This window comes from Terrapene carolina, unplaced genomic scaffold (assembly GCF_002925995.2).
Source record: "Terrapene carolina triunguis isolate 2854851 unplaced genomic scaffold, T_m_triunguis-2.0 Scaffold838, whole genome shotgun sequence".
Taxonomy (NCBI): Eukaryota; Metazoa; Chordata; order Testudines; family Emydidae; genus Terrapene; species Terrapene triunguis.
The window spans coordinates 1926717-1998110 of NW_020665189.1; positions in this window are offsets into that span (position 1 = coordinate 1926717).

Here is a 71394-nt window from a genome sequence, read left to right on the forward strand (position 1 = left end):
CCTTCCATTTAGTTTAAACCGAATTAGCTCATGGTCACTCGAGCCAAGGTTGTCCCCTACAACCATTTCTTCAACGAGGTCCTCACTACTCACCAGCACTAAATCTAAAATGGCATCCCCCCTCGTTGGTTCAGTTACTACTTGATGAAGGAATTCATCTGCTAGCACGTCTAAGAACATCTGAGCCCTATTATTGTTACTAGCATTTGTTCCCCAATCTATATCTGGGAAGTTAAAGTCCCCCATGATGACACAGTTCTTATCAGTTTTTACTTCCCTAAAAACATTAAATAGTTCTCTGTCCGCCTCCAGGCTAGATCCCGGCGGTCTATAGCACACCCCAAGCACTATCTCGGGGGAGGCTCTAGTAGTTCTTTTATGCAGTGTAATTATTGCCCAGACAGACTCCGTCTTATCCATTCCATCACTTATTATTTCTTTACATTTTAGCTCATTATTGACATATAACGCCACTCCCCCACCTTTACCTTTTTTCCGGTCATTCCTAAACAGCACATACCCTTCCATACCTGTACTCCAGTCATGACTACCGTTCCACCACGTTTCGGTTATTCCTACGATATCAGGTTTCATTTCTTGGACCAGGAGCTCCAACTCCTCCATTTTGTTACCTAGGCTTCTTGCATTGGTGTATAAACATCTTACCGTATGCTGACTATCCTTTCTCCCATTAGTTATGCAATTTGGAACGGACCCCATGCTGTCCCTCTGCCCCCTCTTTCTTATGTCCAATTCCCTACCCCTAACTATGTCTGTTCTTATCTCCTCACACTCCTTTTCAGTGTTGGAATCTGGCGTGGAGATTAACTGAACGTCTCCCAACCGTCTCCCCCAAGTTCCTAGTTTAAAGCCCTTTTGATGAGATGAGCCAGCCTCCCTCCCAGAAGTCTATTTCCTTCCCTACTTAGGTGAAGCCCATCCCGCGAGAACAGCTGTCTGTCTCCGAAAGCCTCCCAGTGGCCATACATCCCAAAGCCCTCCTTATAGCACCACTCCCTTAGCCAGCTATTTATCCTCACAATTCTGTCAGCCCTTTGCTGTCCTTCTCTAGGAACAGGCAGAATCCCACTGAAGATAATCTGAGCCTCAACTTCCTTAAGCGTCTTCCCCAGCCTGGCGTAATCTCCCTTAATTCTCTCTAGCGAGAACCTAGCTGTGTCGTTCGTTCCTACGTGCAGGATGATCAAAGGGTTCTTACCCGCTCCTTTTAGGATCCTTTTCAACCGCAGGTCCACATCCCTTATCTTAGCACCCGGCAGACAGCACACCCTTCTGTTTTCAGGGTCCGCTCTGGTCACAGGCCTGTCCAACCTCCTCAGCAAGGAGTCTCCAATCACATAAACCTGCCTTTGCCTGGTGACAGTACTCTGTACAAATCTATCCCCTGTTCCCTGTAGTCGTACCTCCTGTGTCTCTCTATTTTCCCTTATAGTCCCCCTAGTGCCATCCTCTGTCATACTGGGCCCCGGTATTGGTGCTGTCTCCTTCAACTCCTGCCCTCTCTCTATTGGACTAGCTGCTCTTCTCTTCTTCCTCTGCCTCCCACCATCAGTTACCACCTGCTGCCTCTCTTCCACGTTATCCAAACACTCAAACCTGTTCCTGAGTTCTATTCCCCCCTCACTAGCCCTCCTTTTCCTTGGCCTGCTCCTCACAGTCACATGCTTCCACTGATCTTGCTCTGCCCCTGACCTTCCCCCCTCACAGACCATAGCCTGTGCTTCCACCTGCACCCCTGAGCATTCCTCTTCTGCCACACCCTGCTTCTGCTCCATTAGCTGCTCGAATCCCCTTCTAAACTCTACCAGAGTATCTACCTGCATCTGGAGCCCTCTAATTTTTTCCTCTAGCAGGTCTATTAGGCGACATTTCATACACACATACCTTTGTTCAGGCTCCCCGGCGAGGACCATGTACATACCACAGCTGCTGCATACAATCATCTGCATTGTGTCCCCAGCTGCTTGGCTCATGGCTGCTGTGGTCTCTGCCTGCCGCTCCTAGGACGACACACCACACCGCCTGCCTCCCCTTCCACCTCCCCCTGTAAACTCCCACTTAAACTCCCCTGTTAGCAGCCCTGTTTGCCGGCTCCTGGTGCCGCTCCTCGCATTGCATTTTCTCACTCCGTTAGGGTTGCCATATTTAAACAGTGAAAAAAGAGGACACTCCACGGGGGCTCGGCCCCGCCCCGCCCCAACTCCGCCCCTTCCCTGCCCCCGGCCCAACTCCGCCCCTTCCCCCGCCCCATTCCAACCCCTTCCCCAAAGTCCCCGCCCCAACTCCGCCCCCTGCCCTGAGCACCCCCGGGCTCCGGCTGCTGCTGTGCTGGGGAAGTTGCTTCGGCCCCTGCCGCGGTGAAGGGCGGCGGGAGCCGGGAAAGTTGGAGCCCGGGGAGGAGGCGGCTGCACGCTCGGCTGCCACCGCTGCCGCCGCCTCCGTGCCCCGGCAGATCCGGGGAGTTGTTAGTTTTAGCTTTGCTGCAGCCACTTGCACTCGGGGTCCCCCGAGTGCGAGTGGCTGCAGCAAAACTAACAACTCTCCCAATCTGCGGGGGCATAGAGGCGGCGGGCGGCATCCGAGTGCGTAGCCGCCTCCTCCCCGGGCTCCGGCTGCTGCTGCGCTGGGGAAGTTGCTTCGGCCCCCGCCGCGGTGAAGGGCAGCGGGAGCCGGGAAAGTTGGAGCCTCCGTGCCCCAGCAGATCAGGGGAGTTGTTAGTTTTGGCTTTGCTGCAGCCACTCGCACTCGGGGTCCCCTTACCATGCCTCCCTATTTTCCCGGACATGTTCGGCTTTTTGGAAATTCCTCCCGGACGGGGATTTGAGGACCAAAAAGCCGGACATGTCCGGGAAAATCCAGACGTATGGTAACCCTACACTCCGTACCCTGGCTTCAGGCCTTGTGGAACTGTGCCAGCTAGGGTGACCAGACAGCAAACATGAAAAATCGGGACGGGGGTGGGGCGGGTAATAGGAGCCTATATAAGAAAAAGCCCCCAAAATTGGGATTGTCCCTATAAAATCGGGACATCTGGTCACCCTAGTGCCAGCCCAAATTTACAAAAACATGCAAAATGTTCCCCTGCCCACCAGAGCCTTTGTCTGGAGTCTACATCCTTCTGTGCAGCTTTGCACCTTGACTGCAGACTCGCTTTGGTTTTCCAGGCCTTCTCAGGGAGGATCTTGCTGCTGTTCTGCCTTCACTCCCATTGCTGTTGCTAACTGCACTATCCTTTGCCAGGCAAAGTCACCCTCCCACAGCAATCGTCTTTAAATCCAGTCACTACTGATTCCATAAACTAATCTGTCTGATACATTTAGTGTTGTAGATAACCATTGAGATGCCGTTGTACTATATACCTTTAAGGGTGACTGTTTAAGTGAGCTGTCAGTCAGGAGTTTAATTTCCTGTTGACTAGAAAACTCCCTAGATGATCTCTAATCAATGTGCAGAGCTGACATCCTCTCTGCACTGTACCAACAAGTATTAAATAAAGGCTTCTTTGTTACCAAAGGGTGAATTCCCTCCTGCTTCCCAAAATATGCTAAGGGCCAACTGCACCAGGCAGATGCTATGGGACATTTCCATACGAGCAAGGCTCTGTCAGCCTCTCTGGCTTGGCTTTTTTCACCTTGCCGACTCAGCCAGCTGTGAAACCTGAAGCGCTCCACAATAATGCATGGCTTTGGTGTGTAGTGATCTGTTAAGATCCTTTTTCCAGTCTTTTAAACGTTTCTGCTTGGTCTCTGAGGGTGTGTCTAGACTGTGAAAAAACACCAAGGCTGGCCCATGTCAGCTGGGTCGGCTTGTGGGCCTTGGACTGTGGGGCTATAAAATTGCAGTGGAGATGTCCAGGCTCAGGCTGGAGTCCCACAGCCCAGGCGCCAGCCTGAGCCCAGATGTCTCCAGTGCAACTTTATAGGCCCGTGAGCCCGAGTCAGCTGACGCAGGCCAGCCCAGATGTTTCATTGCAGTGTAGACACACCCTGAGGCTGCAGTAAACTCCTTTGGCGGCAGCAGGTTTCATTTGGCACAGAGACCAACGGGGATTGATTTCTGGTTGTCCTGGTCCCTCGGCTCCTTTGCACTGCGATGGTGACTCAGCCTCTTGCTCTATTGCTGCCAGCCTCAGTTTGCCCCCAAATTTCCACGTTTTGTTTTGCTTATTATTGATTCTGCTAAGGAGGCTCCAAGGGTAACGAAAACTCGTGCTCTGCAAATGGCTTAATTCAGCCAGGGGTGGGGGCTGGCTGGCTGCATCCCCCACCACAATCAGTACTAAAAACTGTCCTGCCCCACATGTGCAAAGCATTCTGGGATAGAGAGCTGGGCTCTCCCCTACATTCCAGGTGTCAGAATTGTGTAAGTGCTTTGCTCCAGCTCCCTGTGCAGGCCAATAATGTCAGGATGCCTGGGCACACCCGCTACACTGCCATACGGCTTTATACGATACTGTCCCCTCCTGCTGCACACGCAGTGCCATGCAGACAGCCTGGGGTGATGCCTCAGCACTTGTCGGTGAAGCAGGGCTGTGCAGCTTCCCAAAGGAAGGCTGGGAAAGGGCTCCCGAGCAGTGGCCTCTCGACAGTCCTGCCCAGTTCTGCAAAATGAACCAAGCGCTGCTCCATGGCAACTGCCATTACAGGATCCTGGGCCTAGTAGTGCATGGCTTGCAAAGGGCATCTCACAGGATGCTTCAATCTGATTGCTCAGTATCGAGGGCTTCTTGTCCCAGCAAACATGCCCAGCCAGCTCCCCATGCACAAAACCTAGCGGCACCGCAGGCTCTCTGAATCCTCCGGGGGCAGGACTCAAAGGCCCTGACCCAATGTAAGGGCTGTGTGCTGTGGGCCCATCGCCCCCACAGTCTCTCCTGGCACCTCTGACTTTGTTTATCCTTTGTATGCTCCTGGGTTTCAGCTGGCTGCATTCTCCCAGTGATGGACAGGGGGTGTCTGGCCATGTTTACAGTGTCTGCCAGCTGGTGGGAGCCTCCAGTGTGCTAATGCAGCAGAGTGTAACCCGCTCATCCAATAGTGCTGAGTGCTCCTGGATGTGTGTCTGGAGCTACAGCCCACCAGGCAGTGAGAAGGGGTTGTGATAGGTGTGGGGTGGAGTGGCTGTGGTTTGTATGAGGGCAGGGATTGAATGGGAAAGTGTCGGGGGGCTGGGTCTGCAGGGGTTGTGCTGCAGTACACGTGTTGTGTGTGGTTGTGGAGGTGGATGGCTGTAGGGGCTTGGGTGCATATTTGTTGGGGCTGGCTGTATGCATGTGAGTTGACTGATGATGAAATCTAAGGATGGCACAAAGCTTGGGGGAGTAGTGAATAATGATGGGACAGGCAGCCATACAGAGCCATCTGGATCAGTTGGGAAGCTGAGCCCATTCAAACAAGAGGCAGTTTACCACAGCCAAAGGCACAGTTCTCTGTCTAGGAAGGAGTGCAGGCCAGACCTAAAGACTTGGGGGGGAGGGGGAGTGTACCCTGGAAAGCAGGGACTATGAAAAGGATAAAGGGACCCTAGTGCACAAGCAACTCAACATGAGCTCCCATGCATCACTGTGGCCCAAAGGGCTAATGCAGTCCTTAGATGCACATGCAGGGGAATCTCGTGTAGGAGCAGAGAGGTTATTTAATCTCTGGATTTGGCACTGGTGTGACCACTGCTGGAATCCCGTGTCCAGTTCTGAGACCCACAATTCAAGAAGGATGTTGATAGATTGGGGAAGGGTCAGAGAAGAGCCACGACAATGAATAAAGGATTAGAAAACCTGTCTTGGAGTGATAGACTCAAAGAGCTCAATCTGTTTATTTTAACAAAGAGAGCATTAAGGGGTAACTTGACAATCTGTAAGAACCTACATGAGGAACAAATATTTGATCATGGGCTCCTCAGTCTAGCAGAGAAAGTATAACATGATCCAATGGCTGGAAGTTGAAGCTAGACAAATTCAGACTGGAAATAAGGGGTAAATTTTTAACAATGAGGGTAATTAACCATTGGAATAATTTTTCCGGGGTGTGGTGGATTCTCCATCACTGACAAATTTTAAGTGCAGATTGGCTGTTTTTCGAAGAGGTCTGCCCTAGGAATGATTTGGGGGCAGGTCTCTGGCCTGGGTTATACAGGGGGACAGACTGGATGATCACAACAGTTCCTTCTGGCCTTGGAATCTGTGACTGTATGAGTGTGATGCAGTTCCATCTGTTTAGCTTCTCAAAGAGAAGACTGGTGACTTGATGACAGTGTATACATACCTTCATAGGGAGAAAATACCAGATACAAAGGGCTCCTTACTCTAGCAGAGAAAGGCAAAACAAGAACCTATGGCTGGAAGCTGAAGCCAGGCAGATTCAGATTAGACATAAGGCACAACAGTTTAGCCGTGAGGGTGAGTAACCATTGGAATAAACTGCCTGGGAACTGGGGGATTCTCCATCTCTTGATGTCTTCAGAACAGATCGGAGGCCTCTCTGAAAGATGCTTCAGTCAAACAGAAGCCCTGGGGCTATCCAGGGTGAATGGGGGAGATGTAAAGGCCTGGGTTATACAGGAGGTCAGATGAGATGATCTAATGGTCCCTTTGGCCTTCATCTCTCAGGCTCTAGGAAGGAAGGAAGGGGGTTGTTGGTACATGCAGCTGGGGATGTGGTTAGAGCATCAGTGTGCACTGAAGTGGGGGTCCAGGTAAGTGGGGAGGAAGTTGGGGTGTGTGTGTGTCTATGAGAGGTTGGAGCATGTGGCTGGGAGGGGTTGGAACAGAAAGGGTGAGAGTTGTTGGCGGGGCATTGGGAAGGTGTGGTGAGATGGGGTTTGTGTGTGTGTGTGGTTGTGGGAGTCCTGGTATATATCTATTAGGGGTTGGGATGCCATGGGAGGTTACATGTGTGTGTTGTGGGAGCAGTGGTGTGTCAGGGAGGGTGATGGTGTGTGAATCTTTTTGGGGGGGGATGTATGTGATGGGGAGGATTTTGGGACTGCATGAATTGCGGAGGGGAGGGATGGATTGTGAGGGTGCGTGTTGTGGATGGGTGTGCTGTGGGGAAGCTTGTCGTGTGTGTGTGGTGGGGTGGGTTGTGGAGTGTGTGTGAAAGGTGAGGTGGGGAGATTGGGGGGGGTGAAGTTGTGTGGGGATGGGTTGTGAGGGTGCATGTTATAGTAGGGTGTGCCATGGTTGTCAGGTGTGTGTGGCGGGATGGGTTTTAGGGTGTGGAGTGAGGTGGGGAGGTTTATGGGTGTATGTGTGGTGGAGGTGTGGTGGTGTGGGTTGTGAGGGTGCATGTTACGGTAGAGTGTGCTGTGGGGAAGGTTGTGGGGGGGGTGTGGTGGGGTGAGTTGTGGGGTGTGCGTGAAGGGTGAAGTGGGGAGGTTTGTGGGGGTGCATGTGTGGTGGAGGTGTAGGGGGGTGGGTTGTGAGAGTGCATGTTACGGTAGTGTGTGCCGTGGAAAAGGTTGTCAGGTGTGTGTGGTTGGGTGGGTTGTGGGGTGTGTGTGTGGTGGAGGTGTTGGGGGGGGGTGTTGTGAGGGTACATGTTATGGTAGGGTGTGCCGTGAGGAAGGTTGTCAGGTGTGTGTGATGTGGTAGGTTGTGGATTGTGGAGTGAGTGGGGGAGGCTTGTGCGGGTGTGTGTGTGATGGAGGTGCGGGGGATGGGTTGTGAGGATGCGTGTTACAGTAGGGTGTGCCGTGAGAAAGGTTGTGGGGTGTGGGTGAGGTGGGGAGGTTTGTGGATGTGTGTGTGTGGTGGAGGGGTGGGAGGGGTTGTGAGGGTGCATGTTACGGTAGGGTGTGCCATGAGGAAGGTTGTTGAGTGTGTACGGTGGGTAGGATTATGGGGGGTGTTCAGCCCCCGCTCCCCCCAGGTGAGCGCTACATGGCATTGGCTCCAGGGGTCACCCCCCAAGTACCAGGGGCTGGGTGGGAGCACAGACTCACCGAGCCATATTGTTTAAGGCCAGAAGGGACCCCCTTCCAGTCTGACCTCCTGCATAACACAGGGCACCCCCACACCCCCATCACCTCCCACAAAACCCAACAACTGAATCAAGCCAAATTACAGCCCCTGGCGGGGGCTGAGCAGGCTCAGGGCTGAGGATGGCCAGCGCAGGGGTCACTGCCACTCCCACAGCTGCACACACAGGCTCCAGGACAGTGCCCAGCCGGCTGGAGCATGTGAGGAGTGGGGGTGCCCCATGTTTCGTCTTCCCTGGACCCAGAGAGGACATGATGGGGGATCAATAATCCCTCTGCATGTTCTCCAGGCTCCTGGCAGCATCACTTTTCAGTACAAGTGTGCGACACGGTCCCTGACTTGGCTGCACCGTGACTTTGAGGGTTCTGGCGCACTCAGCACAATGTGATAGGGCAGGTGAGCAGAAATCTCACGCTGCCAGTCAGCAGCTCTGCTCCCACCATCCTCCAAACACCTGGAGCTGGGCCTCAGGGTGGTATCACATTGCCCTCTGCAGAGTGCCAAGCCCAGCTGCACCCGGAACTGCCCCCTGCCCCGCAGGGGAACCTCCTGCAGAGCCCCAAATCTGGGAAAGTTTATATGCAGTTCTTAACACAGTAGGTTTTTATTCTGCCAGACCTAAAGGGGACCATAAAGTCTTGGCCTTTCCAGCAGTGGGCCCTGTGGGGGGAGCCCTGGGCTACTCCAGTCCTGGCCACTGTCAACAGGGGGCGCTGTAGGGCAGGGGCACTGGCTGCGGGTGGGGCTGCTGACTACTCTGGTCTCGGGCAGGGGTGGGGCAGTCTGGGGAGGGGATGATGGGTCAGGGTGTGGAGGGGTTCTTTGTTCCCACCCCCCGCGGTGGGCAGGAACTTTCTGGCTGCGCTGGAAGGAGGAGCCCCCCAGTAGTACAGGTCGGGGTTGCTCTGGCTGGGTTTCATTGTGCAAAGTGTGTCCCAGGCCTGGCAGGTGCTGCCTGTGCCCTGGCAGGTCTCTTGGCTTCAGGGTGGGGGGTTAACAATGGCACAATAATTTTCTCATCAGGAAGCTGTTCCTGCCTCCAACTTACTGGCAAAGGGAGATGCGGGGGGAGGGGGAGCAGGGGTGTCAGATGTCAAACACTAATGAGCGCTAGTCAGGAAGATGATCATTGCTGGGGACGGCCTTCCTGGAATGCATTAGCCGCCCTGCGTCCAGAGTGGGGATCCCAGCCCGGCCTAGTAATGAGGATGGGGTGCTGGCTGACCAGCTTTTCCTCCCTCATCCCCTGCAGCAGGCTGGCTGCACTGGGGTGCACTGCAGAGGGCCGGGCTGGCAGCATTCACACCTGTACAAGCCCACCAACTTCCCTGGGATCCGTCCTGCCTTAGCCCAGTGTCGGTGGGTGGGGAATGGGGCCTGGGGTCTCTGCAGAGGGCAGGCATACTAGGGGTGACCTGCGCTAACAGTGGCTAGGCGGGCAGTGCTATCCAAGGAGCAGTTTCCTTGGCAATCAGAGCAGGGGCAGGGATAGCTGCAGGAGAGAGATCTCTATTGAGAGGCCGCTTGCGTTTGCCCAGGGGCAGCCCGGCCACCAGTTTGTGTTCCTGGTGTCCCACCAAAGTAGGGCACGCCACCTTCTCCAGGCCCACTCATCCCGCTCCAGGGCCCTCACCAGGTGCAACATTTGAACATCTATTTTCAGATAACCTACGTTCCTGTCCTTCTGGCTCCAAAGAAGCCTTCCGGAGGTGAGCAGAGGCTGGGTCATCTGCTGAGGTACAGGGCCGTTTGTTGAAGTTAAACAAACAGCCCCCGGGGAAAGCCAGGCGAAGCAGAACTTTCAAACAAGAGCCCGTAATGATGCCAGCCCCTCCCCTTCCCTGTGCAGAGCCCGCCAAACTGTTTCCTAGCTGTTTTGCAAGGCTACATCTCTGATATTAAGGGAGCTGCATTGTCACCTCCGGATGCCTCGAGCTCTGTGTCCAATGATGCTTGGGACATTGGCACCACATAAAATCACAGGACTCGATCCACAAAGTTGCCAGCTCCTCTTATGAGAACTGAGCACCTACAGCGCCAGGCAGGATTGGGTCTTCAAACTCGGTGGCTCCCTGGTGACTGCGGGAGGGAGGGCCTTTCCTGGGAGTTCATGCTGCACAAACTCTCTCTTGCCAAAATCTCTCTCCAGCACCCTGGGGGGCCCCATGGGGAGCCTGCTGGGGTTGCGATGGCACCAGTGCAGCTATAGCGGGGTCTGCTTAGTGCTGGGCTAAGCAAGGCGCCCAGTGTGCTGGGAGTTACTGCTCCTGCTCGCTGGTGTTTGCTATCTAGGATGCAGGGAAGCTAACACTTCCTGAGCCTTGGGGAATCCCTGGTCCCAGCTGGTCATAATTCAGGCAACCCTATCAATGCCACTGTACCATGTGTAGGAGTCCCCTCACACCCAGCTCTGCCCTGCCAATGATGAGTCCCCCAGAACCTTTGCTGTGGATTTGAGAGGGGGATGGGAACTCAGCTGCACCCCTAAATAGTGAGCAATGGCTGACTCCCAGGACAACCCTCCGGATAGCTCTAGTGCGACTCCAGCTGTTTGAGTGGGGGATGATGGGAACGGAGATGGGTCACACGGGCACAGCTTGAGTACCACCCTGCCTGTTTGCCCCCTCTCAGAGCCTGGCTGAAGAAGGTGCTGGGCCCATTTATCAGGAGGAAGCTTTGTGCATCCCCAGCCCTGAGACTAGCTTTCCCTGTGGAGGGGATTTTCCCAGTTGCAGAACGGGATATGTGAACTAGCAGGAAGTCCAGCCCTGGGTTTTGTAGGATGGGGTCTGCCAGGCCAAGGGGGCCTTTGGAGCTGCTGAGTGTGCAGAGATGCTGCAGTGGCCATTAATCTCCAGATATGGAGTGAAGAGCCGAGTGGCTGAGGCTTGGCAGCAGGGAGGCTGCAGGAAGAGCCATGGGAGATGCTGCCTAGGTGGTGCATGGGAACGGGACTCGTTGAGGGCTCTTTGCACTTGGGCTGGCCTGTTTCCCTGGCCTGGGCATGTCCCAGGGCATCTCTGGGGGATGTGCTCATTGCTCTTTGGGGAGTGTGACCTGGCTCCCAGGCTTTTAAATAAATAAATGGAGATATCCTATCTCCTAGAACTGGAAGGGACCTTGAAAGGTCATTGAGTCCAGCTCCCTGCCTTCACTAGCAGGACCAAGTACTGATTTTGCCCCAGATCCCTAAGTGGCCCCCTCAAGGATTGAACTCTCAACCCTGGGTTTAGCAGGCCAATGCTCAAACCACTGAGCTATCCCCCCCCACTGTGATTTTGCAGGGCATTACTTCGGGGGAGGGCTTGAGTTTGTTGAGCCTGTGTTAATTCTATTCCCAAAGGCTCTGGGGATGCTCCAAAGTGGGGCCTGGTCTCCTGAGTGGATGTGGATTATAGAGCCCTTGCCAAACTCTCTCACCCAGCCTTCTCGAACATTCCCAGCCCAGCGCTATGCTGGGCATGGGGTAATGACTGGCCCATCTCGCTTGCATGGACAGAGGGTGGAAGAAGGGGTTTCCTTGGGGGCATGAGTGGCCAGTCACTCACAATGACCTGTTTGTGCATTAGGAGCCCCTGGGCTCTTTGGTGTGAGTGAGGGCTCTACTTGGCTGGGGGTGCTGTGCCAACAACAATCCAGGCAGGAGTGAGGGAGCTGAGGGCATCTTCCTACCAGAGCAGCATTGACACGAGGAGAGGTGGGGCTAGTGACCCAGTCTATAGGGTCTATCCGCAGACCAAAGAGTGGGTACAAGGGTCAGTGTACTGGAGGCCCGTGTTTTGGGCTGGAAGGATGGGGGCTACAGCTCAGGCTCCCCCAGGGTGGGCATGATTCCCTCAGTGACAGGGAGGGTTGGCTGCATCCAGGGGATTGTTGTACCACATGGCATGTGCCTGCCCCTGCCTGGCGGACCAGGCCTCTCACACTCAGGTATGTGGTGCAAATACTTGTGAGGGCAAGTGTGAACTTTATGTTCTGGGGCCTGTCTCTGCCCTGCTCTTGGGTGCTGGGAGTCAGGCAGGCGAATCGAGGGGAGGTGAAGCCCCAGGAAGAGATACTTGCAGATCACTCTTTGCCATTCACGCCTAGTTCCCTACACAGCACACACATCTGCAGGGGAGTTTGTGCTCTCAGAAACAGGCCCAGAGCAGGAAGTATTTTGCCTTATCCAGGAGCCAAGTGATTGCCTGTGTCAAGCTTTATGGACCCTGTGTTGTTTTCCCTCCACTGAACTGTTTTTCGTTAGCCAGCACAGCTGCTGCGGCCAGATGTTGCGGGGTAGAGAAGGAGGCTGGCTGCTTAGTCTACAGCTGCTCCGTGCTTCTCTTTCCTTTGGATTGGAAATGCTCTGACCGTTCAATTGTTTGGAGCCGATCCCCCCATGCCCCACTAGACCCAATGCTGGATAGATCTTTCCACAGTGTAAGGGTTGGGTGGGGTCTATGAGGACACCCCTTCCATTGGATCCAGAACTGGTGAATAGGGAGGGAAAACTAACTGAGGGAGGCTGTGAGGTTACTGACATGAACTGTAACTGTGTAGATCATTGTTGCAATCAAGTTCCTATAGTGGCACCAAATCTTGCACAAAGGAGTTCAAGTGAGGTGTCTATAAAGAGGTTATGATTTGCTGGTTATGATTATGCTATGTGTATGCATGTATCCTTTTTGTATTTAAAGTTATAAGTATTGGCTCTATACTGTCTGTATTTTAAACTTGGGCTATGCTTCTGGGTAACCCCCCTGACAGTTTGGAATCAGCACAGCCTAGCCTGCTTGATGGCCCATTAAGGACCATGAGCTATACAACTGATCCATTGAGAGAAGGCAGATACACCTTATGACTCAGTGAGGCATGCAGGGACATGCCTATGGAGGGAACTCTAAGGCTTTCAAGCCATGTGCTGGGCAGCTTGTGTTTGGAACAAAGGAAGTACAGGCCGCATGGCAAGAAACTATAAAAGGCAGCTGCATCTTCTCCATTTTGTCTTCAATCCTGCTTCTTACCTCTGGAGGAACTTTGCTACAAATGTAAGCACTGAACAATGGACTGAATGACCCATCCAAGCTGTGGATGTACTCCAGAGACTTGATTTGAGGCTGCAGTTTATTCCATCACTGCTACAAGCCTGAACCAAGAACTTTGCCATTACTGTATGTAATTGATTCCATTTAACCAATTCTAGCTCTCATCTATATTTCTTTCTTTTTATGAACAGACCTTTAGATTTTAGATTCTAAAGGATTGGCAACAGCGTGATTTGTGGGTACTTGGTCCTTTGGGATCGGGAGAACCTTTTTTCTTTTACTGGGGTATTGGTTTTCATAACCATTCATCCCTATAAGGAGTGGTGCTGGTGGTAATACTGGGAAACTGGAGTGTCTAAGGGAATTGCTTGTATGACTTCCAGTTAGCCAGTGGGGAAAAACTGAAGTCCTCTCTTTTTGGCTGGTTTGGTGTGCAAAGGACACCCAAGCCTTGGGCTGTGACTGCCCTGCTCTAAGGAATTTGTCCCAAATTGATACTCTCAGTAGTGTCCCGCCAAAGGCTGCTTCGTTACAGAGGCATTATGGGGAATAGGGCCAAGGGTCCTGCCATTGGAGATATATTCATGCTCCTCTTACCCCAAGGGGGCAAGGTACTGGGAACAAGGGGCATTTGCAGAGCTCCCTGTGGAGAGCCCAGGACTGGGATAATGTGGAAGGGGAGGCTCTGGGTCAGGACTGTGGAGCCTCAGCACAGCAGGGTGTAGGGGGCAGCCCAGGGCAATGATAGCACGGAGTGCTGGGTCAAGACTGAGGGCCACTGGCAGAGCAGGGTATGGGTGGGAAGCCAGGGATGCGATAACGGGAGGCTGGGGGTGAGACTCAGGAGTCCCGGCAGAGCAGGATGTAGGGGAGAGCCCAGGGCTGGATAGTGGGAGACTGGAGGTTGGGACTGAGGGGGCTCGGCAGAGCACGCTGTAGGGGGAGCCCAGGGCTGGATAGAGGGAAGCTGGGGGGTGGGACTGAGGGAGCTCAACAGAGAAGGGCATAGGGGAGAGCCCATGGTTGGATACCAGGAGTCTGGGGGTGGGACTGAGGGGGCTCGACAGAGCAGGGTGTAGAGGGGAGCCCAGAGCTGAGATAGCAGGAGGATGGGGTTGGGACTGAGGGGGCTCAGCAGAGCAGTGACGGAGAGCCGAGGTCTGGGATAGTGGGAGGTTGGGGGTGGGACTGAGCAGGTTCGGCAGAGCAGGTGTAGGGGACAGCCGAGGGCTGGGCAGCGGGAGGCTGGGGAGTGGGACTGAGGGGGTTCAGTAGAGCAGGGTATAGGGGGAGTCCAGGGCTGATAGCTGGGGGCTTTGGGGTGGAACTGAGGGGGCTCAGCAGAGCAGGGTGTAGGGGAGAGGCCAGGGCTGGACAGCGGGAGGCTGGAGGCTGGGACTGAGGGGGCTCAGCAGAGCAGTGACAGGGAGCCCAGCACTGGGATAGTGGGAGAGGGCTGCACATTGGGACTGAGGGCCTTGGCAGAGCTCTGTGGAGGACAGTTGCAGAGCCGCTAGCTGCCTTAGTGCTCTATGTCTCCAGCTTTTTTGGCTCTTCTCTTTCATCCCCTGTGTTCTGCACCTAGCCCCATGAAGCCCAAAGGGCAGCTGCGAGTGGGAAGCGGCATGGGACGGGGTGGGGGGGGTGAGCAGCTTGCTGCATCCTGGGGGGGTGGGAGGGGAGGTGAGGGAGTCTGCGGTACAGCAGGGTAGGGGAAAGACAAGTGCCACCCCAGCGTTTCCTCCCTGCCTTATTGGGACCATTAATCCTGCGCTCTCAGCAAGGCTGCCAGAGTGTGTAAGTGTCAGGGTGTGAGCGATCCGCACACTCGGCACCATCCATCAGGCCCCTGGCAAACACCGGCTGACACCCCCCTCCCTGATTTATCTGAGGCCAGTAGAGTTGTGAAAACCAGCTGGTAAATCCTTCCCCATCATCCTGCCGATTATTAATGCAGCCAAGTGTGGAGGCAGCGAGTGCTTCAGAGAGGCAGGACTGGGCAGCATGAGCCAGACGCAGCATATGGCACCATGCTCTGCTCCCGTCAGTGGCCGCCGGCTGCAGCTCTTTCCTGGGCCATGAGGCTTGCTGGAGTGGATGGCACGTGGCTACTCAGGGATCTGGCTGTGACCCCAGACCGGGGCTCTGTGAAGGGAGCAGGAGTCGTCCCTCATGCCAGGAGTGGGATTTTAGGGCCCCACGCTGCTGCCCCATTCCTCCCTCTGCTGGGATAGACCCAATCCCCCCATCACACTCCATTTCCCAATCCCCCTGCCCGGCCCTGCCCACCCCCTCTGCAGTGGGCCCATGGGCCACGGGCTCTCACGGGTCCTCGCAGGCTGGGAACACTCTTGGGGCTTTCCACCCACCTCCTCCTGTAGTCTTTGGGGGCTTGCTCCCCCACTGTGGCTCTTCAGGGCACAGCTATCTGGCCCATCGCACAGGAATTGCCAGGCTGGATCAGACCTGACATCCCTCTAGTCCAGTGTCCAGCCTCCAACAGGGGCAGCACCAGCTTCATCAGAGTCGTAGGCTTACATGTGGTAACCTGCCCCCACGGTACGGGCTGGTTTAAGCCCTGAAGCACAAGGTTTTATCTCCTTTTCAAAACTAGTGTCATTAATTAAGGTCACTCAAGATAATCTTGTGATGCAGATAAATATCCAGTCCTTCTGTGAAACTTGCTAAATTCTTGGCCTCAATGACATAATGTTGCAGTGAGTTCCACAGACTAATCACACATTGTGTGAAAAGGTATTTCCTTTTCTCGGCAGACAATTTGCCTTATTTCAGTTACACTGGCGGCCCCCTAGCTGTGGTGTTGGGACCCAGAGAGCACAGAATGCACGTCATGTCTCCCCACCCCCAACCTGCAGGGAACAACACCCCTCCCACTGCATGGACCCCAGAATGCTCCAGAGCCAGGATCCCAGGGATCCACAAGGGCAGGGTGCCTGTGGTGTCGCAGCCCCAGCAGGAGGGGACTGCCAGGGGTGTGCATGGCCCTGACTGCAAAACCCCTGGAGATGGTGGGGAGTGGCCAGTTGCCTGGCCCACAGAGGTGGCAGCAGCGTGGGGGATGATGCTAGGACAGTGCTAGGGAAGGGAGGAGGAGGCAAGGGCTAGAGGGGGAAATTAAGCCCAAAAAGTGGAACAGATTGTGTCCCGGACTGGCTGTGGGGGTCGGGGGCAGATGGGCCAAGCCCCGCCCGTGACCCAACTTGCTCCCCTCACAGTGTCTGACTTGGTGTGCTTAGTCTGCATGAAATCAACCCTGCCCTGGCCCCAGCCAAGTTGTAGAATGTGTCAGCCTCCCAGGTTCTAACCACACACCTCTGATCCTAGTGTAGACAGCATCCGGCACGGCACCTCCGGCTCTCACTGGCTATGTCTCACTTGGAACAGGAGATGTCAATTCCAGCTTGAGGAGATATACCCGTGCTAGCCCTGACTGGGCCGCGGGACATACCTATTGTCTTAGACAGATCTGTAGTGGGGGTGGGTAGTCCCACCCATCGCTCACACCACCACGGCAATCCTCTGCTTGTAGTGCGCTGGCTTGACCACGGCTAGTGCAGGTATGTCCCCTTGAGCTGGAAATGACACCCCCAGCCTGGAGTGCAGACTCACCCACTGACTGCCAGGTGCAGGTACGCACAGGGTTGCACACACATCCGCTCATATCCCTGCCAGGTGCAGATAGACACCCAGAAACACACGCTACCCTTACTGACTGACAAGTAGAGACCAGGGACCAGAAATACACTCATGCTCCCCTGTGCTGGCATGTCCCCTTGCACACTCATAACCCAGGCTCTGTCTCACATAGGGTGACCAGACAGCAGGTGTGAAAAATCAGGATGGGGGTGGGGAGTAATAGGTGCCTACCTAAGAAAATATCTGGACTGTCCCTATAAAATCGGGACATCTGATCACCCTTGTCTCACACACTCCCTGACATCAAGCCTAGGCCACGCAACAGGTTCTTTCTCACTGAGGTACTGCTGTGCCCTATGCATTGATGTCACTGCTCAGGAAACAGAACTGGTGGGAGTGGGCTGGAGTGCAGCCCTGAGCGACACTTCTGGAGCCCTGTGCTGAGCAGGTGCAGCCGACAATTAGCTGCCACTTCCCAGGCTCTTCATTTAGTTCATCAAGGTTATTTTGAAAATTAAGTGGCCAATTAATGAAACAATCACCTTGCGGGGCTCTCTGTGTGCTCCCTCTAGGGGCAGGAGCCTGCTTTGCTGCTGGAGGGATCCCTGGAAAATGCTCTCTCCCCTTTGTACCTTCCTGAGTCAGTGGGATGGATGGGGTCAAGCTCAGCACCCGGGAGAGGAGCCTGTCCAAGGCAGGAGCTTCTCTTTTCCCTCTTCACTGCAGGTTCCTGTTCCTCAACCCCCTTCTGAGCCATATTTTAAGAGACACAGACTCACCAAGGCCCAGGATTATACAGGGAAGATAAATAGGCATAAGTCACTGTAGCAGAAAGTAGGTAAAGTTGAGTCATGTTAAACTCTGTGTCATAGAACAAGTTGTTCTTCTGCCTGAGAAGCTGCTGTTAAAAATACAATCTATAAAAGCCCTGAGTCTGGTCCCACTCAGCCTGCCTCTGCCTGCTGCCCGCCTTCTGGAGGCGTCATTGCCCATCCCCACAGCTCCCTGAGACTCGGATCTCTCTTAAACATCCCCCTATATTGTGGGCCCCCCTCCCTTAGCTGCAGCTGCCACTTCTACCCTTTCTTGGGTTTTTTATTTTTGTCACTTAAAATATCCTGACACAATGAGAGAAAAATCAGTTGGAAAAGCTCACGTTGTTTTGCTAATTCCTGTTCCCCCTCACATTCCCGGAGTCCAAATCTTTTGCTATTCTGCAGCAAGCCACCTGCTTTGAACCAGCAAATGTTCTCAAGGGCAAATCCATGCTATTGTACCATTTCCTTTCGACAATGTGTGTTTGCTGTGCAGCACTCTTTAGAATGTGTTCAGAACTCAAAAGCAGCTGATCACATCCGCAAGACAATTCTCCTTACCTCCCACTGGGAGGCTGCCCAGGACATGCCTCCCGTTGAACTGGGGCAAAAATGCACAGAATTGTGTCACACAAACTTTGGTTAAATTCAAGTTTGCTCAATAGCCAGGACATGCAAACATTGCAGGGGAATGTTATGTTTCCTGGCCTACACACACAGATATGTTAGATACAAACATAAAATAGTCTTGCTGGAAGGTTACAATGTAACCCTGCTTTATTTCTTAGAATTCAGAATGATAACCCACCAGAACCAAAAGCAAAGAGAGACAAAGCAGGCTGCTCCCTAAAGCAGAGGCACAGACTACCCCACCTTATCCTCAGCAGACTGACTGTTGTTAGGCCAAAATTGCATATTTCCTTATAGCCTCCCCTCCCCACCAGCCTGCAAGCAGGACCAGGAAACCCCTTGAAAGCTTACAATTTTAACTGGTGTGACAAAGTTCCTACTCTATCTTACTCATCCAGTGACCAGTATATTTGCCCTCTACCAGACTCCTGTACCCCTCTGGTCTGGGTCTGTCACATATCCCCCCCCCCCGCTGAACGCCAAGGGGTTGGGCAGCTTGGGACACCAGACAGTGCACACGTGACAAGCCATCGGCATTGCCATGACGGCCCCCTGCTCTGTGTTGCACACGGAACTGGAAAGGTTGGAGGGATAAGAACCATCTGGTCACCCTTGTGTTCTTCTCCTTGTTCCGCTGCATCCATTGAAGAGGGGCATGGTCGGTCACGAGGACAAATCTGCGCCCGAGCAGGTAGTAGCGCAATGTTTCCATGGCCCATTTTACAGCGAGGCATTCTCTCTCCACCACTGCATATTTTTGTTCCCTTGGAAGGAGTTTCCGACTGAGGTATAGAATTGGGTGTTCCTCCTCCCTGACCATCTGTGATAGAACGGCCCCCAACCCTACTTCCGATGCATCCGTCTGCAGGATAAACTCCTTGGTGAAATCAGGGGCTATCAGTACAGGGTTACTGCAGAGGGCAGTCCGTAGGTCTGTGAATGCTTCCTCTGCTGCGTCAGACCATCTCACCAGATCAGGTCCACGGGCTTTCACTAGGTCTGTTAGGGGGTTTGCTCTTGTGGCAAAGTGGGGGATAAATCGTCGGTAATACCCCACCACACCTAGGAACTTGTTTCTTGCAACTTGGTCGGGGCCAATTTTGGATGGCCTCTAACTTGTTCACTTGGGGTTTTACCAGACCTTTCCCCACAATGTAGCCAAGATATTTGGCCTCTGTAAACCCTACAGCGCACTTGGCAGGGTTTGCTGTAAGGCCAGCTCGCCTGAAGGTATTGAGGACTGCCTCCACCTTCTCCAGATGGGTTTCCCAGTCTGGGGTATGAATGACCACATCGTCCAAGTAGGCGGAAGCATAACTGTTATGCGGGCGTAATAGCTTGTCCATGAGGTGCTGGAAGGTAGCTGGGGCCCCATGTAGTCCGAAAGGGAGGACAGTATATTGAAAAAGACCCTCTGGTGTAGAGAACGCAGTCTTTTCCTTTGTGTCTTCTGCAAGGGGAATCTGCCAGTACCCCTTTGTCAAGTCTAGGGTAGTCAAGTACCGGGCATTCCCCAGACGGTCCACTAGCTCATCTATGCGAGGAATGGGGTACGCGTCGAACTGGGATACTTCGTTTAGTCGCCGGAAGTCGTTGCAAAATCTTGTGGTACCATCAGGTTTGGGCACCAGCACGATTGGGCTGGACCACTGACTGTGGGATTCTTCGATGATCCCCAACTCCAGCATTTTTTTTACTTCTGCTTTTATTTCCTCCCTTTTTGCCGCTGGCACCCGATAGGGCCTCATTGTTACTCTGGCCCCAGGGTTTGTGACGATGTGGTGATATGTCTCGGTTGTTCAACCCGGTTTTGTCGAGAACACATCTTGGTTCAGGAAGATCATCTCAGACACCTCATTCTTCTGGTCTGGTGTTAAATCGGGAGACACTCTCACGTGTTTGGAAGGCTTGTTTTCCTGGGTTAGGTCTTTTTGGACCGTTGTGCATGCCTCTTGTGCATGCCAGGGTTTCAGAAGGTTAACGTGATAAATCTGTTCTTGTTTTCTGCGTCCTGGTTGTCGCACCTTGTAGGTTACTTCCCCCACAGGTTCAACCACCTCATAGGGCCCCTGCCATTGGGCCAGAAGCTTGCTTTCTGCCGTGGGTACCAACACCATAACCCGATCCCCTGGTTGGAACTGTCGCACTTTTGCCTGGCGATTGTAATAGGTTCACTGGGCCTCCTGTGCCTTCTCCAAATGTTCCCATACAATAGGGGTAACCCAGGCTATCCGGTCTCGCATCTGCATTACATGCTGTATTATATTTTTCCCCTCATTGGGTTCCTCTTCCCAGATCTCTTTGGCGATATCTAGTATGCCACGGGGGTGACGCCTGTATAATAACTCAAAGGGGGAAAACCCCAGTTGAGGCCTGAGGTACCTCCCAGATAGCGAACATAAGGTAGGGTAGTAGGGTGTCCCAATCCTTCCCGTCCCGACTTACCACCTTCCTTATCATAGCCTTGAGGGTTCCGTTAAACCTTTCTACCAACCCATCAGTCTGCGGATGGTAGACCGAAGTTCTCAGGGTATGTATATGGAGCAGCATACAGAGGTCCTTCATTAGCTTCGACATAAATGGGGTTCCTTGGTCGGTTAATATCTCCTTTGGTGGCCCCATTCGGGCAAAGATCCCCACCAGCTCTTTGGCTATAGTTTTAGAGGCCGTGTTCCGCAGGGGGACGGCTTCTGGGTAGCGAGTAGCATAGTCCAAAATAACAAGTATATATTGGTGGCCCCGAGCCGTCTTCTCCAGGGGTCCCACTAGGTCCATGGCTATTCGCTCAAAGGGGACCTCTATGATGGGAATGGGTACTAAAGGTGCCCTCAAGTGGGGACGGGGACTGTGCAGCTGACACTCCAGGCAGGAGGCACAGTACCTCCGCACTTCTTCATGTACTCCGGGCCAGAAGAACCGACGTAGGACTCGTTCCAGGGTCTTCTCTACCCCCAAACGCCCCCCAAAAAGATGACTATGAGCAAGACTTAATACAGCGTTCTGGTGTTTTTGAGGTACTAGGATCTGCTGTACCTTCTGCCCCTGTACTGGTGCAACCCGGTATAAGAGATCCTTCTTCATTATGAAGTAGGGTCCTGGTCCCTGGGTTTTCCCTTCCACGGGGACCCCATCTATTTCAGTCACCTCCTTCCTAATGTTGTCATACCTTGGGTCTTCTGCCTGGTCCCATCCAAAATTTCCTCTCCCGGGGCTAATCTGCCCAAGATCTAGGGGCCCAGTCTCTGTTGCCTCTACTGGTTCAGAAGCATTAGGGTGGGGGTCAGACTCAGGTGCTTCTCCCTCCTGCGTGGCCTCCTTTTCAGCTGCGCGGGTCTGCTTACCTACAAGAGCGACCCTCTGGCTTTGGGTCAGTATTCGGGTTCCCAAGGCCTTAGCTGCCCTTCTTTCCCTTTTTGCCTTTCTACCCTGTCTGGGAGTGGAGAACAAATCTGGGGATATTTCAGAGAAGATTGGGGGTTGACAGTCTGCTGTGGATGCCTCACCAATTTTAGGGTCCCCATCTTTCTCCAATCCCCCTACTGGGAGTAAGTTTCCAAACCCTGGGAAGTCCCTCCCTATGAGCACCGGGTATGGGAGTTTAGAGACTACACCTGCTGCTATCTCAGTAGTGTTCCCTTGGATCTCGATTTTTACTGGGATGGTGGGGTAGTAACTAACTGTCCCATGGACACATGTTATCCCCGTACGTTTAGCCTGCAGCAGCTGACTACACTTCACGAGCTTCCCTGAGATAAGCGTGATAGCACTCCCCGAATCAACCAGTGCCGTGGTCCCTACCCCATTTAGTTTCACTGGTCTGGTATATATATATATGTGGGTTAGTGAGACCCCCACAAGGTGGATTAGGGAGCATGGATCTGCCCAGTTCCCCAGGTTACACTGCATAGGCTCCTCAGCATTGGGACACTGTGCAGCTATGTGTCCCCACTCCCCGCAGGCATAACATCTGTATGGAGCCCTAGGCGTTCCTCGGTCTCTTGGTTTGGGCAGTCTAACATCACAATCCTCTTCTCCCTCAGTGCTCCGACTCTTTGTGGCCTCTGATGGGCCTTCAGCCTCTCTCTTTTTCCACCTGGGCCCTCCTGGTGGCCCAGTCACCCAAACTTTAGGGCTTGCTGCTGCTAGTTTAACCCCGGGTGCCTCTTCCTTAACTGGTCGGGTCAGCTCCCTCGCTGTCCTTTGCCTCTCTACCAGGGCGACAACCTCGTCATAGGTGGAGGGTTCGTTCTGGCTTACCCAGGCACAAAGGTCTGGTGGTAGTCCCCTCATGTATCGGTCGATGACCAGAACCGCTAGTATCTCTTCTGGACTCCGGGACTCTGTTTGCAACCACTTTCATGCGAGATGGATGAGGTCATACAATTGGGACCGCAGGGTTTTGTCTTCCTGGTACCTCCAACCGTGATACTGCTGGGCCCGCACTGCTGTCGTTACCCCAGAACTGGCCAGGATCTCTGCTTTCAGCTGGGGGTAGTCTGCTGCAGCCTCTTCAGGCAGATCATGGTAGGCCTTCTGGGCCTCCCCACACAGGAATGGGGCAAGGATGCCAGACCACTGATCTCAAGGCCAGCCCTCCCGTAGGGCTGTCCTCTCAAAGGCCAGAAGATATGCCTCTACATCATCCTCCCGTGTCATTTTCTGCAGCCAATGGCTGGCCCGTATGAGCCGCGTCCCATCATGGCCGTGATTCAGCTCTGTAAGGGACTTTACCTGGTTTACCAGTTCCCGCAACATAGCTCTGTCTTGAGCAGCCTTGTCCATCAGCAGGCGATTAGTCTCTTGCTGCAGCCGTACTGCCTCCTGTTGGGCGGCTGCCTGCACAGGGGTAGCCTCCTGCTGGGCCGCCGTAGCTTGTATCAGTGCCCGCACTACGTCATCCACTGTGGTGAAAAAAAAATAAACCCTCTCCCTTTTTTTGTTGTTGTTGTTGTTTTTTATAAATCACCCTCCTTCTTCCGCCGCGCTGTGCACACCAAGATCCCCCCCCGACACCACTGTGACAAAGTTCCTCCTCTATCTTGGTGGGTCCTGCGCTTATTGGCAGATTTTCTTGCCTCAGAGATTCACCATGTGGGTTGGGGAACAGCCCAGAGACTTCCCCTCTGGAAGAACCCACAGTCCAGGTCAAATTGGGAGGTTTGGGGGGAACCCGGGCCCGCCCTCTACTGCGGGTTCCAGCCCAGGGGCCTGTGGACTGCAGCTGTCTATAGTGCCTCCTGTAATAGCAGCATGACAGTTACAACTCCCTGGGCTACTTCCCCATGGCCTCCTCCAAACACCTTCCTTATTCTCACCACAGGACCTTCCTCCTGGTGGCTGATAACGCTTGTACTCCTCGGTCCTCCAACAGCACACCCTCTCCCTCTCAGCTCCTTGCACCTCTTGCTCCCAGCTCCTCACACTCTCACCACAAACTGAAGTGAGCTCCTTTTAAAACCCAGGTGCCCTGATTAGCCCACCTTAATTGATTCTAGCAGCTTCTTCTTAATTGGCTCCAGGTGTCCTAATAGGCCTGCCTGCCTTAACTGGTTCTAGCAGGTTCCTGATACTCTAGTGCAGCCCCTGCTCTGGTCACTCAGGGAACAGAAAACTACTCATCCAGTGACCAGTATATTTGCCCTCTACCAGACTCCTGTACCCCACTGGTCTGGGTCTGTCACACTGTCTTATCTACCCTGATCCTGTCCCATGGGGGGCTGTACATATGACCACCCAGGCTTCACTTGCTCACATACTATTGCAACAAGTAATCTGTAATCTGTCTAAAGGCTGTATTGTAAAACTCAGGCTGCAGACAAGGGGAAACAAGAACAAGAGGTTGTTTGATCTGCTTTAGTTTTTGCATTTTGTGAGTGTTGAGCATTTAAGTTCAGAAGTATGATATGGGGCAGGTCCTGAGCTGGTATAAAGTGTCATTTGAAGTCAGGGAGAGATGACAGTTTACATCAGCTCAGGATCTGCCCCATAGATTTTATTTTTCTTGATTCTTGTTCTCCAGAACAACAACAACAACAAATAGAAAAAAAGAGGAAAACCGCAGAAAGAACAGGCTAAAGGAGCACACTAGGCTCCCTGAGGTAAGGAGCAGAGACTTCAGCGCAAGGATCTGGTTGGGCATGGAAAGTTGTGTACAGAAAGTTTTCTGTGCTGACACTTTCTTCTTAGAGTCTATCCTGCAATCAGATCCACGTTAGCAGCCTACTGCACCCTTGCTGATCCGACTGAGGATCAGGAGCTAGCACGCTAACCTGCTATAATATTAAATCTTTCTGTTTGCAAGCAATGAAAGAATCCAGCCCTTGGTGAGGACCAAGTGCCCTTAGCTCTCCAGACTGGAAAACTCAACTTTTTTTGCAGTTATGCATGTGTAAAAAAGTGCTCTGATATACATGAGAAATAAGGAAGGGGCATTTCTTTACTTTTCCATAATTCAGAGATGAATGAAGGGATTTTGCTCAAACTTATTTTTACAAATCTCATCTGTGGGCTCAAGCAAAACGTAAGAAAGCTCAATCCCAAAGTGAGGAGGGGATCCTAGCCATCTATCAATACCAGACCTTTAAGCCTCCCAGTCATGTGGCAGGAAGGTCACAACCATAGTCCCCATTGTATGCAGGGGGAAACTGAGGCACGAAGGGGCTGGGACTTGTCCAAGATCACAGTGGCAAAGCCAGGAAGTAGAATTCAGAAGTCCTGACTCCCGGCCCCTGGATGTAACCACTAGACCCTCCAGCTCCCAGTTGGAGTGATGGGTTTTGTTGTACACAGCTCTGCTAAGGTTATTAATGGACTCTCCAGCAGGCTGTAGGCTTTCTCTGTGGCCCCTTCCTATTTCTCCCAGCACTTGCCTTGCTGCTATTTCCACTGAGCAATCTGCCTTCAGCCCTGCACTGGGCACCTTGGCAAGGAGTCCAGCATTCCCCAGCAGGAAATGTCCCACGCTGGCTCTCTGCCATCGCCACCTGAAGGCCATTAATGAGACACGGCAGATTGCCGAGGTGGGCAGAGGTGCATGTGACCTGCTGCAAGAGCAGCACGGGGAAATCTTGCTGCAATGATATATGAGTGATGAAGAGCGAACTGCTGGCTCAGACCTTTGCTTCCTCAGCGCTTTGCTGGGGAGAAGTGATGACAAGGGAAACGAAAGAGATTTATACCAAAAAAAGTGTGTACCTGCTCGTACCACCTGAACATCATCTGCTCGTGCCCACTGCCATCCAAAAACTGCTGCGTGGACACCTCCGCAAGGAGAGCAGGCCTTCTCCAGCACAGGTAAGCTGGCAATAAGCTCCAATGGTGCCCTTGATTTCAAAATCCGAGTGGGCGTGTGAATTCCGCCAACAGGGCTTATCTATTTGTTGCCATCTGGTAAGTACCATTCTATCGCCCTGTGCCTTGATCCCTTCCAATCTAATAAACCAAGCAGGGTGGTGTGACGGAGTAGGGAATAGGGAGTATTAACCTGATAATGTTGCATGGGAGTTTTACTAGTTTACTGTCTTCTGCTAACACGGGGTGTGCCTCCGTTTCCCTGGGGTACTGCACCAATACTAGATGGTGATGGGAAATAAGGGTGTGACTTCACTGAGGGATGATACTTGATGGCCAGCACGTAAATGATGGCGGCTGCCCTTCGTAATCTGAATCCAGGACGGGGTTTGGTGCCAGGTGACACCATCTGCCCGGGAAACTGGACAAAGGCTGAAGGAGGGGCTGGGGGTGTGGCTGGGGGACACAGCAGGAAGGGGTTTCAGTTTGGAGCTGGCTGGGGAGACAGGGGGAGGCCCAGAACCTGGGTCTGGGCTCCCCACTCCCCAAGAGGGACCTGACTGAGGGGTCCTGTTTTCTGTACCTACAAGCTCTGTTTTAAACTGTGTTCCTGTCATCTAATAAACCTTCTGTTGTACTGGCTGGCTGAGAGTCACAGTGAATTGCAAGAAGTGGGGGGTGCAGCGCCTTGACTCCCCCACACTCCATGACAGGTGTTAGCGTGGATGAGAAACCTGCAGGCAACAAGGTGCCACCAGGAAGGGTGTTGGGGCTTCAGTATGCGGTGCTGGCCCCTCTGAGTCGATGACGGTGATGGGAAGGGGCCTTGTGGGTGCAGTGGCTCTGGTAAATGCTGGCTTGAATCCATGGCTCTTCTCAGTGTACCCATCTTTGCTTCCTGCAAGCATCTGTGTGCTGGAGCTTTACAGGCATGAATACTCCCTGAAAGGTAAAGGGTTTGCTTGAATCCATCCCCCCAGCATGAATGGCCAAGTGACTGATGTAACGATGCTGCTTCTGGTGGGACACAACTGAGAGTATCAATTCAGGAGAAATTGCTTAGAGCAGGGCAGTTACAGCCCAAGGTTGGGGTTCCTTTACCTCTAAGGCAAACCAAACCAGCCAAACAGAGAGGACTTCGGTCTCACCCCACTAGCTAACCATAAGTCATACAAGCAATTCCCTTAGACACTCCAGTTTCCCAGTATCACCACCGGTGCCACTCATTATGGGGACGAATCGTTATGAAAACCAATACCCCGGTAAAAGAAAAAAGGTTCTCCCGATCCCAAAGGACCAAGCCCCAGACCCAGGTCAATATACAAGTCAGATCTTACCCAGAAATCACGCTGTTGCCAATCCTTTAGAACAGGGGTGGGCAAACTTTTTGGCCTGAGGGCCACATCGGGGTTGCAAAACTGTATGGAGGGCCGGGAAGGGAAGGCTGCACCTCCCCAAACAGCCTGGCCCCTCTCCCCATCCGACCCCTCTCACTTCCCACCCCCTGACTGCCCCCGTCAGAACCCCTGACCTATCCAACCGCCGCTGCTCCTTGTCCCCTAACCGCCCCCTCTGGAGACCTCCGGTCCCTAACCCCCCCTCCCAGGATCCCACCCTCTATCCAACCCCCCTGCTCCCAGTCCCCTGACTGCTGTGACCCCTATCCACACCCCCACCCCTTGGCAGGGCCCCCGGGACCCCACACCTATCCAACCCCCATCCCCGTACCCTGTCCACCCCCCAGAACCTCCTCCCCGTCCAACCGCCCCCTGCTCCCTGTCCCCTGACTGCCCCCGGGATCCCCAGGACCCCCCGCCCCTATCCAACCCCCTGGCCTCAGCCCCCTTACCATGCCGCTCAGAGCAGCACGTCTGGCAGCCGCACCGCTTGGCCGGAGCCAGACACGCTGCGTCTCTGCTCGGCAGGATCACGCAGCCCCACCGCCCAGAGTGCAGCCCATGCAGCGGCGTGGCTGCGGGGAAGGGAGGACAGCAGGGGACGGGACGGGGGCTAGGTTCCCCAGCTGGGAGCTCAAGGGCCGGGCAGGACGGTCCCATGGGCCGGATTTGGCCCGCAGGCCGTAGTTTGCCCACCTCTGCTTTAGAATCTAAAATCTAAAGGTTTATTCATAAAAAGAAAAACATATAGATGAGAGCTAGAATTGGTTAAATGGAATCAATTACAAACAGTAATGGCAAAGTTCTTGGTTCAGGCTTGTAGCAGTGATGGAATAAACTCAAATCAAGTCTCTGGAGTACATCCACAGCTGGGATGGGTCATTCAGTCCTTTCTTCAGAGCTTCAGTTTGTAGCAAAGTCCCTCCAGAGGTAAGAAGCAGGATTGAAGACAAAATGGAGGGGTTTCCAGGGCCTTTTATATTCTTTCTCTTGTGGGCGGAAACCCCTTTGTTCTCCTGTGCAAAATCACAGCAACAAGATGGAGTTTCTAGCCACTTGGGCAAGTCACATGTTCATGCATGACTCAGTTTGCAGGGGGCAGCCATTGCTCACATGCTACCTTGAATGTCCCAGGAAGACTTTTCATATGTGGAGTGAAGTCTCTCAAGGTCCATTGTTAGTTAAGTGTTTCTTGACTGGGCACTTAATCTGCAAATTCCTTTCTCAAGAAGCTGACCAAATGCTTCACTAATGCTACTTAGGGCTTGTCTACACTTACATTTTATAGCACTCTAACTTGCTGGCTCAGGGGTGTGAAAAATCACCCCCCTGAGCGCAGCAAGTCTGAGCGCTTTAAAGCCCTAGTGTAGACAGGCTCTGAGCGCTGGGAGCCGCACTCCCAGCGCTGGGAGCCCAGCCCCTCGTGGAGGTGGATTACCAGGAGTGCTGGGAGAGCTCTCTCCCAGCACTCAGACGACCACACTCGCACTTCAAAGTGCTGCTGTGGGAGCATTCCCGCGACAGCGCTTTGAAGTTTCCAGTGTAGCCATGCTCTTAGAATCAAGCACATTGAGATACAAGTACATAGGCAATATTCATAATTTCAACTATCAAAATGATACACACATACAGATAGCATAATCATAACCAGCAAATCATAACCTTTTTATAGACACCTCACACGACAACCTTTGTACAATATTTTCTGCAAATATATAACAGTTGTTGCAACAATGATCTATACGGTCACAGTTCATGTCAATAACGTCACAACTGGCAAGAAGCTGCTGACCAAGAACTACTTGCTGAAGAAATTGGGCAGTCCTTTGGGATAGCTGAAAATTTACTACATTGTGCACAGCCCTTTGAGTAAATGACTGGCCCTGCTCGGTGACCCCTGGAGCCCAGGGGGCTGCTCACAATAGTGAGTAGATCTATCAAATAGAATAATCTTCCCCTTTCCCTTCCCTTTCCCTCCTCTCCCCGTTGGAGATCATGATCTGACAGGCACTAACCAGCAAGGTTTCTGCAAAAGAAAATCATATCTCACTAATCTACTAGAATCCTTTGAATGTGTCAATGACATGGTGGATAAAGGAGAAATAGCTGACATAATTTAATTAGACTTTCAAAGGCCTTTGCCAACATCCCTCATAAAAAGCTACTAAAGAAACTAAGTTGCCATGTGGTGATAGGCAAAGTATTGTCCTGGATCAAACATTGGCTAAGAGATAGGAAACAAAGAGTAGGATTAAATGGTCAGATTTCATCACAGCAAAAGGAGGCCTCAAGCATCAGAGGCCTCAAGGTTTTGTGCTATGTCTGGGACAAGGATGGGCAGTCAGGCAGCAAAATCTGCAGATGACACAAAATTATTTAGATCAGTCAAGTCCAGGGAAGACTGTGAGGGACTTCTGAAAGATCTAACCACACTTGGGGAATGGGCAACATGAGGGCAGATGAAATTAAATGTTGACAAATGCAAAGTAATGCACATTGGAGGGAAAAATTGAACAACTCACCCTAAACTAACTGTCTCCACTCAGGAAAGGGACCTGTGTGTAACTGCACTTCCAAAGAGCAAATAGGATGTTAGAAGGTAGATGGAAGAGCATGGAGACTAAACCAAAAAATAAAGCCTCTAAATAACTCAACGGTGCAGCGTCATCTGGACACCATATTGCAGCACTGGCACCCCCATCTCCAAAAAGGTATTGCAGCAGTAGAGGAGTTCAGAGAAGGGTGATGAGAATGACCAAGGGTCTGGAAAATTTCCCCTTTGATGAGAGAGTGAAAAGAGTGGGATTGTTACCTTAGAAAGGAGACAAATGAGAGGGGATGTGATCCATGTCTATAAAATAATGAATGGTCTCAAGAAGGGAGAGTGGGGACTTCTGTTCTTTCTGTCTCGTAATACAAGAACAATGGATTATTCAATTAAATTAAAAGAAGGAATTTCAAAACTGATCAAAGGAAATATTTTTGCACACAACATGTATTTAGACTGTGGAACTTCCTGCCACAGGTAGTCATTGAGGCCAAGAACATAGCAAGAATATCCAGAGTTATCATAGTCAGTGATAACAAAAATTTTGGAAAGGAGATAAAACTTTGTTTTTCAGGGTTTGATGAATCTCTAACTTTAGATAATACCATCAAACTATCCTTGGGACATTTTCCCACAACTGCTACTGTGGGGTTTCACGCACTTTTCTCTCAAGCATCTGGTGCTGGCCACTGTCAGACAGGATTTTGGGCTAGATGGATGCAGCCTGGCAATTTCTTTGTTCCATGATACTGTCCCCATAGCTGGAATGTTTGGCCAGGTGGCACATATCAGCTTTGACAATTCCAATCTGACTGAGTCCCCTCTGCAGCTTCACATGGATATGGGATTCCCAGCAAGCAACTGCCTTGTTTCACCCCAGAGGTGGCTGCCTTCGCTCCTGTATCACGGTGTTATGAGGATGTCTTGGGTCCCTGTGTTGAGTCTGCAGCTGCTCCATAAATGTAAAACAATGTATTACAGAATAAATGCTTTGCCTGTCCCAGTTAACCCTCTCCTCTCCTGAGAGTTCTTTGTTAAGCACCTGGGAAGCGCTCTAGGCACTAGAATGTCAGAGAGAGGCCTGACAGGATAAAGCTGTGCGATATAATCAGATCTCGCTGAGGAAGCAGTGATCTTCCCTCATGCTCACAAGCGCACTAGCCAGGCTCTGCGCAAAGCAGGCACCTCAGAGGTGCTCTGGATCCCTGGGCATGCTCCAGGGCTAGGTGCAAGGCCTTGGGCTCTGCATTCACACAGGTTAGCGTGCCCTCCCCCTTGGGACTGCTAAGTCAAGCAGGGAAGAGCTGTAAAATACACAGAGCAAAGACACAGGCACCAGCACTTCCATTAGCTGCTCTCTGCAGTGAAGCTATGGGCAGCTTGTCGCAGGCAATTACTGAGCACAGGAGCCATCCCATGGCAGCCCCCCTGCCCCAAGCTTGGGGAGCAGTACTGAGGGGGTTGGCAGCAGGGTGGGCTGGGTCAGCACAGCACAGGAAGATGCTCTAAATATTTGCTCCCTTACTACCCCCTCCACCTAGGGTGACCAGATAGCAACTGTGACAAAACAGGATGGGGGGGGGGGGGTAATAGGTGCCTGTATAAGAAAAAGTCCCAAAAAACGGGACTGTCCCTTTAAAAACGGGAGATCTGGTCACCCTACCTCCACCCCCGCTGTGGAGAGGAATCCCCTTGAATCCTGCAGGGGCTGCGGGGATGGCCCCAGCGCTGCCCGGTCACTGGTGTGGACTGTGTGCAGAATCCTGCATGCTGCGAGGAATGCTCCTGAGGGCAGTGCCACAGAGCCAGCCCATTCGAGGGCATCCCCCGGCGCTTTGTAAATCCTGCCTTCCCCCTCCTGTGTTCACACCCCCATCCTGCGTTGTCGGAGCGCCTCAGGAGGAGACAATATTGGGCCCGGTTCCACTGTGGCCCCTTTGTGCTGCTCCCAGTTGGTCCGTAAGAGATTGCCCTTTGTAGGGGAATCTCTGGGCAGTGCCAGCTCTAGGTTTTTTGCCGCCCCAAGCAAAAAAAAAAAAAAAGCCGGAATGCCGCCCCTTTAGAAGTGCCGCCCCAAGCACATGCTTGGAACGCTGGTGCCTAGAGCCGACCCTGTCTCTGGATAGCGCAGAGCCGGTGCAGTGGCTCTATGCCACGCCCTCACAACCCCACCACAAGGCTTCAGAGGCGAGACCGGGGGGGGGAGGGGATGGGCTGGCTGTGTGATCCAGCTATTCCTAGCTTCTGTGACAACCCATGGGGTCACAGACAGCCAAGCATACACCAGAGAAACTGGAGCCCCTGGCTAGTCTGGAACTGGGGAGCAACGACAATGGCAGAAGCCACCTTTGCCCCTTTCACAAGTCCTGGACTGAGTGCAGCTCAGGCAGGCCTCAGGATCAGGTCCACTAGAGGGGAGCTGGCTTCACAGAGCAGACAGCGCTAGGGCCACTGCCACAGACACTAGGAGTGTGTCTATACTGCATTGCAAACCGGGGTCTGTGGGACCTGGGCTGTGGACTCGGTGTTTCCAAGCCTGCGCTGGAACATCCATACTGAATAGTAAAACCTGGGTTTACAATTGCTGGCCCCGAGTCTCACAGCTGTGCTAACGCATCCATACTGCACCGCTCAGACCTTCTGACTCGGGGCTGTGGTTTGGCTGCATCCACACTGCAAAATGACAGCGGGACTCGGGCTCTGACCCACCCCCTAGCAGGCCCTAGGACCTGGGCCCTGAGCTGTCCTGAGTCGCACAGATTTGTGTGTGGATGGAAGCAGGGCTTGGGCACAATCCTGAGTCAAAGCCCGGGCTTAGCGTGAAGTGTGGACGTACCCTATGGGGCCAGGCATCAGTGAGATTAGGAAGGATGATCCAGTGATTTGGGCACTAACCTGGGGCTTAGGAGATCCTGGCTCAATTCCCTGCTCTGACACCAACTTCCTGGGCAAGTCCCTTAGTCTCTCTGGCCCAGATCATCAAGGCTGTTTAGGCACCTCACTGTCAGTGGGGCTTCGTCCCCCGTATGTAAATGGGGCTAGCAGCCCTGCCTCCCTCCCAGGGGTGTCAGAATGGGCAGTGCCCAGAGAGAGGGGGCTGCAAAGCACCTGGGGGAGAGAAGGGAGCAATCTGGGCTGACAATGAGCAAGAGAGAGACGAAGGAAGGGGAGAGGCCCAGCTGCCGTGTTTGCTCTATAGTGCCTGTCTCCCAAAGCGCTAGGAGCTCACAAGTGCCAGCCTCACCCAGGCCCAGGAGGGGCGCGAGAGCAGCACTGGCTAGCTCAGGGAAGATTCCTGAAGGCAGTGTGTATCTACGCAGCATTCTCAGCTGAGCTGAGATTAACATTCACCAGCAAAAAAATAAATACATCCAAGCTGCATCTGTTCTGTGGACCCCATGCGCGGCACGAATCGAAGCACAGCCTCCCCTGGGACCCCGGGAATGTGTGTGCAGCAGCTCGCTGCAACCACGTCAGCTGTTTGCAAGGGCTGCTAATACCTTGTCTAACAAGCTCCCAGCTGAATGTGTCCTATGCACACCTGAGGACAGAGCCTGGCTGCCTTCACCCGCCTCCCACTGCTACCCTTCTCCTTCCCCCAGCCTCTGTCCCCCCACAAACCTCCTGCTGGCAGAATCCCGCTTGCTCACATAGGGTGCTGGAGGCAAGAGCCTGCTGCACTAACAGCCAATGGGCAGGGCCCCTGTAGTGTTAATGGGGGTGTGTGCAGGAGAGTGGGGGGCTGTGTGGTTGTTACTGGGGCTCTGGGCTGGGGGGTTATTAACTGGATTTAAAGAACCTTCTGTGTATACACTATCAAATGTTCCCCCGCTGTTAATGTCCTGGTGATTTCTGTTCTGCAGGCTCTGAAAGGCAGTGGTGTGCTAGGTGTGATGTGCAGCTGTGGGTATTTGCCTGTCTCTGTGTGTGTCTGTTTCGCTGTAGATAGGTACGTATGCTTGTTGTTGTGCATACGTGTATCCCCCTCGGCAGTATGTGCACATATGTGGACTCCAGTACCCTCTGTGTGGGAGTGGATGTTGTGCCTGTATGTGAAAGTACCCCATATCTCTGGGGGGGCGGTTCCTGGAACCCCATGAGGGGTGCATGCTGTTCTGGGGCTGGCCCGGCTGCCTTTGGCTCACTGACATTTTGTGTGGCCTTCTCCAGCTCCTGCTTGTAACCAGGTTCCCTGAGCAGCCCCTTGTCTCGCTCACACTTTGGGCCCTGGGCCACGGCCCTGCTGGGAATTAGCTGTCCCGCAGCCATAGGGAGCCTGGGGGCAGAGGCTGAGCTGGGCTGCAGAGCAACTTTCCAGGCCGGCAGTTTAATAACGAGCTGTAGGGATGAGCAGGATAAAAGTACTCGGGAGCGGCTCCTGGTGCCCAGCAGCCCTCCCATGCTGAGGAGGCTGCGCTGTGCTGCCCAAGCCCCACGAGTATTTTTAGCACTGACACCTCCATGCTTCCCTTGTTGGCCACTTTATAAATGGCCCGTCTCTCTGCCAGGCCCTGCTGCCAGCCCCACGCTATGCTGGCATGAACTGATTCACCTGCCGAGCTGCTCTCCAGGAGCCTCCTGCTCATCCAGGGCACAGTCAGCCTTCTCCTCTGGATGTACTGGGGCAATGGAGACCACATGCACATGCCTCACTCGTCCCACCTTGACCAGGCTCAACTCCAACTTTCACTCACATCCCGCCCACCCCTGGACTCCAGCCCCAACTCTCACCCACATCCCGCCCACCCCTGGGCTCCAGCCCCAACTCTCACCCACATCCTGCCCACCCCCGGGCTGCAGCAGCCCCAACTCTCACCCACATCCCGCCCACCCCCGGGCTCCAACCCCAATTCTCACCCACATACCTCCCCTGCCGGGCTCCAACCCCAATTCTCACCCACATCTTCCACCCCTGGGCTCCAGCCCCAACTCTCACCCACATCCCCCCACCGAGGCTCCAGCCCCAACTCTCACCCACCGAGCTCCAGCCCCAACTCTCACCCTCATCCGCCCTGTTCTGCAGCCCCAACTCTCAACCACATACCTCCCTTGCCAGGTTCCAGCCCCAACTCTCACCCACATACCTCCCCTGTCGGGCTCCAGCCCCAACTCTCACCCACATCCCCCAACACACAGGCTCCAGCCCCAACTCTCACCCACATCTCCCACCCCTGCACTCCAACCCCAACACTCACCTACATCCCCCCACCGAGGCTCCAGCCCCAACTCTCACCCACTGAACTCCAGCCCCAACTCTCACCAACATTCCCCCCTACCCCCGCACTGCAGCCCCAACACTCACCCACATCTCCCCAACCAGGCTCCAGCCCCAACTCTCACCCACATCCACACACCCGCCCCCAAGATCCAGCCCCAACTCTCGCCACATCCCGCCTCCACCCCTGGGCTGCAACTCCAACTCTCACCCACATCCCCTCCCACCCCCAGGCTGTTACCCGCTCAAAATTCTGTTACTCACACACTCAAGGGCACCCACCTTTACCCAGTTCCTAGGGCTCAAGACGTAACCCTCTTAATTTAGGCACCCCCACCCTTTCCCAGTTCGTAGGGCTCCAGGCGAAAAGCACCTAACTTTACCCCTCTGTGGGATCCGGGCTCTACTCCTCCGTGGGCTCCGGGCAAACACCCTCTCCCTGTGGACTCAGAGCAAACACCCTTTCCCTGGGGACTCAGAGCTTAATCTTTTGCAGGTTTACAGGTGAAAGAGCCTTACACAGTAATATACGACATAACTTCTATTTATTAACAATCACCAGAACCAGACTGCACACGCTACACATACAGTGCTCACCACTCCCAATAAAACAGATGAACTTTTCTTGATGGCCAGTCAGGATCAGGTCCATCTGGGAGACTCCAGTTTCTGCATGGTGTCATTGTCAGAGTGTTGCAGTCTGGCAGCTCTGATCTTTGGGGTTGTGTCCTGGAGTTGGTTCCCAAAGTACTTCCTTTTGGACCCCAGTTTATATAGTGAAATTTGAGTCCTTTTTAGCTGTACCTTAGCCAATCATTATACTAAAATTTTACTAAACAATCCTAACATAGTGTAACAAAATTCTTTAACCAATCCTACTCCACCATCTTAATTTATACCTAGCAAAATTAATTATGTAACAGACAGAAACAATTAAAGAACCAGATAGACCATAGAGATAAACAATAGGGAAATGGGAACCATAATGACAAAACAATAAAGAAATGAGGATTTCACAACCACAACTATTGATTAGTGATTTCTTGACAGACAGAACGCTATCAAACTAAGTTTTCTTTAACCATCTTAAGATCTGTTTCTTTATCTGGTGATAGTGGGTGCCATTAGGACGGGGTCTCCTTCTTAACACCCTGATATTACATTGTTTTATTGTAATTTAGATGGAATGTGAGGATGTGACTTCCTGCTTCTCAGCTAATGGCTCCTTTAATCTGGCTGAAGACGAAGGCCTTAAGCTTAAGGCCTTACAATATGGCTGCAGACAAAGGCCTTATCCTTACAGCTCCAGCCCCAACTCTCATACACATCCCCGCCCACCCTCGGGATCCAGCCCAATTCTCACCCACATACCTGCCCCGCGCTCACCCAAATCCCCTCCCCCTGCAGACTCCAGCCCCAACTCTCACCCCCATCCCGCCCCCCAGACTCCAGCCCCAACTCTCACCCACATCCCCCTACACAAGATACAGCTCTAACTCTCACCTACATCCCCCCCACGTCCACGCTCCAGCTCCAACTGTCACCCACATCCGCCCCCCAGACTCCAGCCCCAACTCTAACTCACATCCCATCCCCCATGGTTTCCAGCCCCAACTCTCACCCAAATCCTCCCCCACCCAGACTCCAACTCCAACTCCAACTCTCACCCATATACTACCCTCGGGCTCCAGCACCAACTCTCACCCATATCTCCTCACCCCCACGCTCCATCCCCAAATTTCACCCAAATCCCCCCCCAGACTCCAGCCCCAACTCTCACCCGAATTCCCTCCCCAGACTCCAGCCCCAATTCTTACCCACACCTCCCCCCGACAAGATACAGCTCTAACTCTCATCAACATTCCCCCAACCCCCACGCTGCAGCCCCAAATCTCACCCACACCCCGCCCCCCAATCTCCAACCCCAACAGTCACCCACATTCCCCCTACCCCTGGGCTCCAATCCCAACTCTCACTCACATCCCCCCACCATGGGCTCCAGCCCCAACTCTCACCCACATCCACACACCCGCCCCCAGGATCCAACTGTCACCTACCCCTGGGCTCCAGCACCAACTCTCACCCACATCCACATACCCGCCCCCAGGATCCAGCACCAACTCTCACCCACATCCCCTCCTACCCTCGGAATCCAGCCCCAACTCTCACCCACATCCCCCTAACTGGGCTCCAGCCCCAATTGTCACCCATATCCCCTCCAACCCCGTGCTCCAGCCCCAACTCTCACCCAAATCCCCCACACAGAGTCCAGCCCCAAATCTCACCCACATCCCACCCCCCCAGACTCCAGCTGTCGCCCTTATTTCCCCCCTACAAGACTCCAGCCCCAACTGTCGCACACATACCCCACTACCCCTGGGCTCCAATCCCAACTCTCACCCACATCTCCCCCACGAGATAGAGCTCTAACTCTCACCTTCATCCCTCCACAACCACGCGCCAGCCCCAACTCTGAACCTTGCCTCTGCACCCTTTGGGCTTCCCAAGCCGTGATTCTGCCTTGAATCCCCAGCTCTTACCCAGTGCCTCACACTGGAGCTCAGTGGGCAGCAGCTGTTCCCATCCCCCCTGTGCTGCAGCTCCCTGATGCTTGCTGATTCCCCTGGCAATACCTGTGCTTCCCCTGGCCCCCTGCAGCTCCTGAATAGCAGTGGCACAATTGGTAGTGCGGGGATGTCTCTGGCCCTGTGAACCCACTGCCCCCAAGCAGCAAGCACCTTGATCTGTCAGCATTTTATTGTGCCCATCCCCATGGGTCTTACGTGTATGTTTATGCTGCAATGCAAGCCCAGGGTTAGTAAAACTCAAGTGAGCAGCCCCTGGGTTTGTTAACTAGCGCTTGAGTGTTTACACTTCTTTGTAACCCCGGGTTAGGAATTGTTGAACCCTGGTGTGACGCTGCACCCCATACTCTTCACAGTGATATTATTATGATGTGATAACGACATAGTTATGGTGTATTTTATGCCAGATAAGTCATGTGAGATGTCACTGGAAAGCTTATGATTTGCTGAATATGATTATCCTATTTGTATGTATGTATCATTTTTATATCTGAAGTTAGGAATATTGACTATGTAGCTGTATTTCAAATGTGTTTACATTTGGGTAACGCCGACTAGGCAAGATGCTTTCTTGTGAAAAGCTGGGTGGGAAAGGACCATTAGAGAAAACATAGACCTTAGAAGAAGCTTATCTCCCACCTGCAGAGCCTTTCTGAGAGCGCTACAAACAGCCTCTGAGTAATGGCTGCTGTGATACTACAGGGACATGTGACCAGGTCACCTGGTGCTGGACTCCATCTTGGGATATCACTATTTTTCTACTGACTGGCATGGGAACCAAGCTTTGAAACAAAGGGTTCCTGCCATATGCAAAGGCTATTTACGGCAGGGGAGTGACATCATCATCCTTTCTTCCTGACTCCCCACCCAAAGAGACTCTTGGAAACACCTGAGGAACAAAGACTGAACTGGGGGAAGTGCTGGACCCAGGCTAAAGGGATTTTTAGCCTATAAATGGAACACCTGGGGATTCCAAACTGTAAAGCAAGTGCAGCTTGTGCCTTAAGAATCTGCAACCTGCTCAGGGTGAGAATCTGCTAATTCATATCTGATCTATGTAGTATATTAAGCTTAGTTTGCTAGGGAATCTGCTTTGATTTGTTTGCTCTCCCATATAATCACTTAAAATCTATCTTTTGTAGTTAATAAACTTCTTATTGCTTTGTCTAAAACCAGTGTGTGTGGGAGTTATAACTCGGGGCAGAAAGCTGTTGTTTATTCCTCTCCACATTCAGGGAGGGGACGAATTTCATGAGCTTATCCTGTACAATTCGGATTTGTGCGCCAGGCCCGGCCTGGCTGCTGGGGAATTCCCACTGCTCAGGGGATCAGCTTTCTCAGCCTGCACTGCCTGCTGGAGGCTGGGCAGCTCCACTGGCATGTGCAGGAGCCATGTGCAGGCCAGGCGCACGGTGCATGGCCTCATGCAAAGGCCCCGCCAGAGGCTGCAGCTCCTTATGGATCTGGATTTTTAATCCCACATGTGAGGCCTTGGACATGAGTCCTCCTCGTGCCGGCCTGTCAGGAGTAACAGCTACCACCCCCTCCTTGGCCTCCTGAGGCCCCCCCTCCCCCATGTCACAGAGCACAGACCTGCACCCTGAAGGTCAGCATGAATCGTGTGGCACTGTACAGCACTGTACGGACTTCCCAATGCTGCACAGGCATGAACTAGTGAGCACTCCCGGCACCCCGCACGAGAGCACAACATCCTTCTCCTTTGTATGGATGGGGACAGAGCGGAGGGCCGCACAGCAAACCCAGGAGTCCTGACAACCAGGCCCTTGTGCTGACCACTAGCCCACGCTGCCAGTCCTGTAGGGGTGGGAGACTGGCTGGAGAAGCAGCTCTGCTGGTGCTGCTCACAATAAGCCCACCCACAGGGCCCAGGGGAGGTAAGCCCAGCAAGGCCCATGCTGACTGGAGTGATAGGACTTCCAGCTCCAACTCTGCTACTCACGGAGAGCTTCCCAATTTCTCCAAGCTCTTTTCTTGTTCTTCCAGCCCATTCCTCCTAGTCACACCCCGGTGGCTGGTTCTCCTCTCACTCCATTGCTGCAGTGGGGTTCCTCTGGATTTAATCCACTGTCAAACCCCTAAGCCCCAAAGAGCAACCGGGGTGAGGAGAAGGGGGCAGCAGCTCTTAGGGCTGGAAGAAGGATGGGGAGCAGCTCTCAGCTCCCCTCCCTTCAGCATCAGCCCCAGCTATGGCTGCAGGATTCCGCATCCTGTCAGCTGGGGATTTGGTGCATGGGTGACAGCTGCCCTCCTGGATGATACACTGGGGCTTGCAGAGCTAAAGCATGAGCTGTCCCAGCTTGAGCTAAGGAACTTGGCACTGTAACACCCCATAAGAGGGCTGCACTGACTAGCCCCACCGACCCAGGAGGCTGGGTGTACACGGCGCTGCTGGTGCTGCTGATCAAAGCTAGCTGGGTATGTCTGCACGGGCTGCAGTCACACCTCCCGATTGCAGCACAGAGGTAACCAGTGAGATGGAGGTGCCCGGATAGCTGGGGATGGGCAGTCTGTGACCCCAGAGACATGGGCGGGGAGGGACTGAACTCTAGAGCAACAGAAGAGGAGCCAGAGGCTGAGTTTGCAGCCTTGGGTCAATGTTTTTGGGGTTCATCATGCAGGAGTGTTGCAATGATCCTCTGTGCACTGGATCCTCCAGCAATTGGTGCCAGCCACCATCCTGCTCCCACTGCACTGTAGAGGGCCTCAGCAGGGACCTCGTGCTACCAGGACCCAGAGGTATTTATGGGAGACACACACCAGCGGCTTGGCCTCAGGATCAAAAAGCTGCCCTCCCCAGTACCACGAGCCAACTGGTTCTTTCCCCACAGTATATTACAGGAGCCTGGCAGCATGGTGCAGGGGAGAGGCAGCAGCGCTGCCCAGCTGCCCTGGAAGCCAGTGGCACTACAGGAAAGCAGAGGGTGAGAGCTGCACAGGACAGGCCCAGAGGCAGTGGGGATCTGCAAAACATCCTGGGGGAGCAAATGGGACTGCAGCCTGCTAGCTATATTAGGCAAAATAGCAAAGGGCTTGGTAGGAACAACCCTGGCGGGTTCCTGGCTCCCTGCTGAGCACAGTTAGGACATCTCACATGCTCGATCAGCAGCACTAGTGCAGCGACCCATGGGCAGGGCAAAAACTTCAGTGCCAATGTCCAACAAGCTCCCTGTGCCAAAGGCAACCCCAAAGTAGTTTGCAAAGAGCTATGTTCCGAGAACGGGACTAAAAGGAGCACTATGAGGTGGCTGCCAGAGAGTTACCCCTGCTAACAGCTACACCCTCTGCATGGAGATCCTGTGTCACAAATACCCTGAGGGCCTGCCCTACAAGAGACAGCCAGAAGTGACCGGCCCCAGCGCCCAGAGCCGCTGACAGTGAGACACACTGGGAGCAGTGAACACAGGCTCTGGGGGCAGACCAGCGCAGCTGCTGAACAGGCTGTGGCAGCAGGACCTGCTCCCAGAACAAGTGGGGGCCACGTGATCAGAGCCACAGAGGGCAGGGATGGTCATTCCTGCCAGAGGCCCCGGTGATGGGCACCGTACAGAGCCCAGACGGAACAGTCAGATGTCCAAGGAGAGGCCAAACGGCCCTCCCCTCTGCCAGGGTGCAGGCTGTTGCCCTGAGCACTGGGGGGTCCTGGTCAGATCGTCTGGGTCAGGGTTGGCAGCGTTGCTCACTCCAAGAGCTAGTGTCACATCTGCCTGTCTAAAATACATCAAAAGCAAATAAAGCCTCCTAGCCTGTCCAGAGACACTGGCTGTGCTCTGCCTCAGCACAGAGCCCCTTCTCTGTGCTCTCCTTGCTGCGGGACCCAAGCACCTCAGGCACCACATTGGGACTCCTACCCCAATGCAACCTTGTGTGGAGCAGCTGCCATTGCTGAGACAGGAGGAGGGGGACGGCTGTAGATACCAAAGGGCATCATCTGTTCAGGAAGGCAGGGTCTGACGGCAGGGGGCAGACTGGCTGAGCTGACCACCAGCTGTAATACAAGGAATGCAAGTGCCCTGCGCCGTGCTGAAGAACTGCCCATGAGACCAGAAATGAACAGATCTAAGGCCTCACCCTGCTAGCAAGGTCTGCAAGCAGCACCAGGATGAAGGTTTGGGGAGGTGTGGCAGGGGCTAGAAGCCGCCCCAGCAGATGGAATGCTGTCCAGGGCTGCGGCAGATGCAGACACTAGCAGTGCCAGGCCAGTGGCCCCATCCAGGACTGCTGGGGCAGGGCACTAGGGATGCTGGTAGCTGCCATGAGCCAACAGCAGCATCCCTACTTGACATGCACAGGAGAGCGACACTCCAGCCCTCACCCGAGTTTCAGCCCTAACTGGGGAAAAACCACTCTGGTTGGCTGCCTGCCCCATTTGCTGGCCTCCTAGGGCTGAGCATCCAATCAGGGCTGCTGCAGGCAGCGCTCCCTCTCCCTCTCAGCAGCCTGACCCTGTTCTCATGTGGGGGGAGCTAGAGCGACACAAGCTCAGTAGGGTTGCCAACCTTCTGATCGAACAAAACTGAACACCATTGTCCCGCCCCTTCTCCAAGGCCCTGCCCCGCTCACTCCATCCCCCCTCTCTCCGTCACTCGCTCTCTCCCATCCTCACTCACTTGCTCATTTTCACCGGGCTGGGGAGGGTTGGGGAGGGTCCCTTTTCAACTGGGTGTTCGGTTGAAACCTGAACACCTGGCAAGCTCCTCCCCCTTCCCTTCGAGCAACCGGGCAGGACGGTGCCTCTGCCACTTCCCCCCTCCCTCCACAGCACCTGGCCTACACAAGGGCAGAGGGGAGTGTCACAGACTCATAGGTCGTGCCCACTCTTGGCCCTGTATGGTCCCTGGGGGGAACCCCCTTCAGTGTGACAGCTCGTCTCGAGGGTCCACTCTCTCTCGGAGGTTAAGCCCCTCTGCCTCCTGGAACTGCGCCTCTCTGAGACTTAGCACACCTGTCTCTCACTGTGGACCCCCTCAGGGAGTCCACTCACTCTGGACCCCCGGGGCCTCCAGTCCCAGAGGGAATAGTGCAACCCTGTCCTCTAGACCGGAGAGACTCTCAGCCAGCGTAAAACAGGAGGGTTAACTGAGCGTCTGCACACAGCATAGGAAACTCTCAGGGCCCTCAGGCCTGGCCTCCCTCAGCACCGTACATCTAAGTCTCCCCTCCATCCAGGTAGGCTCTGCCTGCTCTCTCTCTCCAGTCCAGAGACCCTGCACTTTTCAGCTGGGCATCCGATATCAACCCCCCCAACAGCTCCTCCCCTGTCCTTTGTCTTCCGTCCCAGGTAAACAGGTTGCTGGGGCACTCTCTCTTCAGTCCTTTGTTCCCCTCTGGCTGGAACTGGTTGGTCAGGTCACCGGGGTCCTCTCTCCTCAGTTCTTTGTCCTCCCACTGGCCAGAACCGGCTGACTGCCAAGCTGGGGTGGGTCTCTTAGTCATCAGGTCACCAGTTGCTGGGGTTCCCCATCTCCAGACCGTTGTCCGGGGGTCCCGGCTGCTAGGCGAGGTTACACCTGGTCTTCTGCAACAACAAACCCTCTCCCCCGACCTTGTTAAACATGCAGCACACAGAGAATAGCTCACACACTATTCATGTAAATTTTAAAACACTACAAAAATCCCCAACTTTGTAACAGACGGTGAGGAGCCCCTGGAGCCACTGTCCCCTCAGCCTAGAAGGTGGATGGGGACCCTGATGCAGCCCTCCAGGCCTGGCAGATGGGGATGAAGAGCCTTAGGAGGAACAGAGGGGAGGCTGGGGGGGCTGAACCGATGGGGTGGGGATAGGGAATGTGCGAGGGATGGGCAGAACTGATGGGGGCTGGAGGGACAGGAATGATTGGAGGTTGGGGGCAGAATTAATTTCTGGGCATGGGACAGGCAGATGTGGGGAGAGCGCACCTGCAGCAGGGGCCAGAATCCCCTGACCCAATAAATCCGGGAGTGTTGGCGACACTGGCTGTCACCCGCAGATGGGGGATGGGTGTGGGAGTGCACCAATCAAAAGATGGCCAAAAGAACCCTGAGAATATAACCTTTTTGGGCCTGACTCATGATTTGTAATCTGTGGGATTGGCTGTGCTGTGATGGGTTCCTGGTAGAGATTGAAACTTATTTGTGTCCCTAGAAAAACAAAACCTGCAAAAGATTCCTCTGCTAGCTGAGAGTGGAAAAGGTACCGGGACGCACTGGGGAGTGTCACAGACTGGAAGCCCCAGAACTAGTCTTGTAGGTTTGGCCTGCTAGGAGATTCCCTGATTGGAGACAGGTTGGTGGGAGGCTGCGATGGGAAGAGGGGTGAGCGCTGGCTGAGATATTCTGAGCTGACTGTAGAAACAGCCAGATAACTCTGCACAAAGATGGCACAGGCAAACTTGTGGGTGCTGCTGGCTCTGAGTAGAGAGTGTCAGGAAACAGCCGCTGAGGTTAACCTGGAGCAGAAGGTAGAGGATGGGTGTGAGAGGAAAACATGAGGAAAGAAGGCACTGCAAGAAGGGTGCCAGAAACTTGCAACAGACATCCCAGGCGGCTGTGGGCGGTATGGGAGATTGTCCAGCTTTGGGCAAGAGGGCAGAGGCTGCCTCCATTAAAACTCTTTTGCCAGACAGTGCAGGGAAAAGCCAACTGTAAATACAGTGTGGGAATCCAGTGCTAGCCCCAGTGATGAGTCCATGGGGATTGAGTCCACAGAGCAGCTGTCAAGGGCCCAGGCAGCGGAGCAGAGGTCACAGTACTGCTAGCTAAGCAGAACATGAATAACAGCTGCCCAGAGTCCTGTGAACTGACTGCTGCTGAATCCATAACGGCAACTGGCCTCCTGAATATCAGCCTGATGGAGACACCTCCAGGCTTGGCATGGAGCCCACTCAGAGAGGCGCTTTACTCCTCCGCACCATGGGAGACCGATCACAGCAGAGAGACAAGGCCCAACATCCTGAGTGCAATCCCGCTGCTCCTGGAGAGATGAGGGGCCCTGGACAGTGGGGACTAGATTCCAGCCTGGTTCCAGGAGGAGCCCTAGTGAGCATCAGAGCATCCCCCAGAGCAGTACCAGCTAGGACCAGATGCGCAGCCCCATTCTGGCCTTGCGGTGTTCACTCCCCTTGAGGAGTAGACGTGGTCCTACTGTGGACGGAGCTGTGCGGTGCCCACCCCCAGAGCTGTCACAGACACGGGATCCCTGTCACCAGCACTAGGTGTCCCGAAATCAGGAAACAGCCCCAAAATTCATGAGATTTTAAAAACCTGATGAGCTCTATCTGTTTGCCTCTGGTTTCAGAGCCTTCTGGGACACAGGGGAGGGGTGTCATTTTCAAGTTTGTCTCTACAACCAGGAGGGCAAGAAACTTACTTAAAAAAATGAAAGTCAAGATTCTCACACGGTCCCCTGATTCCAGGAGCTGGGGCCTCAAAGACACCAAATCCCACGAGACTTGCAATAAATCCACGCATGTGTTCAATGCAAGTGCTCTGTGCCATGGTAAGAACGCACAGCGCACTTGGCAAACCTCTCCTGAGTCTGGATCTCTGGGTCCATGTGGCACCCCTCCTCCCTTGGTGCTCACCCTGCTGTGTGGGCCCCCAGCTGATGGCAAGGTCCAAGGTGTCTCTCAGCACCTGGGCCAAACCCCAGCAGAGCCCATGGGATGTGTCTCCCCTCTTGGCCGCCCTGAGATCCCAGCAATGCGGAATAGCTCAGGACTTAGCCCTTGGGCTTCTGCACCTCTTTGCCAAGGGAGGGGAGGGCATGGGCTGCTGGTCAGTGCCTGGGCAGCCTCCCTGGGGCTGCCCTTTAAGCGCCCATCGGTGCCAGTCTGGAGGCTGGCAAGGGAGTGAGAGGTGGCCCACTAACCGCAGCTCCAAGCCAGCACACACCCTGATGCCCAGCTGTGGCAGACGGCTATGCCCGTGGCTCTCAGACAGCAGGGCATCCCTTGGCTTCTCCCCGCCCAGGGAGTGTTTTCAAGGGCACTGCTGAATCAGCCCTGAGCCTGGGCGCTCAGCCTCAGGCAGCCAGGGTTCAGCCAGTCCCCAGCGTAGCTCTCACAGATGACCCCGTGGCAGGGATCTGGGCTCTCAGTGAGAGCAGCCAGTCCAGTCTGCTCAATTGTGCTACCTGGCTGGGAGTATCCCCGCCCTGCCCCTTCCTCACTGGATCCCCTTGCCCCCTGGATTCCCCTGCCCCCCAGATCCCCCTGCCCCCAGATCCCCCTGCCCCCCTGGATACCCCTGCCCCCTAAATCCCCCTGCCCCCCCCAGATCCCCCTGCCCCCCTGGATCCCCCCTGCCCCTTCCCCCCTGGATCCTCCTGCCCCCCAGATCCCCCTGCCTCCCTGGATCCCCCCTGTATCCTCCTTGCCCCTGCTATCCCTGGACCCCCTGCCCCATGTATGCCCCTTGCCCCCCCAGATTCCCCTGCCCCTGCTACCCCTGTATCCCCCCTTCCCCCTGTATCCCCCCTGGCCCCGGGATCCCCTTTGCCCCGGCCCTCCTGGATCCCCTTGCCCCCTGGATCCCCCTGCCCATGCCCTGACCGGATCCCCCCTGCCCCCTGGATCCCCCTGCCCATACCCCCCCGGATCCCCCCACCTATCCCATCCCCACCCTTGATTCCTGCTCTGACTCCTGGCTCCAGTTCCTGGCCCAAACACTGGGCCTGACCATCTGCGTCTCAACTTCCGACGGGCACCCTCTACACCCTGCCGGCTCTTGGAAATATGCCTGCAATGACTGCTCCCACCCACTGGGGTGCGGTGGAACAGGGCAGGAGCCTGTGGGGGTGAGCGGAGGGGCCTGGGTGAACAGCTGGGCGGGGGTAATGGGAAACCAGGGCAGAATGGGGAAGGCTACTCCTGCCCCCTGGCTACCTCTGAATGCCCGTGTCCCTGCCCTCTGGCTACCCCAAAATGCCCTTGTCCCTGCCCCCCTAGATCTCCCTGTCCCTGCCTCCCAGGCTACTCCTGGATCCCCCTGTCACTGTTCCCAGATCCCCCTGTCCCTTGAGGCTACCACCAGCGCCCCTTGCACTCTCCCCCACCCCCTGGTACCCTAGTCTCTCCCGTCTGTTCTGGACAAATGCAGCCCAACTCTCTCCAATATCATGGTCCCCCCTCGCTTCTCCAGACTCCCCAGTGTCCCCTGCATCCCCCACTTCTGAGGAGTGGGAGGGATTGCGTCCTGCCTCCCCACACCCCAGGGTGGCCTGCGGGGTGAGGAGAGGCCAACGATCAGAGCAGCGTTGTGGGAGAGCCCCATGGGTGAGAGGGGAGCAAGGAGGGCAGGCCCCAGCAAAGCTTCCCACAGGGATTGGGGCTGCATGTGCAGAGGCCTCCATCCCGCAGCAGGGCTCCGTGCCCAGGAGAGTTCAGTGCCAGCTGGGGGGTTGGTATGTCATGCAGCCAAACCCCATGGAGCCAGTCGCTCCCAGCCCTCTGCCCTCCCGTCACACCTCTTCCCCAACATGCCCAGGAGTGCTGAGCCTTTGTGTGAGGCTTCGCATTACACTGTGGGCTAGCTGGGCTGCAGGGACGCCTGCTTCTTGGCCCCCAGCTCACTGGGTTTGCGGCTTCTCTGGCAGGGAGCGGCCAAGCTCTGGCTGGTGCCATGCCCTTATGAAGCCGCTGCCTTGTTTCCCAGTGACAGGAGCAGATCCTGCCGAGCGAACGAGGCGCATTCTGAAAGCTAATTCCAAGCCAGGACAAGGGAGGAGGCCTGTGTGCACAGGTGTTAGCCAGCAGGGCGCTGGCAAAGTCACATTGGCTAATTAGACACCCTGCCAGCCTTTAATGAGAACAAACGAGGGGCAAGCCAGTGCAGAGAAGAGCCATGGCACGTGGCTGCTGTCCCGAGCGCCTGCCTGGTAATTAGACTATAGGCGTCTCTTAGCACAGTGACTGATCTCCTGGAGCAGGTGAGTGATGGCCAGGGCCGGCTCCAGGCACCAGCTTAACAAGCAGGTGCTTGGGGCGGCCAAGGGAGAGGGGCGGCACCTGCGGCAATTCGGGGACGGCAGGTCCCTCGCTTCCTCTAGGAGCGAAGGACCTGCCGCTGAACTGCCGCCGCCGATCGCGGCTTTTTTTTTTTGCTTGGGGTGGCAGAAATGCTGGAGCCGGCCCTGGTGATGGCAGCAGGGGCGGCACTGACAGAGCAGGGCTGGAGCATGTCACGGAGGCCAGGGGGTGTAAATCATGAGTGCCGTGCTACCAGTGGCTAAGCTGGTGTTAGGGGATGCCCTTTACTATCCCTGACCAGCCATGTAACCACCGCTGGCTCAGCATGTCCAGATCCAGCCTGGTGCACGCCCCATCCAGCAGCAGGCCTTTGTCCCTCTGGTAATGCAGCCACTGGTCACCTCCTTCTTGCGTTGGACGTCGGGGGATGCTTGGCCCACTTGGCATGTACCAACGAGACTCCCCTGAAGATGTGGGGACAATGCTGCCAGCCCTGTGTCCAGTGCACAAGAGGCCTAAGGTCTCCACATCTGCTGCCCACCTGAGTCCCCCCCCAGGCCGATTGCTCCATGGGGCCTGGCTGCCTCCCCAGCAGGATGCTGCTTACCCCAGGATGCTGCCCTGTCCCTGGGCGTCCCCTGGGGGGCATGGGGTTGACTCCTGCCCAAGGATCCTGGCCCCCCATGCCTCAGCAGAGGGCTCCTGGCAGGTGCAAGTAGCTGAATTCCTATTGAATGAGCCTAAGCTCGTTGTGTGGCTGGCGGGCTGCACTGAACAGCTCTCAGCTCATGCTGTGTGCCCCCCTCCCCAAGGGCAATCCTTAACAAACAGGTTTGCAATCCAGCCATCCCCAGTGTCTGGGACACGCTGCCCCTTTCAGATGTCAGCTCCTTGGGGCCCAGAGCCATGTGTGCAATGGGCACCAGGGGCAGAACGGAGCCATCTGCGAGGGCCCATGGCAGCCCAGCCAGACCTCTCCTCCCCCGTTTCTGTTCTCCCAGCTTCCTGCCCCTCCCCATGCTGCCTCCTGACCAGGGGGTCTCCCGGAAGAGGGGATGGAGGAGGGGCCGTGGCAGAGGAGGGGGAGAAGCAGTGTTGGGGCAGGAGGCTGAGGTTGGCTCAGTGCTGTGGAGCCAGAGAATCCCCCCTGCCTCTGCCCCACTTGAGGAGGTGCCTGAGAGCACAGCTGCTACTCTGGCTGCCCTGGGACTGGGGTGACACCCGGGCCCCTCAGTTGTGTCCACCTGGGCCTGGACTCCCTTTGAAGCTCTTGCTAGGGACTCAAATGGCTTGGCTGGCTTCCAGCTGTGCCAGCTGGTAGTTTGGGTCATGCTGGGCTCCCAGCAGGTCTTGTTACCGGTGGTTGTGGTGGGCTGCTTTGCCGGTGTGTCTGGACCTGCCCCCAGCCCCAGCTGGCCCCGTTGCCCTAGGAGACCAGGCTCTCTCAGGGGGGATGGTGTGTTAGGCCCGAAGGCTGAGGCCACCCATGCAGGGCAGTGCAGATACAAGGCCAGTTCTAAGCAGCGCCCAGGGCTGCAGCATGTCCTTGATCAATACGGCCCGTGAGAGGGCCCTCGCCCTGGTCAGCAGAAGTCTTGCTGCCAAGAAGAGGGTGCTGAGATGGGGAGGAGGCTGGCTGCTCACTCCCCCTCTGAGTCCCTCACAGGCTCAGCATCACTTTCAGCCCCATGCCGCAGGTGTGGGAGGAAGGTGCTTTCCCAGCTATGCTGTGTGTGTAGGCTGAGGCTTCATTTATCCCGTCATGAGGCTCGATTGCTGTAATTGCCCCTTGCAGCACTCACGGTAGGGTGTCTCTATCGCTTGGAGCTTGTTCAGGAGGCAGCAGCTCATTTTCTTGCTCATCTGAACCATCCTGAGCATATCATGCTAGCCCTGGGCCCCTATCCTGCCTGCCTCGGATGGCCCATCAGCTGACATTGCCACAGGTGAGACACCTTCATTTTATCTCTTAAAGAATGTATTTGTTAATAGGGCCCCAGAGCGAGCGAGGTATCAGTTCCCAGCCCAGGGCTATTCCATGTCTTTATCAATGAACTGAAAGAAAATCTCCAATCCCTGCTGGCAAAGTTTGCAGATGACACAAAGATTGGTGAAAGTTAAATAATGATAAGGCCAGGCCATGTGCACAGAGCGGTCTGTACTGCTTGGTAAGCTGGGCACGACCGAACAACATGTTTGAAGACAGCCAAATGCAAGGTCATAAATCTAGGAACAAAGAGTGTTGGTCTCCCAGGATGGGGGACAGTATTTTGGAAAGTGGTGGCACTGAATGGGACTTAGGGATCATAGGAAATAACTAGCTGAAGATGAGTTCCCAGTGCAACGTGGCTAAGAGAGCAAGCATGGTCCTTGGCTGTATAAACAGGGCTCATCTAGGAGTGGGGAGAAGACAATGGCTCTGTGTTTGGACGTGGAATCCTGGGTTTATGTGCGGTATCTACACTGCCAGATGGATGCTGGAATGTTGGAGAGGGTTCAAGGAAGAGCTACAAGAATGATTTGAGATCTGGAAAGCCTGCCTGATAGTACATAAGAATAACCATACCGGGTCAGACCAATGGTCCATTCAACCCATTATCCCGTCTACTCTCTGACAGTGGCCAGTGCCAGGTGCCCCAGTGGGAATGAACAGAACTGGCAATCATCAAGTGATCCATGCCCTGTCGTCCAGTCCCAGCTTCTGGCAAAGAGAGGCTAGGGACACCCAGAGCATGGGACTGTCCCCCTCACCATCTTGGCTACTATCCATTTGGACCTATCCTCCATGAACTTACCTAAATCTTTTTTGAACCCAGTTATACTTTCGGCCTTCACAACATCCCCTGGCAACGAGTTCTACAGGTTGACTGCACGTTGTGTGAAGAAGTGCTGCCTTCTGTTTGTTTTAAACTTGCTGCCCGTTAATGTTCATAGTGCAAGGCTGGGGTAGCTCACACTACTTAGCTGATCAAAAAGAAGGCTGAGAGGTGACTTGGTGACAGTCCCTAAAAACCTGTGTTGGGCGAAGGTGCTGCTGTCTAAGGCAGCAGACAAAGGCAGCACAAGCAAGCTGGAAATAAGGTGCACATCTTTAGCAGCAGATTAATCACTGGAAGCCCGCACCTAGGAAGGTGGTGGATTCTCCATCACTTGGAGTCTTTAAATTAAGACTGGGTATCTCATCCCAAAAGCTCCACTCCAGCACAACCCCACATCCTGTGCCAGATACTGGCGTCCCTGGAAGACAGTCTCTGGTATGCAAGAGGTCAGACTAGATGCTGCAATGGTCCCTTCTGGCCTTTCCCTCTGTCAATCTCCGACTGTAATGATGCAGGCCTGGCTGCACTGGAGCCCTTCATCCCGAGCTCTGTCCCCTCAGTTCTATGCAGTCACAGCCCATCTGTCTTTCATGGAGCTCAACATCATATCTTATTGGCCTTTGCTGGGGTGAGGCCAGGGGGTGGAACTCTCTCACTTTTCCAGCCACAGGGAAGGGCCTGGACTCCTGCCCTGGAATTCTTGGCAGTCACAGATGAGAAAGGAGGGAGGGATAGCTCAGTGGTTTGAGCATTGGCCTGCTAAACCCAGGGTTGTGAGTTCAATCCTTGAGGGGGCCACTTAGGGATCTGGGGCAAAATCAGTACTTGGTCCTGCTAGTGAAGGCAGGGGGCTGGACTTGATGACCTTTCAAGGTCCCTTCCAGTTCTAGGAGATGGGATATCTCCATAATCAAAGAGATCTTGCTGGTTAATCCAAACAAGGTGGACTGGGGGTAGGATGGGGGGAAAAGTCTGGAATCCTGGGCAGTATTCATAGCCTCTTTTGGTCAGTGCCTGCTGTCAAGGACTCACAGGTCGTGCCCAATCTTGGCCCCATACAGTCCCTGGGGTACCCCCTTCAGTGTGACAGCCCTTCTCAGGGGTCCACTCTCTCTTGGAGGTTAAGCCCCTCTGCTTCCTGGAACCACACCTCTCTGAGCCTTAGCTTGCCTGTCTCTCGCCATGGGCTCTCTCAGGGAGTCCACTCACTCTGGACCCCTGGGGCCTCCACTCCCAGAGGGAATACACCCACAACCTGAATACTATGTGCAGATGTGGTCGCCCCATCTCAAAAAAGATATATTGGAATTGGAAAAGGTTCAGAAAAGGGCAACAAAAATTATTATGGGTATGGAACGGCTTCCGTATGAGGAGAGATTAATAAGACTGGGACTTTTCAGCCTGGAGATATGATTGAGGTCTATACAATCATGACTGGTGTAGAGAAAGTAGATAAGGAAGTGTTGTTTACTACTTCTCATATCACAAGAACTAGGGGTCACCAAATTAAATTAATAGGCAGCAGGTTTAAAACAAATAAAAGGAAGTATTTCTTCAGACAAACCATAGTCAACCTGTGGAACTCCTTGCCAGAGGATGTTGTGAAGGCCAAGACAATAACAGGATTCAAAAAAAGAACTAGATAAATTCATGGAGGATAGGTCCATCAATGGCTATTAGCCAGGATGGGGAGGAATGGTGTCCCTAGCCTCTGTTTGACAGAAGCCAGGAATGAGCGACAGGGGATGGATCACTTGATGATACCTGTTCTGTTCATTCCCTCTGGGGCACCTGGCACTGGCCACTGTCAGAAGACGGGATTCTGGGCTAGATGGACCTTTGGTCTGACCCAGTAGGGCCATTCTTATGTTATGTAATAATGCAACCCTGTTCTCTAGACCGGAGAGACTCTCAGCCACCATAAAACAGAAGGGTTAATTGAGTGTCTGAACACAGCACATGAAACTCTCAAGGCCCTCAGGCCTGGCCTCTCTCAGCACTGTACATCTAAGGCCTGGTCTACACTAGGCTTTTATGTCGAATTTAGCGCCGTTATATCGAATTAACCCTGCACCCGTCCACACCAGGAAGCCATTTAGTTCGACATAGAGCTCTCTTTAAATCGATTTCTGTAATCCTCCCCAACGAGAGGAGTAGCGCTAAATTCGAAATGGCCATATCGAATTAGGCTAGGTGTGGATGGAAATCGACGCTAATAGCTCCGGGAGCTATCCCACAGTGCACCACTCTGTTGACGCTCTGGACAGCAGTCCGAGCTCGGATGCTCTGACCAGCCACACCCCCGGGAAAATTTGAATTCATTTTCCTGTCTGGGCAGTTTGAAGCGCAGTTTCTGTTTGGACACCGTGGCGAGCTCAGCAGCAGTGGCAGCAGTGGCAACGATGCAGAGCTCTCCAGCAGAGATGGCCGTGCAATCCAATAGAAAGAGGGCCCCAGCATGGACGGATCGGGAAGTCTTGGATCTCATCGCTGTGTGGGGAGATGAGTCCGTGCTTTCCGAGCTGCGCTCCAAAAGACGGAATGCAAAGACCTATGAGAAGATCTCTAAAGCCATGGCAGAGAGAGGCTACAGCCGGGATGCAACGCAGTGCCGCGTGAAAATCAAGGAGCTGAGACAAGGCTACCAGAAGACCAAAGAGGCAAACGGACCCTCTGGATCCCAGCCCCACACATCCCGTTTCTACGAGGCACTGCATTCCATCCTAGGTGCGGCCGCCACCACTACCCCACCCCTGACCGTGGACTCTGAGGATGGGATATTGTCCGCGGCCGGTTCCTCCGACATGTTAGCGGACGGGGAAGATGAAGAAGGAGATGAGGAGGACGAGGCAGTCGACAGCGCTGGCACCGCTGATTTGCCCGACAGCCAGGAGCTCTTCATCACCCTGACAGAGATCCCCTACCAACCGTCCCCCGCCGTTACCCCAGACACAGATTCAGGGGAAGGATCAAGCAGTAAGTGTTTTAAATATCTAAACATTTATTTACAACAGAACTGGCATATTTAAAATATTAACAGTAGCTAAAGTGCTTTAAAACATGTAAACATTTATTTGCAACAAAACAGGAAGATTGAAAATATTAACAGTGGGTAAAGTGCTTCAAAACATGTAAACAGGAAAGTCAAACAAAAGGGGAATCAGTGCAAAGTGTATCATGATTAGTCTGTCTTTGGGCGCCTCAATATATAGTCCGAACCATTTTCAAAAAATTGCACAATGTCCGCTTCATGATTATAGTGCCCAAAACCCTGCAGTCATTTGTCCCTCCAAGGGCACCTAAGCCAAGAACTGGTCAATGTAACCGGGGATAGAGGCGACATCCTCCGGGGAGAACTCCTCATACACCTCCTGCAGGTGTTTTTCCAGCCTCATCAGCAGGTTCCTGGGCAGGGAGAGCTTATTAGGCCCCCCGTGGTAGGACACGTTTCCCTGCCACAACGCCAGCAGGTACTCCGGGATCATGGCCTTGCAGAGCAGTGCAGCAAATGGCCCCGGTTTCTGCAGGCTGTCCCGGAGCATCTTCTCCTTCTGGCTCTCCGAGACCTTCAGGAGGGTGATGTCTGGCATGACTCCCTGCTGTGAATTAGGTAGGGGAAAGTTAGTATTGGGACTGCTTGCCCGTCCCTTTACAGAACTGCAACCGCCGGTTTACAGCCACGCGGTTTACAGCCGCGAGGGGGTGGGACAGGGCCAGAGTTCATGCTTGCAGGATTGCTGCCAGCAGAGACTCGCATTGCTTTCTATGTGAAAGGAGGCCAGTGCCACTCTTAAAGTTTTAAGCGGCCACAAGTCTACGGCTTACCATGTTTGCCAGCTAGACAAAGTCCGGTGTCCAGCCCTGCTCCTCAGCTCGCCACAGCAAGACCGCAGGCACTGTAGGCGAGGGCCGAAAATTCGACCTTGTCCTCAGTGCGCGTGTGATAGGTGCTCTGCATGGTCTTGTTCACAGAGAAAGACTATGTTCTCTGTTCACAGATACATTGCTCTGTCTCAGGAATTCACTCCCTTTTTCCAATTCCCACAGCCACATCTGCCCAGAGGCTAGCGCACATTAGGAGGAGGAAGAAGAGGACACGGGAAGACATGTTTGCTGAACTAATGGGATGCTCCCGAGCACAGGCAGCCCAGCAGACACAGTGGAGGGAGAACTTGTCCCAAATGCACCGGGCAAACATTGAACGGGAGGAGAGGTGGCGACAGGAGGACAGGCAGGCTACTCAAACGCTGCTTGGACTAATGAGGGAGCAAACGGACACGCTCCGCCGCCTTGTGGATGTTCTGCAGAACCGGAGGCAGGAGGAGAGAGCCCCGCTGCAGTCTCTCTGTAACTGCCCTGCCCCGCCACCAAGTCCCATACCCCCCTCACCCAAAGTCCAAACACGGAGGGGTGGAAGGGGCCGTGAAAAATTTCACTCCACCCCTGCGGACTGCTCTACCACTAGAAGGCTCTCATTCCCCAAAATTTGAAAAGTCCTTTCCTACCCGCCTCACACAAGACCCCGTCCAAGTTTCACCCCCCCGTTCCATGTGCGGTTGTTAATAAAGAATACGTTTCTGTTCATTTCTGTTTCCATCCTCTTCTTTTGGAGGGGAGTCTGTCTGAAGGGGGGGGAAGGGGCTTGGTCATTGGACAGGACAGTCACCTTTAGCTGGGGGCAGGTGCAGCAGCAGGGCACATATACAGTGCAGTGACTAGTTATCCTGGTCAGTCTGGGAGGTGGTTTTCATGTTTTGTGTGGTGGGGGCGGTGGTGTTGCTCTGTGACTTGGTGGCGGGGGAGGGCAGTTACAGATCTTATGCAGCGGTCCTTACCCTGCATCACAGAGCCGCGCAGCAGGGGATCTGTAACCCTCCTCCCCCTGCAAGACAGTCACATAGCCGACACATACACGCAGTCCCGGCCAGGAGGGCTGGCAGGCTCCGTTGAAACAACCAGTCCACCACCGCGGAGCCTGTCATTCCTGGAGTTTAGAAGCATCATTTGCATCACAACCCTAAACCCGCCCCCCGCCACAGTCTGCATCCCAGGTTTAAAACATTCCCGCGAAAACAGTAATAAAGACAACGGTGTCCATTAACAAAACAGAACAGATTTTATTTTTTGGGAAGGGGGTGAAGGGGGTATGTAATTGGAGAGGATAGTCGACGGCAACTGGGTAAAGAAACGGGGGCAAGTTCTGCCTCTGTGTCCACAAACTTAAAAGTCACTGGGTACCCTGCTCAGCCTTGAAACTGGCTTTCAAAGCCTCCCGGATGCACAGCGCGTCCCGCTGGGCTCTTCTAATCGCCCGGCTGTCTGGCTGGGCGTAATCAGCAGCCAGGCTATTTGCCTCAACCTCCCACCCCGCCATAAAGGTCTCCCCCTTGCTCTCACACAGATTGTGGAGCACACAGCAAGCTGCAATAACGATGGGGATATTGGTTTCGCTGAGATCACAGCGAGTGAGTAAGCTTCTCCATCTCCCCTTGAGACGGCCAAAAGCACACTCCACCACCATTCTGCACTTGCTCAGCCGGTAGTTGAACAGTTCTTTTTCTGTGTCCAGGGCGCCAGTATAGGGCTTCATGAGCCAGGGCATTAGCGGGTAGGCTGGGTCCCCGAGGATCACTGTAGGCATCTCCACATCCCCAACAGTTATCTTGTGGTCCGGGAAGTAAATACCTTCCTGCAGCCGTCTAAACAGACCAGAGTTCCTGAACACGCGAGCGTCATGAACCTTGCCCGGCCATCCGACGTAGATGTTTGTAAACCGTCCCCGATGGTCCACCAGTGCTTGCAGCACCATTGAAAAGTAGCCCTTTCTATTGATGTACTGGCTGGCCTGGTGGCCCGGACCCAGGATAGGGATGTGAGTCCCATCTATAGCCCCACCGCAGTTTGGGAATCCCATCGCGGCGAAGCCATCTATGATGGCCTGCGCGTTTCCCAGGGTCACTACCTTTGACAGCAGTACCTTCACGATTGCCTTGGCTACTTGCATGACAACAACCCCCACGGTAGATTTGCCCACACCAAAGTGGTTCGCGACTGACCGGTAGCTGTCCGGCGTTGCAAGCTTCCAGAGGGCTATGGCCACTCGCTTCTGGACAGTCAGGGCTGCTCGCATGCGGGTGTCCTTGCGCTTCAGGGCAGGGGACAGCAAGTCACAAAGTTCCAGGAAAGTCCCCTTCCGCATGCGAAAGTTTCGCAGCCACTGGGATTCATCCCAGACCAGAAGCACTATGCGGTCCCACCAGTCCGTGCTTGTTTCCCGGGCCCAGAATCGCCGTTCAACAAAATCCACATGCCCCATTGCCACCGTGATGTCCTGGGCGCTGGGGCTCGTGGTTTCTGACAGCTCTGTGCTACTCTCCGACTTCAGGCCCTCACGGCGGTGCCGTAGCCTCCTCGCCTGATTTCTCTGCATCTGCCTGTGGGAAAGGTGTATGATAAGGTGCGAGGCGTTGAGAACGGCCACAACTGCAGCGATGGTCGCAGCGGGATCCATGATCGCAGTGCTGTGGCGTCCGCGCTGTCACTGATCAAAAAGTGCGCGAACCGATTTCCCGCCGGCGCTTTCAGGGAGGGAGGCAGGGCGGTAGTGACTGACGGATGACGACAGTTACCCAAAAGCACCCTCGCCACATTTTTTTACCCAGAAGGCATTGGGGGCTCGACCCAGAATTCCAATGGGCAGCGGGGACTGCGGGAACTGTGGGATAGCTGCCCACAGTGCACTGCTTCCAATGTCGACGCTTTCCCTGGTAGTGTGGACTGACAAAGTCGAATTACTGTCCTTAGTGTAGACACACACGTTCGACTTTCTAATATCGATTGCACATATTCGATTTAACTAAAATCGAACTACTCTCGTAGTGTAGACATACCCTAAGTCTCCCCTGCATCCAGGTAGGCTCTGCCTGCTCTCTCTATCCAGTTCAGAGACCCTGCACTTTCCAGCTGGGCATCTGACCGCCCCCAACAGCTCCTCCCCTGTCCTTTGTCTTCTGTCCCCTCAATCCACCACTGATTCCGCATTTGTTTGTTAATCAAGTCCAGGGATCCCCTCCTTCTCCTTCCATACACCAACTCAAAAGGGTGGACCCCTGTGAATTTCCAGGGCAGTAATTGTTCTGCATCAGCTCTCGCTGGGTGTGCTGAACCCCCTGATGTTTAGAAGAAGGGATATCCCCCCAGTGGTACTTCTGGGGGACCACCAGACACCCTATGATTCCCCCAAGTTCAGTTTTCCCTCAGGGAACCCTTTCTTCATACTGGATCGCTTCTCTCACCTGGATCCTCCCCCAGGATCTTGCAACACTGGGGCCCACAAGGCCCCTGCTTCTTCCAGGAGGGATCCTTCTACGGCTAGGTCTAGAATTCAGCTGCTGGATTCGGGGCCCAGACCTCATTTCTGTGCCTTAGTTTTCCCACCTCGGGACAAGGCCTTGGTCTCAGCCCTGTTAAGCCCTGTCCCTGGCAACTCACTTCCCCCCATTGGTTCCACGCCACCCTGCTGGGTGGATTGCCAGGCCAAGTGGCCCTCCCTGACCTAAGCCACAGGGAAGGACCAGGGCACCGTCTGGTTAGTTCTTCAGTCCATCCCCCATCAGCACCTCTGCAGGTAGCTGATCAAGCACCCCAACCTCTTTGGGGCCCCCATTCAGAGATATTCCCCCAGCAGACTGGCAACCTCCTTGTAGGTGACACCTGAGGTCTTGTGTACATCCCAGAATCGTTTCCTGTATGCCTCGGGGGTCGGTTCAAACTTCAGCAGAAAAGTCTGTTTCAACAGGTCATAGTCCCCTGTCTCAATATCATTCATTTGGCTGAATGCCTCTATGGCCTTCGGACCCATCAGGGGGGTTAGACAGCAGAGCCTGTCTGCAGGGTCAATCTGGTTCAGATCACCTTCTCAAAAGCTGTGAGGTAGGAACCCAGGTGGGAAGCCCCCTCCCCTGCACAGATGTGCCAGGTTCCTCTTACGGAGCTGGTTATAGGCCATTTCTGCGCTGGTTCCTTCAATTCCCTCGTTTTATCGCTGGAAGCCACTCAATGCAAAGCACCTGTGCTCGCAGCCAACCATCTACAGGGTGCATCCACAAACCATCCTCTGCTACCACGTTGTCACGGACTCACAGGTAGTGCCCACTCTTGGCCTCATACAGTCCCTGGGGGGAACCCTCTTCAGTGTGATAGTTAGGCCCCTCTGGCTCCTGGAACCGCACCTCTCTGAGACTTAGCATGCCTGTCGCTTGCCATGGGCCCCCTCAGGGAGTCCACTCACTCTGTACCCCCGGGGCCTCCACTCCCAGAGGGAATAATGCAACTCTGTTCTCTAGACCGGAGTGATTCTCAGCCAGCGTAAAACAGGAGGGTTAACTGAGTGTCTGAACCCAGCATAGGAAATTCTCAGGGCCCTCAGGCCTGGCCTCCCTCAGCACCATACATCTAAGTCTCCCCTGCATCCAGGTGGGCTCTGCCTGCTCTCTCTCTCCAGTCCAGAGACCCTGCACTTTCCAGCTGGGCATCTGATATCACTTCCCCCAACAGCTCCTCCCCTGTCCTTTGTCTTCCGTCCCAGGTAAACAGGTTGCTGGGGCACTCTCTCTTCAGTCCTTTGTTCCCCTCTGGCTGGAACTGGTTGTTCAGGTCACCGGGGGTCCTCTCTCCTCAGTCCTTCATCCTCCCACTGGCCAGAACCGGCTGACTGCCAAGCTGGGGTGCGTCTCTTAGTCACCAAGTCACCAGTTGTTGGGGTTCCCCATCTCCAGGCCATTGTCCGGGGGTCCCAGCTGCTAAGTGAGGTCACACCTGGTCCTCTGCAACAACAAACTGCCCTGTGCTTCACGCCATGCAGGGCTGGCAAGGCCTGAAAGTGCTGGAGCTCATGCAGGATGTGGCTGCCCCTCTGCTCACTGAGCTCATCATACCTGTTCTCCTGCAGTGCACTGTTGGCTCCTGAGGGAGCACTAGCTGTTGGGGTAATCTACACTTCCCTTTGAGGTTTGGAATCTGGCTCTGGGAGATGCCTCTCAGCCAGTGTGCTGATCCACCACTGGGGTGCAGTCCCCGGTTAAATGCCGGGTGCTGGGGGCCGTGAGTCTGAAGGGAGACCCCTGGTTCTGCATCTCACTTTCCAACCTGCTCTGATGGTGCCTGAGTTTGCAGCCCTCGAGACCGTGGTGCAAGGCCTGCCTCTCCCCAGGCCCCTGCCAGTCAGTGCTCCCTGCAGGGCCGTTCTTGTCAGCCGGGCTGGGCTGTGTCAGCTCATGTGCCTGTGCCCAGAGCACATTCTAGAAGGAGCATCAGTAAATACAAACACTGCGGGTGCGTTGAGGGGCCCACGCAGGCACAGAAATATGCAGGCAGCAGGGCAGCCCTATAAATAAACACACCCACACTCCCCTGTGCACGTGACAGCACTCCAGGGGAAGGCAATTGTCTGCTGCTCCCCGGGGGAACTAGGAGTAATGGGAGGAAATTGAGCAAAGGGAAATGCAGAGTGAATATTAGGAAACATTCCCAGACAGTGAAATCTAGGAGCATGAGGAGACTCCCCAGAGAACCAGAGCCGCCATGTGAGCCGCCTTCACTGGGGCTAGACAGAGTCTCGCAGAGAGCACTGCTAGGTATACACGTGCGACTACACATGGGCAGGGAGCTTTAGGCACATGCAGTACAGTTCCAGGTAGCCAGGGACACCAACAGACAAGGGTGCGTTCTTGGGCGTGTGTGCACGCACACACACACACAGTCACATTCACATGCCTGCTCACACACATGCATTCATCTTCACCAATCTGCATGCCCATCTGCATGCATCCATGGGCACACAGCCTTGTGTGCAATGGACACACACACACACACGCTTGCACAGCCGTTATGGCTAAGCTCATATGGTTTGCTCCGGATGTGCATCTGAAGTCACATCCACGGGCACCTGAACGCAAGCTCCTCTTCAGCCCACATGCTCCTCCCCTCCACCCCCAGCCCCTTCCTCCCTGGAGCAGGCTCCCTCCTCCCCCACCCATGCTGGAGGCACAGGCAGCATGAGCCAGGGCAGGGATGCAGCACCCTCCTTCCCCAGCCTGCCAGGCCCTGCCACACTCGCTGTTTCCATCAGTGCTGCACTCTCCTCCGCTGCTCTACCTGTCTAATCCTCCCCAGACACTCCCTGCACACTGAGAATTAGGCTTAAGGGGCGCTTGAGAAGCAAGGGCTTGTGCTGGGTTGCAGAGATGGGTCCCCATCCCACAGGGCCAGGCAGGAGGGCACCAGGGATTGGCTGGAGTGCTGGATAATTTCCCTGGTGACTTGATCTCCTCTCCAATTTTCTCAGGTGTGGCTCTGAGTGCTTGATAGGCAGTTTGCATTGTGCGCGGCAAACCCCCGATGAGGGATCGGCGCTCTGTGTCTCCGGGCCTGCCCGCCGCGCTGTGGTGTGTTCAGAGATGGACTTTGTGGAGGATTTACAGGCTTTCCGGAGATTGCGCAGAGCTTCCCAGCAGGCCTGTGAGTCTGGTCCTGTCATAGGGGCTGGAGCTGGTGTCCTTGGCAGCAGGGCTTCCCGGGAACCTCTCCGCCCTGAGAGTGCCCGTTTTACAGCTTTGAGGTCCCGCCCGCTCCCCTGTCATGACTGGCAGGGAGGAATCAGGCAGCCTCCACAGCAGCTGCATGGGGCCATGCCCACCAGCCTGGCCAGTGGCCACTGTGAGGTGGAGCTCACCCCAACTACCATCCTGCCCCAAAGCAGCCCCACCCATGGGTCCATGGAGCCCCGGCACTGGTTGGGCTGATGAAGACACAACATATGGGAGGCTCTCCCATGCCACCCACCTCAAGCCCGGCCTGTCACTCCTCCCCCACCACTTCAGCTGGCTTCTTCAGCCACAGGCATCGGGGCTTGTGGGGGGAATCTGCCACTGACCACCAGCTGCAGGGGGTGAGCTGGGGGTTGAGGAGAGGGTCCCATAGGGCAGAGGGCATAGATGGCATGAGAACAAGCTGCCAAAGCCAGTGACAGATCCAGAGTGCAACCCACCCCACTGTGCCCCCAAGACCCCTCCTCACTCAGGATGAACAGCATCCCCATGGCCTGGAGGAGAGTGGGGGCAGAGGACAAGTCAGACACCTGGCAAGACTCCTGCGGTGCCTGCGGGAGACAGAGAAAAGGTGGGAGCAGCCCCTCTCCCCCACTCAGCCTGGGCGTTGCTGCACCCCCCTCCCCGTGCAGGCTGCGAGTTTGGCCTGCAGGGATCACAAAGCAGATGCTGCACTTGGTCTGAGGCAAAAGGCAGAAAAGAGTTGCTATGGAGACAAGCTATATATTTTTAAGGAGGCGCTGAGGTATTCGCACCCGTCTGTCTAGTATTAACCTGCCAATGAAAGGCAAGTGCAGCGCTGAGAAGATGGGATCCCCTTAAATCCCAGACGGGTCAGCTGGGGAGTCTGGTAACTGCTGGATTTGGATTCTCATGATAATACAGAGTAGCCGATGCAGGGGTAGAATCGCAGTGAGTGGGAATAGTTACAGAGCCAGATACTACAGACAGAATCGGAATGGGGAATAGGTATTCAGGGACACAAGTGCAGGCCCAGCTGGAATGTCTGGGTCAGAACTGCAGCCCTAGAAACCCAGCATTAATAGGCAACAGATGAGCGCCCACAAGTGACAGGCTTGGAAAAAAACACTTGCCCACTCACTGATGAGTCATGGGAAAGCTCCTGCTGGAGTGTGTGTGTTAGAAGGGGGTAGGTGTAGCCAGAGTGTGTGAGAAATGTAACACCTTGTGTTCTGTGTAATTTACAGTGTTCCTAGCCCCTACGGATGGCTAAAATCCCTTGGCAATATGAGCAAGTGTAGACAATGCTGCTCCGGCCTCCTGAGTCCACAGGCAGAGCAGCGCCTCTGCTGGGACTCAAAGCTCTGTCACACAACACAGTGAAACTAACAAGACTCTGTTCAGCCTGGTGGCTTTGAGCATTGGAATAGGACCTGGGTTACTCCCTGTGGAAAAGGCCCCAAAATATGCAGTGTGGAAGAGGGGAGAGTAGCAGAGACAAGCCCACCCTCTCCATGCCCCCGTCCCATGCAGTGGCTAGGAGGCTCTGCGGGAGGGAGACAGAGCATCCCTCCCTTGCAGTAGCTTTGGAGGGGGTGGAGGATGGAACTCTGAATACATCAAACCTACTAGCCTAGGAGCTGCCTCAGAAGAGGGAACCCAAGTGAGGTACATGCACAGAGCTGCAACTGGGGCTGCACAGTGGCCAGGCCTCTCACCATGGTGTTGTCCCTGCACTTCCCAGGGTATCCATCCTTGCCTTTCGCAGCCCCCTCCAGCTAGTCAGTGTTTGGTAAATTACCCAAGCCCTGACAAGTGCAGTCCCACAGGCAGAGGTGATGCATGCGGGAGGGATATGCAGGGTCACTTGCTCCCCCAGATTTCTCAGGATGCCTCTGGAGGGGATGCCCAGCAGCGAGGCGGCAGCACTCCCCCTGGCAGCGGTGCTCTCTCTGTGTCCCTGCTGCCACCTCCTCCCCCACCACATGGGGCTGCTTCACCTTCCCTGCTGCTGGAGTCCCAGCCCTGCTACCTGCTTTGCAGACCATCCGAAGTGAGTTGGGGGTGGAGGCAGAGGCAATATTGGACTCTAGCATGTGGTGGGGGAGGAGCTCAGCCGGCAGCCAGCGCCTAGCCCAATGGGGTCTTGGTCCATGACCGAGGCGCCCAAGTGCTATGATAACACAGCCAGCCTCCTGCTGCTTCCTCCCTCCTCAAGCTGTAGACACACTGAGAGCACTGCTGCCAGGGGGAGCGCTGCTTCCTCTCTACTCTGCGTCCACGCCAGAGGCATCCCAAAAAATCTGGGCATGACCCCCCCAGAACCTTTCATTTGTGCACCCACTAGCCACAGCTATGTGGTGCCTCTGCCCACAGACATGGAGGCACTCCGGGTACCCGGCACTGGGGAATGATCACTGGCTGAAGAGGCTCTTGGTACACGATCCCTCACGGAGACATCCAGATTTTCAGATCTTTGGGAGGTGCAGAATTGAATGTCCATGTGGCGTGTGCCCAGCTGAATACAGGGTTACCCAGACATCTTGCTGGTCATGCATGTTGACTCATGAGAATCTGGTTCCTTCGTGCCCCTGCTTTGAACCTGCATGCTCCCATGGAGAGGTCGGAGTATACAATTATCCACCCGGTAAAGGAGCATGCCACTCCGCAGGGTCTGTGCAGACTGGCCTGCCAGGCCCCCACTTGCTGCTGCCACGACTCACGTGCTGCTCATCGGTGTCTGTTTATCTCCTTGAACTCCTGTCTGTGCTTTTATTTTCTCAACAGCCATCTTAAACGGGAGCCAAACAATGCATGAGTTTCCCTGGGCCCTTTGCAGGGTGCCAGTTAGCATCAGCAGCCCTCATGGTGAGAGCATTGTTTGTGCAGCTGAATGCAGCTCCTCCTGCTCCTACTCTATTAGCACCATTATTAGTCATTAGCTGCCTCCCAGTGCTGTCATTGTTTGGAGGGATGCGAATAAAACTTGCTAACAAATGTCTCTCCATCTCTCCATCCCTCCCTCCCTTTCCCTGGCTTTCCTGCTGGCCGCTGTTTAGACATGATCAGGTAGGTGAGTGCTTGGAATGCACTGACACTGAAGGGGACCTGGCACCACTGTTTGCTGGGATCTGGAGGCAGGAGCACACAACTGAGCTGTTCCATGAGTTTCTGGTCCAAGGTGGTGGAAGTCCTGTGGAACGGCCAGATGAATTGTCGAGATTTCCACAGCCATGGGGCAAAATCTCCCGATAGCCATCTTGGGCCAAGAGCTCCTAGGAGTGGTGTTATCTTGATATTGCAGCTGAGCCTGAACTGAACTCGGAAAGAGCCTGTCCCGTTACGGATCAGATCCCAGTTGACAAGCACAGGAACCAGCTCAGGGTGGGGATCTGAGCCGTTCACACTCTGAAATTCAAAGAAGCTGGGTTCAAGGGGCTGGTTTTGGCCTGACTCTGACTGCTGGGGAAATACCCAACCCTCTGCCCAAGTCAGGCTGGGGCCCCACTTGCAGCGTGGCATCATGGCTGCAGGGCTGCAGAACCAAGGCCCTAGCTGCAATGCCCCTCCTGAGGGCATAAGTCACCCACCCACTCCGGAGAACAGGAGACTGCGCGGGGTGGTCTCCTTGCAGTGTCCGGCGCTGGGGCTCCACAGCATGCACAGAAATGAGGGTAGTATGAATCTCACTGAAGCAGCAACAACACTAGGGTTAAATACATGGGGCATTTTTGCCCCATCAGTGTCGGGAATTCTGCTCCCCAGAGAGCCTGGTGGTGCATGAATAGTCTCAGGGAGCAATAGGATCAGATACTTGCTAGTGTACCCTGCTCACATCATGGATTTCGGGCTCCAGCAGGGACTCTGCGGGGGTCCCGTTCCCCAGGAGCATTAGCTCTTAGGCTCAGGCCGGTTAGTGCTGCATCTGCAGGGATCCCCCTTTGTTCCCTTTCTCTCCCTGAGTGTCTGTTCATTCCTTGTGTGCTACTCCCACCCCACTGCACAGTGAAGATGGTGTAATAATGCATTAACCTCTGACACAGGCCCCATGCAAATGTGCCATGGGCACCCTGCCCCCCCAGCAGCCCAGGCTACGCTGGCTCCAGAGACAGAGGCGAGGTGTGGAGCTGGTGATTTCACAGGCTGGGCTGCCATGCAGGCTGGTGACATCTGAAAGTGTGTAGGAGAAACTGACATATAAAAGGTGCCACTTGGAGTCAATTTACAGCAGCGGGGGAAGATCATAGCGTGTCTGATTGGAAACAGGGAAGGCCCAGCCCCACAGAGCTGTGGCTGCTCTGAGATGGCTCTGTCTCAGGGAGGTACAGACACCAGCACAGGCCATTTAAACCAGACCAAGTTCAGTGAGGAAGAGCCAGCCAGCTGGGTTCCAGGGCTTGGTCAGAGGAAATGCCCAGATGGTGAAAGTTTTGCCTGCAAAGTCCTTGAAATATCCAGGCAAAGTGCCCTGCTGTCTCCTTGCCAGGGCTGAGGCCTGCAGCCCGGCGAGAGGAGCAGCAATCAGGGCCTATGTGGAGTCCCCTCAGCGTGGGGATGTGTCAGGCTGTGTGTGGCTGAGGGGAGGGCAGTGTGGGGGGACGGGGGGTGAGAACCCAGCTCCCCCCACGAGGGAGCGGGCGTTCACCTGCTGGAGGTGGCAGCCACAGCGGATTCTCTGCACACTCCCCCCAGCCAGCGGGGAGGCACTTCGCTGGACTCCAGCAGAACTGCAAGCACCTCAGAGGCTGCTTCTCACTAACTCTTGGGCAGCCACCTTCCCTGCAGACTGCAGGCGCCTGAGTGAAAAGTGCACAGGCTGAGTTGCTCTGGGACCCAGCCCTGCCACCCGCAAAGCCGTGTGTGCATGTACGCAACCCTATGTGTGCACATGTGCATGTGCGTGCCTGTGCGTGTGTATGTATGCATGTGTGTGTGTGCATACATGAGTGTGTGTGCATGTGTGTGTGTGTGTGCTTATGCACAGGGCCCATTGCCAAGCCTCTGTGTGTAACCGGGGCAGGAGTGACTGTGCCAGAGTTCCCTGTTCATTTGATGCTGCAACACGAGAAAAGGGGCCAGAATTCACGTTTTCACATTTAGTTTCCTTTGTACTCGGCTAATTAACACCTGAGCCTGGTGATGTCATTAAGCAGCACTAAAGCTTTATTGGGGTAATTTAATTTTCCCTTTCATATCAGGATGATTTGCTTTGTTAGGGCTGGTACTGGGGGGGGGGGGACACCCAGGCAGCGCCAAGTGACAATCCTGAATTGTCAGTATAAATAATTCCAAAGGGGAGAGGCAGGGATCTGGGCTAGGAACCGCAGAGCTCTCAATCACTCCAAGAGCCAGCCATCTGGTCCTGAGCATTGCTATGGGGTTGCTGGCTCTGGGGAGCGGCAGTACAGCTGGGGGCAGGGCAAGAGGCCACACCCACTACCTCACTCAGCTGACAGCAGAGCTAGCGGGCCATAGGCCCAGCGCTGGCTGGGGACCAGCACGCTATTTTTTTAAGCCGAGAATTGTGTTAGCCAGAAGTTGCGCTGCTGCTGCAGGTACAGGCAAGGTTCCTGACCTGCCAGGCATGGCAGAAGCACAGCCAGGGAAAGGAGGCAGCAGCTTGATCACACAGCTAAAGGGAGATGCTTTGGGTGCATCACAGACTGACCTGATAATAACTAGCTCAAGGAAAATGCTGCTGAGGGAAAATATGGCTCTGAGCAGGGCTGGATCTGTGCGTGGACTGCACTGGGTCTGCCTCAGACAGACAGACAGAGAGGGGCTGATACCTCGAGGAGTCGGGGATTAAAGCAGCGGCTGGTTAATAATGGTGGGGGATCCTGGTGGTCAGTAAATGTGGGCACCAGTGCAGGGGTCACTCCCCTTTAGCAGCACCGGGCAAATATCCTTTTCAGCAAGGGGTCAACTCCTGCTTTGCTCGGTGCCGCGCCAAGGTTCAGGCCAACGGACACGTGCAGGAAAGGGGTGATGCAGAGCCAGGCCTGCAATCTCCACCCTGCCCCCTTCCGCTCACCCCACATCTGGCTGTGCAGTGGGAGGTGTCTGATCAGACCCAGGCAGACGGAGGGATCTGTATGAGATGGGTGGGGACCTGGAGCAATGAATTGTAGAATCTTAGAAGATTAGGGTTGGAAGAGACCTCAGGAGGTCATCTAGTCCACCCCCTGCTCAAAGCAGGACCAACACCAACTAAATCATCCCAGCCAGGGCTTTGTCAAGCCGGGCCTTAAAAACCTCTAAGGATGGAGATTCCACCACCTCCCGAGGTAACCCATTTCAGTGCTTCACCACGCTCCTAGTGAAATAGTGTTTCCTAATATCCAACCTAGACCTCCCCAACTGCAACTTGAGACCATTACTCCTTGTTCTGTCATCTGGTACCACTGAGAACAGCCTAGCTCCATCCTCTTTGGAACCCCCTTCAGGTAGTTGAAGGCTGCTATCAAATCCCCCCTCACTCTTCTCTTCTGCAGACTAAACAAGCCCAGTTCCCTCAGCCTCTCCGTGTAAGTCATGTGCCCCAGACCCCTGATCATTTTTGTTGCCCTCCGCTGGACTCTCTCCAATTTGTCCACTTCCTTTCTGTAGTGGGGGGCCCAAAACTGGATGCAGTACTCCAGATGTGGCCTCACCAATGCCAAATAGAGGGGAATAATCACTTCTCTCGATCTGCTGGCAATGCTCCTACTAATATAGCCCAATATGCCGTTAGCCTTCTTGGCAACAAGGGCATACTGCTGACTCATATCCAGCTTCTCATCCACTGTAATCCCCAGGTCCTTTTCTGCAGAACTGCCACTTACCCAGTCGGTCCCCAGCCTGTAGCGGTGTATGGGATTCTTCCATCCTAAGTGCAAGACTCTGCACTTGTCCTTGTTGAACCTCATCAGATTTCTTTTGGCCCAATCCTCCAATTTGTCTAGGTGACTCTGGACCCTATCCCTACCCTCCAGCATATCTACCTCTCCCCCCATTTTAGTGTCATCTGCGAACTTGCTGAGGGTGCAATTAATCCCATCATCCGGATCATTAATAAAGATGTTGAACAAAACCGGCCCCAGGACTGACCCCTGGGGACCACCCCTGGATACCAGCTGCCAACTAGACATCGAGCGGTTGATCATTACCCATTGAGACCGACCATCTAGCCAGCTTTCTATCCACCTGATAGTCCATTCATCCAATCCATACTTTTTTAACTTGCTGCCAAGAATACTGTGGGAGACCGTATCAAAAACTTTGCTAAAGTCCAGAAATATCACGTTCACCGCTTTCCCGATATCCACAGAGCCAGTTATCTCATCATAGAAGGCAATCAGGTTGGTCAGGCATGACTTGCCCTTGGTGAATCCATGCTGACTGTTCCTGATCACCTTCCTCTCCTCTAAGTGCTTCAAAATGGTTTCCTTGAGGACCTGCTCCATGATTTTTCCAGGGACTGATGTGAGGTTGACTGGTTTGTAGTTCCCCAGGTTCTCCTTCTTCCCTTTGGGGGCTCAGAGATGTCCCGGAAGACGCCCCGGGGCTGACAAGGGGAGCAGGTGATGACAGGGGCGGCAACCAAGCAGAGGGGGCTTCTGGCACGAGGCTGGGTGGGGTCATGCAGGCACCTACAGATGAGCCTGAGGAGTCTGAGCAGAATGTGGTGAGGAAGGGGGAGCGAATGGAGGGGACCAGCACGGTTCAATCAACAGTGCAGGGCGATGCCAGGTGCTGTCAGGGCTGGCTCCAGGCACCAGCTTACCAAGCAGGTGCTTGGGGCGGCCACTTCGGAGGGGGCGGCACGTCCAGCTGTTCGGCGGCAGTTCGGCGGACGGTCTCTCACTCCTGCTTGGAGCGAAGGACCTCCCGCCGAATTGCCGCCGCATATCGCGATCGCAATCGCGGCTTTTTTTGTAGTTTTTTTGTTTTTTTTTTGTTTGGCTGCTTGGGGTGGCCAAAACCCTGGAGCCGGCCCTGGCTGTTGTGTCTGGTCAGACCTGGCACTAGGGGCTAGCTCCCAGCCGGAGGCTGCGGCTGGGAGCTAGCCAGGAAGGGGAGGGGGATCGGTCACTGGGAGTGGCAGGGAGCAAGCAGCAAGTGTGCAACAGCCTAGCCATGTGGGGAGCCAAAGGAGACCCCAGGGGTGGGACTGGGCAGGGCAAGAGGGGCGTGTGCAGCACTGGGCCAGATGGTTAGGTGCCCCGCCAGTAGCCAGCCAGGCAGGGCCGGGTCAGAGGAGCAGCGCAGCAGGGCAGGGCAGGTGTGGATAAGTGGATCTGTGAGTCATCAGCCTGCGGAGAGGTGAAGCCATTCAAAGGGAAAGGGTCAGGCAGGGGCACTGTGATATTGGTAACTCTGTGTTTGACGCCCACACACTGCCATTCATTCTCAGCCTGCCTCGTGGCAGGGGCTCCGCAGCAGGGAACCATCCAGGGACTCACAGCCTGGTGCCCAACTGGAGCCCTGCACCCCCTATCCTGAGACCTGCCTTTTCTCGTCCCGGGGGCAGCTCAGCTGGGCCTGACCTGGCCTCAGTCCTCTTACTTTACTTCTCCTTCTCCCCCCTCTCAATGCTGAGCTGCAGGATCTTCCTTCTGACCATGGATCGCTGGTTACATACACTATCGCCCCCCCGTCACCAGCTCCAGAGGTTGGGGGGGGCAACCCCAGTGCCAGCAGAAGAGACGCTTCCATCTCCCCCTCTGGCGTCCGCCACTTGACCGAGATGGAGGGGCTGGAGCGGATGGAGGGAGACCCAGACTGGCAGACTGGGGGCATCTGCTGAGCAGAGCAGGAACCCAGGGAGTGTGGCACCCCCTGTGCTGCAGGAAGGCAATGAGCAGGAAAGGCTGGGCACTGTGAGCTGCCCACCACGGCCTGGGAAGGGTGGCTGGGGGCACAGGCCAGCAGGGAGTGGGCAGAGCATCCACTGATCCCAACGGCCCTGGCAGCGCATGCAGCAGGTTCGGGTTGCTATTCAGTCACTGGGATGAAGCACCTGGCAGAGATACTTAAACCAGTTCAGCTAAAACCTATCACCCACCCCTGCACAGCAGGCTTGTGCCCCTCCTCCTTGGGCTACTGCCGGCCTCTCCCTAGCACTGGCCCCAGTGACTGTCCAGGAGTGGGACCCCAGCATGGCTGCAGGGAACAGCAGCGATGGGAGGGGGTGCCTGCAAGAAAGAAGGGGTGACGGGCCCGCCTCCCGGCCCACCATAGCCGCACCCTGCTCTGTCATGAGCAGCCGCAGCACAAGGCATTGGAGCAACCCAGCGGGACAAATGGCACCTCCTCCTGCCCGCATGGGGGTGTTGGGGGTGCCAGCGAACACTGGCAGTCCAGGTTTGCAGCATGCACTTGCCCCCTGGCGCCCTCTCTCCCCTTCCCTTCCCCGCACGGCTGCTGTAATCCAGAAAGCCGTTTCCGAGCTGCGGTGCCATGGACGGCAAGTCCCAAGTAGGAGGTGAAGAGGCACATTCAGCACATAGGTGTTAAAGCTTTTCGGTCCCCTGAGACTGCAGGCAATAAAAGTCTTGTACAGCCAAGCAGGAAGGCAAGAAGCTGGAGTTGAACATATGCTGTCTGGCTCCAGGCGATGTTCCCTGTGAGTTATTGCAGGTGTTAGCGCTTGAATCTCAGCCCATCTCATCAGAGTCCAATTTCTGTCACTGCTTCCCTCTGTAATGAAGCCTTGATCATATTGTTAGGGCATGTGGAGATGACTGTGTGGTCATAATATTTTGCCCTCGCACCTCAAAGGGAATACCAACAAAATTAGCCCTGGGATGGTCACTGCTGGCTGCCATAGCAGTTTGGATCAGTCCCAGTCCCAGTCACACAGGCCCAGGGGCAGAGTTAAGGTTGGACACTGGCCACTGAGAAGACTTCTGGGTGTAAGAACTGGGCCTGGAGGTTTGCGTGGCCTTAGCTTGTGATCTCTGCATGACCATATGTCTAGGGGTGTCCATGGGATGTGAGAGAGAATCGCAATTAGCAACCCTAACTGTATCTGATAGGAGAGGAAAGTGGTGCAGAGGTGAGGTGGCTTGTCTAGGCAGAGAGGGGGACAGAGCCCAGCTCGGTGCTCTAGCCACTAGGTCACATCGCCTTCCCAAAGTCACAAGTTGCGGTTTATGGTTTGAGGGTGGGATGAAGTGGGCGGAGGAAATGGGCTGCAAGGGGGAAATTAACGGCTGCAACACAACCACCAGCACTTGCAATTAGCAAACATTTCAAGAGAAATTAGGAGAAGCCAGTGACAGGCGAGTGCATTTCTATTAAAAGCTGCCACGTGTGATCCCTCCCCGAGCTTGCCGGCCCCTCCTTACCTGGCGCGTGCAAAAGCAGATGCAAACCTGACATTAATGCAATATTCAGGGTGAGCTTTTAATTGCAGATATGTCAGAAACTTCAGAGTCGAGACAGCTGCACCAGCTGCGAGCCCCATCAGTGTGGAGGGGAATCAGACAGGGGCTGGGTGTGCGGCTGGGGGGCTGTCTGCATGTGCATCAGACGTTCTCTCCTTGCTGGGCAGCCAGCTTCTGTCCCCGCTCCTGGCTCAGTTACCACACTAAGCTCAGCTCCTTCCCCACTCGCCGCCCCTCCCGGGATGCCTCCACCATCCCTCCTTAATGACCTTCTCACCAAGGGCTGGAAGTCACCATGCATAGCACTCTGGGGCCACCAGCATTTGCTCGAGCTCTAAGGGAACATTTCCATTGAGCAGAAGAGAAAGCGCGAGCCGGTCCTGTGTGCCCTTGTGCCCATTCCACCTCCGTCAGTGCCCCTTCGCACTAGTGATGGCAAGGAACCCGCTGTCAAAAGCTCCATGCTTAGGGCTTATCTAAGAGCATAGAAACAGCCTGTACTGGGTCAGACC